Genomic DNA, 69,370 nt, shown 5'->3' on the forward strand with positions numbered 1-69,370 from the left:
TTATTAATAGAAGATTCATAACTCCCCAGGAACTTCAAGACAAACACGGAATATATAACTTCTTGGAATATCAGCAACTTAAATCAATTATTACTAAAAAGTTTAAATACAGAGACAACGATTTAAAGCTACCAGATGTAGTTACCACTCTGATCAATTTCTCAATGAATAAAACTCTCTCCAAAATATACAAACTTTTATGTAATTTAGATAACAATATTTCACTTCCGACAACAAAATGGGATGCGGATTTGAGCATCAGCACAGATGAAAGTTTTTGGTCAGAACTTTGTCTAAACACCTTTAAAATGACAAAAAATCCAAATCTGCAGCTAATCCATTTCAAAACTCTTCACAGAATTTACTACACTGGACGGAGGATGTTCAAGATGGGTCTCAGTAACTCAGACATTTGTCAGCACTGTGACAGTAATCTACCCGACAATTACATGCATGCACTATGGTTCTGCACGCCTGTCCAGGCTCTCTGGCAGCAGGTATGTGCCGATCTATCAGTCTGGCTTAAGGTTTCAATCACAGCTTCACCGTCACTTTGTGTGCTTGGTGACATGAGTGCCATCGATGTAGAAGGAGGATTAGCATCTATCATTTTCATAACTCTTTGCATTGCTAAAAAAACTATTTTAATAAACTGGAAAAGCAAAAAAAATATAAATATAAGTCAACACAGAAATCTGCTGCTTGATCATATCAGCTTGGAAAAAATGTCAGCCCAAAGTTCAAGTAACTTTGAAAGAATTCGGTCTCTCTGGTCTCCCATAGCTAACTCCGTGACTTAGGGGGTGGGGGGGGCATGGTCGTCGCTGCTCCTTGCCCTTCTGCCGTGGGCCGGGGTGGGGGTCGGGGCCTCCGGTGCCTGGCCGGGGGTGGTGGGGGCTCCGTTGGTCGGGGGGTCGGGTCCGGCGCCTGGGTGGGGCGGCCTGGGGCGCTGCGTGGTCCTCTGGGCTTGGGTGTGGGGGTGCGTGGTGGGGGGTGGGGTGGTGGTCTGGCTTGGCTTGGGGGGGTGGTCCCTTTGCCTGTGCTGGGGGGGGTTGGCGGGGGGCGCTGCTCGGGGGGGGGGGGGGGGGGGGGCCAGCGGCGCTGGATGGGCTTCCCGTCTACGCCTGGGGCTGGGATCGGCCCTTCCCTGGCTCTGGGGCGGGACGGGACAACCCTCTTGGGGCCCCCGGTCGCTCTGGGTGTCATCCGCTTCGGCTGCGGGGTCTGGGGGTGGGGTGGGGTGGGGGTCTTGTCGGCCCTGTCCTGTGGGGGGGCATTCTGGGGGAGGGGGGGGGGGGGCACTATTGGTACGGGGCAGGGGGGGTTGACGGGTCGGGGTCTCCGCTGAGGCCATCGGCGGTTTCCCTGGCCGGTTGGCTGCCTCGGTCCCGTCGAGGCCTGACCAGAGCTCTTCTAGGGCCGGCGTTTGGGGGTGGGGGCCTGGGCTTGCTCCGGGGGGGGCCGGCGCTTTCTGGCTCCCCTCTCTCTGTGTGGGGGTGGTGGTGCTGGGCCTGGGGTGTCTGCGCCTCCGGGGGTGGGGCCCCGGGGCTGGGTGGGCCGGGCCCCCTTGCTGGGGGGGGGGGCGGGGGACAGCTGTTTGACCACCGGGGGACAGTCTATCATCTGTCCCCAACTTACCCCCTTCCTCATATAACCTCATAATAGGGTGAGGGGGTGGGGGGCTTAGCCTGCGATGAGCCTTGGGGGGGGGGTTTACTAGGCAGTGACCCCCCTCCTGTGGTTGCCGTATGGAGTGGGCCCCCCCTCTTTCGGTTTTATTTGCACCTTAGACATGTAGGGCCCTTGGTAGGGGGGGTGCTTGGACATCACTGCCAGCAAGCAGCGGATGTCCTCCTAGCACCCTACCCGCCAATTTTAACCGCACCTTAGACATTTAGGGCCCCTTGGTGGGGAGGGTGAGGGGACGTCACTGTGAGTAATCAGGAGACGTCCCCTTAGTGCCCTACCCGCCAATTTTAACCGCACCCCCCTTAGTACACACACCCCTCCCCCCTCAATATATACATCCCAACATAAACACACACACATGCACACACACACTCTCTCAAACACACATACACGCACACACATTTTGCAAGGAAGGTGGGACCTAGGACCTTCTGTCCCCTGCCTCTTCCCTGGTGGGGGGTACGGGCCCCTTTGCAACGGCGGCTGTGTCCCCGGGGTGCTGGCCTCCTGGGCCCGGCGGTGCTCTCTCCGCGCGGTGGGGGGGTTCACATTACATCTGAGCCGGGGGTGTTCGTGTCCCTGGGGGGTGGGTTCTGGTCCTTGCTCCTGAGTGCTGGGCCCCGCCAAATTTCCAACTGTGGCCGAGCCTGGTCGGGCCATATTTACAACACCCCTTGTGGGCCCTCTTTTTTCCCCGGGGTTCCCCCCTTCTGGGCGGGGGCGGCGGGCCCCTGCCTCGCTCCTCCCTGGACCAACCGTGGGCCGGGCGGGTGGCTGCCTGGAGTGCAGAGTGGGTCTCCCTTGGGGGGTCCTGGCTCGTACCTGGGGTTGGGGCGGGGGGATGCCCGGAACTCCTGGGTGGTGGTGGGGTGCTCGTCTGGGGCTGTGGGCGTCCTTCTCCGGTGGGGCCCTGCGTTGGGTTCTCCCGGCGCGGCGGGGGGGCTGCTCTCCTGGTTGGGCTGGGGCGGCGCCCTCTTTCCCTCCGTGCCTCCCTGCTCTCTGGCTCTGGGGGCCTTGCGGCGGCCCTGCTGGCCCTGGCCTGGGTGGCGGGCTTGGTCGCCCGGGCGGCGGTTGTTCCCTGCCGGTTCCCGTGTGGCGTTGGGGGGATTCCGGCTGCCGCTGCTGGTGCGGTGGGGGTCTTGGGGTGGGGATGGCTGGGCACTCTCCCTCCTTCTTTTCACGTTCCACCATCCATTTTAGAAGAACATAAACACTCACCTGAGCACAGGTGTTAGCTCAACAGACTGAATGACTGAAATATTTCACACTAGTTGGTTTTAAGGCATAAGTATGCGTGTGAACACTATCTGTTTTGTGTACATGTCGACAGGTGGACATTTTTGCAACTAACAGGTGTGTTTATAACATTTGAGTGTGTGTGTGGACAGGCTCCGCCCTTTTTTTTTTGTTTGTTTGTTTTTTCATTTGAACCTTACCATAATGATTAACAACCAGTAAACTTGCTGCTTTATGCTGCTTCATGGTCTTATCCCCCTTCCCCTCCTATTATCACCCCCTACCCCCCCTCTCTCTAACGTCCCTCTCTCTTCTTCCCCTCTTTCCTTTTCCGTCCGGTCCAACACCAAAGATTTTCAGACATGTTTGAAATTAATAAAGTTTGGCCTCAATTACAAAAGGGGTTTATTCAGACATACCTTTGGTTTGTCTGAAGATTAATAACCCCTCTTGTTAAAGTAAAATATGTCCAACCCAAGAGGCCCTCAGCTCTCATCTGTCTGCCTAGCTGTTGGACAGGACAAGTTAAAAAAAAAAAAAAAAAAAAAAAAAAAAACCAACAATATGTGCAGGTTGCTGTTATTAATACTGTTCATATCTTGGTTTAAAGCAAAATGTATAAACAGTGAGGGTCTTTGGCAATAATTAGACAGATTTTACTTTGCAACTATGGCGACATTTAATATGAATTTAGTTGGTGTAATGCCACAAAGAAAAATGCTGTCACTAAACCTAAATACCTTCCTAGACTTCCCTTGTGTTCTTTGGTGGTTCATGAAGTAAATTCTGTTTTATATTGGCAAAGCTTTTTGGATGACGGGATATAGGAACCTGAACATTTATTTTTAATTGGACCATTCTATGTTTTTATTTAAAAAAAAAGAGTTTGACTTTATTTATCAAAAATTGAGAAAAAGAAGTAATTTACTTGGGCTTTTACAGAGCCCCTAAAGGGACATTGAAGAAGGGAAAAAATTAAAGTAAAAGACAAAAAAAATTAAAGTAAAAAACAAAAAAACAAAACTGGCAGGAGCGCACCAGTTAGTGTTTTTTTTTTAACTTTTCATTTTTTTCTTCAATGTCCCTCTAGGGGCTGCATGGATTTTCTATTACTCTGATAAAAGTAAAAAATAGTCACCCGAATAATTACTGCATAGGAACAGTTTAAAAAAGTTTGATATTAACTCTTTTTTATTTTAATTCATTTAATATTCAGATTTTGGTATTTTCAAACTGTTAAATAAAATTAGAATAATTGTACTAAAAAAAAGTAACATCCTCTCGTTTCCAGTCCATTTGGCAACAACAGGGCATTAACTGATGTCTACAATAAATCTGTGATGTACATTATTCCAATCCAAGCTGCCAAAACCTATCAAATGAGTGGGGTGAAGACTAATAATATTCAATATTTAAACCTTTACTTTCTTTCATCTCAGACTTTGTGCGTAATTGTTTTTCTACTTTTTCCGGCTGTGATTAATTTCAAGCGTCAAGTGTTGTGTTAACCCTCCATGCATCACTGTTGCTTTAGCAAACAGCATGTTTGGTGGAGGTGCTGATGGGTTTGGTCTTGAAGTTATAATTATGAGGGTGAGATTTACTGTTAGAAATCTTCACCCTGTTTCATGCTCACACTCATGGCAAAGAAAACAATTTAACAAAGAAAGAATTTAACATGTTCGTGTTGAATGACATATATGAAGAAAATTAAGCTTTAAAATTACATTTCTGAGTGCTTATTTTTTATCATTTTGAATCAGGACCAGGGCCACCCCATTCTTACGCATCCACTTGTAGACAACTATCCACGTGCGTCTAACCCTTGTCTGGGCTGACATCTGGTTCAAAACTGTACGACTGGATAGCTTCGATATTTTACCGCTGGTAATTTTAGGTTGGGGGTGTGAGGGTATGTACACAGAGAGCTCTCAGTAACGGGGACGGGAAGTTGGGGTGGACCTAACCCACACCAACAGTCCCGCTCTGGAGAAACAATGTCCTAGAAAACGACACAGGTTTTTTGATTTTCAAAATAGATCAAGAGATGATTGAAGTGGTTCTTGAATTTGTTGATTCATTGTTTATGTTAATAATTGAATCGGTTAGTTCAAAAGGGGCCCAAGTCTACAATTTTTCAAAATAGAGATATTATATGTTCTATGGTCTTCAAGGGAAAAGCTATCTGATTATGTGCAAAAAAGTCCCAAGTCCGTTGTAATGTATTGAATATGCTTGACATTTAAAATGCATTAAGTGCAAAATTCCTGGACTTGGGTCTCTCTTGCATGGGTTTAGCTTTATCCTATAGATGCACCAGTACAAAAGTTTGGTGAACCTACCTTCTAAATGGTAAATGGTAAAATGGTAAATGGCGTATACTTGTATAGCGCCTTTCTTCCTACAAGGACAAAGCGCTTTACAGTCACAGACCCATTCACCCTGTCACACACACATTCACACACTGGTGGCGGCTCCGCTGCCAAACTCAGGCGCCCGCCCTACCACCAGAGGCAAGGTGGTAGGTGCTAGACCACATTGCCTTTAATTCAACACTTTTACAATGTCACTTTCCTTTTTATTCACCGCCAATATTGGCATTGAGACTTAAAAATGATTAACTTACAAACTAATGAACAAAAAGTCCTTTATTTGACACACAATTCTACACTAATGACTAACTACATGAAAAAGTTGGTGTTTAAAGACCCACTCTAATAAAATTCATACTTTTGATAATTTGAACATGTTCTTGTGGCATTTTTCTCATGATATATAAAATAATTTAAGAATTAAACTTCATTTCTGAGTATCTCTTTATCTAAATAAGAGCTAATAAAAACATGGCGTTTAAAAAAACCTCACATTTCTGAAACAGCAAGAGAAACGGGTGAACCAAAGTCTCCCTGCTCTGCTCCATTCTGATGCATTCACCTGCAGACAAATAGATCCATGAATGTCTTTGTTTTCCTCGCCTGAGTTGGAATCTGGATCTAAACTGTACGGCTGAAAAGCTCTGATATTGTTTGCCATTTTTGTCGCACCAGTCATGTTAGGTTGTAATCAGGGCCGGCCCTGGTCTTCTGGGGGCCCTAAGCGAAATTTAATTTGTGGGCCCTCCAACTGATCAGCAGCACCAAAAAAAGCAACTGTTGTTGTAATATAAATGAGATCTCTCTATTAATACATTTGTGAATTATTGTTGCTGCCGAAGAATTGAATACAGTAAATTGTCTGCATGTTGGATGCACATTTAGTGGTGCCAAACAAATTTTAAATGCAAAGAAATAAATATGAATGACAAATGTATATAGATATACATTTTTTTAATGTAACATTAGGCACTCAACAAATGACATTCACAAAACTCCAACTTATTAAAAACAGCAACTTAATACCAAATCAGATAACGATAAAACAATCATACATAAAGAAAACAACAGCTCACTGAGGGGGATTTTAGAAAGTCAGAGTCTTTTTCAGTCTGAAAAGGACCTCTTTGCACCAAATCCATTCTTACTGGATCTAAGAGTGTGGTTGGTCATTCAGCTTGACCAACTGGGTTTGAGGTACCGGTAGGTGGAATTTTGGATCCAGTAGGCTCCTCTTCCATACACGCCTCTCTTGGAGCCTCTGGAACATAAGATACATAACTTCAATAAAAGCAAACAGTGAAAAGTAAAGCAGTCAAATGTTTTCCCTTTCAACAGTAGATGTGGTGACAGGAGTTTCTTCTGCAGCTAAAAAACAAGAATTATAATTATACAATAATCAATGATAAAGCTAATAAAATACCTAAAGCAGAAAACTACTAATAGTTTAGTGGCTCGATTAAAATCTGTGTGCAGGTTTTTCACAAATTCATGATCTTTTTATATATTTATGAGATTTATTGTTTGATTGGGATATTTATTCATTTTTATTATGAACAACTTGGGACTCCATTCTCTTCAGCTGCTGTTTATGAACATAAGGGGTTATGCAGACACTGTTTTTTAAATTACTTTACATGTTATTAAAATTACCTGAGATGACATCTTCAGTGAAGTCAGGAACATCTTGGGATGTGGACGCTGCACCACCTCCAATACTTTTTGAGAGCAGAAGAAACTGTCGGCTGAGACGGAACTGTGCAAAACATCATCATTATGTAGAATCAAAACTGCAAAATACAAATAAGAAAAAAATTTACCCATTTATAAATAATAAATGTGAACAATAATTTGAGTATAAATGGAAATTTAAGCATTTATACACGTCTTTATCAATTATTTTGTATGTTCATGATTTTAAAATTAGTACATTTATTTTGTTTATCATTTTATGAGAACATTCATTTCCTATGTATTTGGCAGTTTTGATTCTCCATATTTCATGCCAATGCAAGATTTTAAGACACGTTCAATGTTGAAAAAGTCGGAATACCTGACCTGCTATAATAAACAGCAGTTTTTTTAATGACATAAAGCTGAAAATGCAGAACGCACTAAATATTTGTAGCAAAACAATAACCAATACGATAACGTGAGTTAAACATTTTTCAGCCACCATAATCATCATTATTTACTTTTCTCTGCTCTCAGCTGTTTTAGAAGGTCATGTCCGACCTCATCTTGGAAACTTGGGTATCAGAATTATTTTCGAGTTTTCCATTGGAAATTACGACAAAAACGGGGTCGTTAATCTTAATGTGCAATCTTCACCTCGGATCGATTAGTATTTTACGTAAATCGCGCAGCTGCACAAAAATACTGGATAATGTAAAAAATACGGCCCCAACATCCTCCAAACTTACCTTGTGACTGATGTTGAATTCTTCATCTTTTTTCAGCTCCTAATGATGGATAAAGTCACTAATGGCATGAAGTTGTCTTGTTGTCGCTTTGATCAGTGTGACAAAATGTGCTCGTTTTTTTCTTTTCCCCAACTTTATTGAAATAAAATGAGCTCGTAAATACACAGTGTGCCAGGCTCAGATGCAATGATGTTGACCAATCGCTGCTAAGAGGGGCGTAACGTCCTTATTTGGGTTGCCAGATTGGTTCAGGTGTGTTGAAGGGGGGATCACAAAAGTGCAGGCAACTTTCTCTTGCACAACATTCAGAGCGCACGCTGGTACGTAAATTCTATGAAATTGGTTGCCAGGTTTGGGTCTTTTTTGTTTATTTTTTCGCCACTTCGGGGCCCTGATAGTGACGGGGGCCCTACGCGGCTGCGTAATTCGCGTATAGGGAGGGCCGGCCATGGTTGTAATTGTGAGGGGCTGTAAGCTCGTGGGACAGAGTGTAACCAGAGATTCCATGAAATGTCAGTAGAGGGTTACTCCAGTCCAAACATTCCCACCCACAACTCAGAGGTAATGAACTGCCGCTCTACAGAAACTATGTCCAAGAAAACGACAGTTTAGAAAAAATATTTGGCTAAAAACTGAAAAATCATGGTTAAAAGACAACTGGTAACGCTTTGAAAATGAATAAAAAATAATTGCATCACTGAGCTGAAATTTCAGTTAAAAAAACGTAAAGTTTTGTGATTAGTGCAGAGCAGATCCAGAATCTTTTCATATGTTTGTCCTGAATTAAAATATTCTTTGACAGCAGCAGCTTTTTTTGGGTCAGCAGTAACATTCATATTTTTGTTTTGAGGTGCTACATGTCTAATAACTGTTAATATGATGGACATACGTCATCATCCAATCAGCTATGTCCCATAATCATCATTCATCAAATCATCATTTCTAACATTTTGTTTTCTGAAGATTACTTTTGTTTTCTAAAACATTTCATTTTGTCATTTTCAAATTTTGTTTTGATTTCTAAAACTTAATGTCTTATTATTTATTTTGCTTTTTAAATTGTCATGTTTTTGCGTTGAGTGATTTATTGATGTGATTTGAACTTTAGGGCCAGCGTAGTTAATCCTTTAACATCAAAACTGTTGCAGCGAAAATAACATTTTTTTTAACTTATTTATTTTTTGACATACAAGGTAAATATTTTACCGTTCTCGCGATCCTCTTGAATCCGCTGATTCTGACGCAGAGAAAAGCGGCATTTCTTTCTGGTTTTGCGCCGATATACGCAGCACATTACTAACGTATGGAGCCACGGCTCCACTTTTCTGCAATGCTTTTTTCTCCGCTGCGGTATCCGCTGATGTACGTTGATGACGTAAACACTTCACTACAGCACGGTGCTGCGCACATCAGCGGAAAGCTGCTTTTCTCCGCTCAAGAGTCCACTGGAATTACTTTCAATGCGTTAAAGGTGGGAAAGTTACGGTACTGGAAATACTGTAAATGCAGGAGCTAAAGCTCCGATGTTTAAGAATTTTTACAGACTTTTTTCACGATCCGCTCCAGGTGACGCCAGCACGAACCCAAACTGAACGGCTCAGATGTACATTCTCATCAACAAAAACAACCATTCTTATTCGAAGTGTGTTACACCTGCACAGACACACACATACAGGAACGAGACTTTCAGACTCGCGGAGATGATGCTTTTTCCCCACGGCCACTACAATACAGAATGTGTGGGCGCACCGGTGCGTGCGAATATGGATTTTTTTTAGGCGCACCGTTGAAAAATTTAGTCGCGACTAAATTAGCGGCAGTCTAGAGCCCTGCTGCATAGATGTAAGCACATGCGCTTTAACAGACTTCATGTCATGTGTTTGCTCCTATGTGATGATAAGAGCAGAAGGAGCCGCGCGGCTGAAGTGACCGCTCTACAGAGCGCTGCCATAATTGGCCGAGTCTGGTCCAATCAGCGGCTCCCGCTGAACCTTCCGTACATCCACAGGCTCGGAACGTTTAGCGCACACGTAGCGGAACACGGTGAGTCTCATCAGGCTTCTACTCACTGTTGAAATCAGTTATTTCGAAGTAATTAATTCAATTATGACGCAGTAGTTCAGTAAGGATACAGTAAGCAGCTATTGTATTTTAACCCGGACAACTTGTAAAGCTGCTGGTAAAGACTGGTGCTTGTTGGTAAATAGCTTAGCTGAGAGGCTAATTTAAAAGACTAAAAAGCTAACGGTTGCTAACCGCGGATTCTGACGAGTTGTTCGTGCAAACATTTATAGTGATTTAGATAAGCGAACGTTTATTTATACCTCTCATTTCTGTGTATGTATTCTGGTAACTCTAAAGGGGTTTTAAGTAAAACTTTCGGTAAAGTAGTGACACCCTGAGAGTTCAGCCCTAAGCTAACTTAGCACTCGGTGTCTGAGCGAAGTAGTTAGTGAGCCGCTATGGAACATTAACAAAGTTGTAAAATAAATTCAAGCGGTGAATTAGTGTTAATCTGTTTGTTAACTTGTTTGTCTATTGGCCACAATATCTTTAGTTTTATCGTTTCTGTAGTTCGGAGTTTAACCCTGATCTCCAGCTACGTTAGTTAGCTTATATGCTAACTTAATGCTAATACGTAAGTTGTAAGACTTTTTGTAGGTAATGTTTAAAATTTGTCTGGTAAAATGTGTGACCAGTTCGTGTTTGCGTTTACGTAAAGTCGTCAGTCGATTGGGGTAACTTTTACACGATGTTAGAGCGTTTGTTACAATGGGGAACTAATAGCCACACCCTTCCTTTCGAAACCAACTCCGCTAAAAAGTTGTCTCGAAAACAAAACAAATTTTATTAGCGGCTTTCGGTTATAAAAGATAACAGTGCGCCACGGCCTTGTCATAAACCACGATTCGTTAAGAAAAAGTCGTGTTGAAGAAAGTTTTTGTCAAGTTTCGAACCAGGCGCCTTCCTGTTCATTTGAGTCGAGGTAAAACGCAGTTACAGCGTCCGGGGATGACACATGATACCTGCTGTATATTGAACTGAAGGGGTTGAGTCACCTACTTAGCTTCACTGCCATTCAACCCTAGCCAAATGTATGCATTTATGTGTTTTGTGTTTCTACAGGTTAGAAGTTGGGTTAAAACTAGATTATTTGCATTTTAATGCTGTTATCTAACTTTTGTTTTTCATGACGCCGTAGTTGTCATCAAGAGATGTTGACCTTCTGTTGGACTGTCTTGCTTTTTGTATTGATCTGTAAAACACCTTTACAGTCCTTTTAGTTTTAAGTTCCTTTGTGGAAGGAGATTTAAGGTCTTTTTGCACTAAAGTGACAGTCACAGATGTGATTGACTTTTTACACTATAATAGGATGGATGCAATCTGTAATCATTTATATGTACTCCTGACATAAATCTTCTCTTGATTTTCTTTAGGACTAGTTTGAGCACTTTTTTTTTGGTGTTTTCTGGTTCCCCATTGATCCTCATTCCCTCTGGAGCGGTTGACATAATTGTACCCGAGGACCTGCTGACCCCTTATCCCCAGATGTAGAGGGACTTATCGACATATCTGTGAACAGTAGGTCATTTTATTTATTTATTACTATATTTAAAAAAAAAATTAAGTGATGTCTTTCATCTATTCCTTCATTTTTGAAGTATTCATTAGCTGCTAACAAAAACGAGGAAGCGTTTTAATTTTCATAGCCCTAAGTGGGACGAATAAATGAAGTGCTTGTTACTTCAGCTGTTTGAGTCCAGCCTCAAATCTTGTCAGAGGAAGGCTTATGCTGCTTATCTGATGTGAAAGGCTTTGAGGCAAAGGCTGTGACACCCACACAAATTTACATCTTAAACGGAGTGATTTTTTTTCCTCCCCTCTTCATGCATTCACTTCTAAGCTAACAAGCACATCAGGCGCATGCTGGCGTCACCTCGAGGTACGCCCCCTCACCCCAGTAATGACATTGGCGCAGTGGGCATGCATGCTTTCTCTGATCTCCTTTCTGTGTTTGTATGTACTTGAGTAAAGGATGGTCATCACAATGGCTCTTTGTGTGTGTCTGTTTCTCACTGCGGGTTTCTGTTTGTCCTTCATACATCAGAGTTAGAATTGCTAATGTCGGCCGACTGTGACAGAGAGCTGTATGTAGCGCCTGTCTCAATGTTCGACAAAGATCACAGCAGACCTGCATCAGGTTCAGATTCAAAAATGTACTTTGATGCTTTACTGTAGATGTTCTCTGACATGGTAAATAAAGAAATACTTTTTATATGTATCATGATGTTTTAATTAAATTTGATGAACAAAAACCTTTTTTTCCATATTTGTGATTGATTTATTGTTTTTTCTTCTTCATGGAATTAGGGTTGTTTTTTGTTTTTTTTAAATCAATTCATTTTTTAAGTCAAAATAGATGTGAAAGATAAATAAATCATTTAATTTTATAACTTAATGTCATTATCATGATATAATTACTATTTTTGAGTTTTCTTTTTTTGATTTTCGGAAAAAAACAGAGTATTTGAGATTCACAATCCTTCCATGTCTCTTGATTTTCTTTAGGACTACCGTAGTTTGAGCACTTTTTTTGGCTCCCCATCGACCCTCAGTCTCTCTGGAGCGGTTGTCATATTGTACCTGAGAATCTGTTGACCCCTAATCCCCAGATGTAGAGGGACTTATCAACATAAATCGGTTTTGTCATCTGGATTCTCAAATTACTAGATTACTGCTGTAATTCATAAGTCATAATTCAAAATGTATCTTTGGTTCTTCCTGCTGTGTGGACTAAAGGTTTTCCTAAATTGGGATCCAGCTGATTGATTTGAGAAAATGCCTATTTTTGTGTGAAGCGTGTCACACTTGAACATTCTCCTGCTAATTAATTCCAGGCCGTGTGTGCGATCTGAAAGTGTGTTGAGCTGATGAAGCTGATGATAGGTCACTCTTGGTGGCCTTTTTCCCCTGTATTGTAATGAGGTGAAGTTATTTGGAGCTCTGGAACACTGACGCACTAGCTTCAGCTTTTATTCCACAGTTTAGAGGCCAAGTGTTAAAACCGGCTTGTTTTCTTACTTTATTCACTTAATGGTCTTGAGATTTTGAAAGACTTTTTTTAAAATTGCTATTCACTCTTTTTTTTCCCCAATGATTGATTGATCATTATTTGTTTATATCTCCATTAAGTAACTCAGTCTATTATTTTGGATAAATATCTTTAGGATTAGGTGGGAAACCTAATTTGACAGAGTGAAGTTCTGAAAATATTTTTCCATTTTCTTTCTGTGCCCTCATTCTGAACAAAGATGGCACATTTGAATGATGAAAGACGTTGTTTTCTGTAGTAGAAAACTCTGTTCTCAGTTCCTCATCCTTCCTCCATTCTTTCTCAGACTCTTGTGCGGTCCGGTGAAGTTGCCCACCATGCGTGAATACAAGCTGGTTGTGCTGGGATCAGGAGGCGTGGGAAAATCTGCACTGGTGAGTTCATACCATCAAGCATTTTAGGCTTTCGTGGAACGCAGACGTATTTTCAAAATATTTATAGCATTTTGTGTTTGTGTAGCATCAAACAGGACAAATTGCAAATTGAGTAAAAAGAAGCATTACTTTTTCTGAACCCAAGGATCGGCTGATAATTTATATTTCTGGAGCCTTTAATCCAAAATTCATAATAAAATGTATCACTTCCTGACTGAAACTCCATCATTTTCCTTGTCATGGCTTCAATGTTATTGCTGATTCATGGAAAAGGTGAAGGATTTTTCTCTGTCTTATCAGTTTTCTCTTGTGGTAGCTTTAAAGGCACTGGGTAATATTAAAGTGACAAGTCTTTTAACTATTCAAACTGTAGAAATGTAACCTTTTTGTGCAACTCGTGCAAACCTTAAAGGGAAAATATGTACGTGACATAATTTGAAAGACAGTGACTTGGTATTTTCTATGATTATTTAGGACTACAAGACAAAAATGTGTGTGTTACATGTGAAGTATCTGTGGGTGTAAGAAAAGCGACCTGTCAGAGAAAATCTGAGTCACTGATACTTTTGTAGTTTAGGGTTACTGAACTCATCATTGTGACTGCAGACTTGTATTGAGTTATTCTGATGAGCATAAAATCTTAATCTAGTGCATTTCTCGTTATAATCTTTAAGAGGAAGTAATAACTTGTAATATTTTACTGGGAATTACTTTAAAAATGTAAAATTCTCCTTCAGAAAAAAGGTATTTAAACTACATTTCTGGTCCAACACTTTTTTTCTTCACCTGACTGTATTTACCATAGATCTTATTTTACCGTGCTAGTTAAGAATTGATTTAAAAAGAACATGAAAACTTAAACTGATGCTTGAGAATGGTTTCAAGATTAAGTTAAAAAAGGATATGTGAAAAGGTTTTTCTGAATACTTAAACGGTATTAGTAACAATATCAGTTCCTTAGATTGTTTATGACCAATCAGAAGTTTTCAGGTTCTGGTCACCACCTGATGTATCCTGGGCCACAAGTTAAATATTATTTCTTTTTGTCTCTTTCAGACAGTCCAATTTGTGCAAGGCATCTTTGTGGAGAAGTATGACCCCACAATAGAAGATTCTTACAGAAAGGTACAACCACAAGCAGCATTAGTGACATGAGGAACGTTTTCAAAGACACTCCAACCTGTTAATAGTCGTGCTGTGCTTTATCTTTTCTTCTCTTGAACAGCAAGTGGAGATCGATGGGCAGCAGTGCATGCTTGAAATCCTGGACACAGCTGGAACAGTAAGCTGCAGCAAACGGTTTTTGTTTGGGCTGGTCCTTGCAGCAAATTGCAGGTCACTGATGATCTGGACTCTCTGTGCTTCTGCAGGAACAGTTCACGGCCATGAGGGACCTGTACATGAAAAACGGACAAGGCTTTGCTTTGGTCTACTCCATTACAGCACAGTCGACATTTAACGACCTACAGGACCTCCGGGAGCAGATCCTGCGAGTAAAGGACACAGAGGATGTGAGTGCAGACCTCTAGACTTTATGAATGAACGCTGAAACTTTTTTCTTCAATGGTTTGTGATCTTCACTGGTGTCCATGGATTACATGAAATCCTCTATCCACCTTTCTCCACCTTTGAACACGTCAAAGTAAGGGCGGGGTCATCTGGACCCTATAGGATAGCACAAGGGTTAAGGGTCTGAAAATCATTATCACACACTTTTGTCAGACATGAACATTTTCACACTTTTCTCCTTTGTTTAAACTTTTAAAGTCAAAATCTTCATAGAAAATAGTTCTGTTATTGTAGAACAAAAACAAAGATCTGATCAGGATTGAAAATTTATGTAAATGCCACAGACTGAACGCTTTCTGTACAGGAGACACGGCATGGAGGAGATTGATTGACAAGGTCAACAGCCAATCACGACACGGAAAAAAACTTGGTGTTTAAAAAAAACATGCTGTGTAGCTCAAAAAAAATCCACAAAACGGTGAGGCCACAAAAGATGAACCACGATAAAGCGAGGGGGAACACTGTTTCTAATAGTTACCGCATCTCATCTGGTGTTTATAAATCGTGGTAGCTCCAAAATTCCTGGTTAGTTTTAGCTGAATGGTTAAAGAGTGAGTTTTCAAAACTGATAAAGGACCCATATCATTCACATTCAACTTTAAGTGTATTAGAATATTCATTCCTTACCATAAACAACCCTAAAGCCATATTTTGATCCGTTCACGCATTTCTAAGTATTCTAATAAAAACCTGCAATCTGAGCACCAGACCCTCCCAACCTGCTATTTTCATGCTCTGGCTTGAACTTGCATGTGATTAAAAGACAAAAACAAAGAATCTAATTTTTTCTAAAAACAAGGTTTGGTGATGCGTTGACTATTAAATTCTAGGAGCTTTTTCAGATCTAAAATGGGACCGCCTCATTGTTTGTCTCCCCTCATGAACTGCAGCTGCTTGATGAAACTGCTGTCATGTAGCTTCTTGCATGAGAATGTGTCTTTGCGCATCTGTAATACAGCTACAAGTTTAAAAGGAGAGTGCCCATTTGTTTAGAGATCGGTTAAACCTCAAGCCTGGCTCCTAAACAACAATGCAGCACCTATTTTTGACTGGTAACTATCATCAGCTGACCAGCAGTTAAGCAGTTGGTGAGGTCAGCCTTCACATTTTAAGTCAAAAAAGGCTCATGGTGCAAGTTTGAATGAGAGTAAATCAGTTGTGAAATGTTTTGTCTATAAAACTGTTTTAATGGAGAAGTGACAGCACAAAGTTTTTCTTTTTTCTCCTCTCTGCTCAGTGGCTTTTTCAGGCACAACAGCCTCCAAAGCAGCAGCTGTAGTAACGGTGATATTTTATATGGCTTTGATCTGTTCTCCAGAGCAGTGTTTTTCAACCTTTTTTGAGCCACGGCACACTTTAACCTTGACAAAAAACCCATAGTCCGTATTGATCTACAGCCCCCCCCCCAACCGCCGCGCGCGCGCAATCTTGCGTGCGTTTCTGTGATAATTGTGGCAGAAAAAGCAGGAAGTTGCAGCTGTTTTTTCTAAAAGATGAAATGAGAGTAAAGTTAGAAAATTTAAAAACTGTTTGATGCGTGTTCGTTGTGGTTTCAAGACGTTTAACAAGGACGACTCATTGTGCGCTGAGGCGCTGTCCCTATAATCCAATGCATCATAGGAGATGTAGTGTGAAAACTGCCGCAAAAGGACAGAAAGACTCGCGTCTCTGAGCTTCATTGTTTTGTTCACCTTTTCCACGGTCTGATACCGGATTCTGTGGAAAGCTACACCGCTAAAGACGAGCTTTAGCTGGTATTTTTGTCAGAACTGAGCGACTTTTTGAGCTAAATTGGAACAAGGAAGTTAAGACTTTAACCACTTCTGATTGGTCAGACTGATGGCATGTGATTAAGCCTTCAAGAATGATTGGTGGAAACAGTTAAAGGGGCGGGACTTTTCCAAAAACAGCTTTAAGGCCTGTTCACACCGGGACGAATTTCGCCGGCGATTTTCGCCGACGTTTAACGCCTCGTGACTAAACAAAGGGCACCAACGAGAGTGTGCACACCGACGCGAAAAAACGCCACGCGTTAAAGCGTCAAAAAAAAAAAAACGCCTCGGGTTCGTTTTTTTTTTTCGACGCGTCGCGTCGAAATCTACTCGACCAATGAGAATGGCGCTTTTGCTCACGTGTCTGGAGCTTCTGAAGTTACAGTAAAACACAACTTGGGGGCGCTCAAACACAAAACTGCCTTGCTGAGCACACATACCAGCGAAGAAGATAGACGCCAAGTAGCGTCTACACAGCCGCGAAGCAATAATGACGGACATTCTAAAATATCCCCGAACCAAGCACCAGTTGGAGCTACTGATGCTTGAAATATTCATGTTTTCTTTGTTTGATTCTGACAAGCGTGTAAATACTTGCTCTCTTCTTCTGAGTGAAAAGCGACTTTAAGAAGCGTAAAGTTGCGCAGCGCCACCTTGTGTACAGGAGTATTTCTGTTTTACATTAAGCGCCATCTAATGTCAGGGAATGAAATTGCATGTTCACTCCACTCATCGTCAGCGAAAATCGCCTGGGTGTGAACACAAAAAACGTGGCGAAAAACGCTGGCGAATAACGCCTGGCGAATATTCGTCCCGGTGTGTACGGGCCTTTAGTTGCAGCTTAATCGCGGTACCGTCATTTTTATCAAAATGCCTTTAATAGAATCATATAAACACAAAGAAAAGATAATTTTATGATCTTTCATATTCCTAACTTCTCAGTGTTTTATCAGGGCCTGTTTGGATGAACAAAGCTGACATCCTGGAGATGGGAAATGTTTTTAGATCAGTTAATGAGGGCAATTTCCCACGGCACACTTGACCATCTCCCACGGCACACTAGTGTGCCGCGGCACACTGGTTGAAAAACACTGCTCCAGAGTACATTGTGTCAAAGCAAAGCAAAATAATTAAGCTATGATAGTTTTTCTTGTCTTTCAACACCCAAACAACCCAACAGAGTCAAACTTTTCCGATGAAAGCGTCCTAAAGTAAATGTTGTCTAAGGCTTCTTTATGATACACTTGAAAAATCCCACCAATCTTTGCTTTTTTGCCAATTTATTCAGAAATGAACACAGGTGACAACTTCAGGATTTGCCAACAAAGCCACAGTATGTGATTTAGTCAGTAACACTTCAGTCGTGTTCACACCCGCATAACTCTTTATGACCTGTTTAATATGTCTCAGATATTTATCTGACATGATGCATCATAGGCAAAGTCCGCCACAATGGTGTTAGAGAAGATTCGAGCTTCGTCTCTCTACGTGACTAACGAGAGGTATGTGGACTGGATTGGAGGAACCAACCTACCATTCAGGAACGTGATTCTAGCTGGAGTTCTCTCTGTGCTGCTTTTATTTATTCCAATTTAACGTCTTAAAATGCAGATAAATCTGCTTATTTCTACCTTGTGTAACACGACTTCCTCTTTTGCAAATGTCTTATTCAAACATCTGAGTCATTCACTCCGGAGTTGAAGCTAGCCTTTATGTAACTTAGCGCAGTGCAGCAGAGACACACAGAAATAGACTGTGTTGATAAGGTCAAATGGGTTAGTGGAACTAATGTTAACTGAGATATTCTTGAAATATTTCTAGCTATGTACATAGATTCTGCCTTTTTTTTCTTTTTTTTTTGAGTTTTGCCCACTTTCAAGGAAAAACTGCTTTGAGTTTGAGCAGCTAAGGGAGAAAGAAGGTACAGACGGACATTTGCAGATGTGGTCTTGAACTTAAAGGAACTGAAAGAATTAGTCCACCATTTTCTGAAATAACTACATGTAAGCATCAATATATCTCAGCTTTTAGCTGTTTTTAGATCCCATTTATTGCATGATTGCAATTTTCTTCTAACTTTATAGTAAATATGTGCGATAGTTTTCTACATGAACTTGGAGCTTGTAAATATTTTGAATTAAGTCTGCTGAATTCTGGATGTTGATAGTGGAATCTATTTGACACACAAATGAAGATAAGTGGGCCTATATCATGCTTTTCTTAAGCCTTTTGGAGTAAACTACATCCATATGTATGATCGGTTTTTACTCCTGGCACACGAAAGAACAAATTATTTATGAAATGAGTTGGGTTTTTTTAAGTGTACAATTTTCCTACCCGGCAGAAAGGCGACTTGATCTCAGAGGCACAGACTTTCGCTCCTTGTGGATGTCGCCCATTTCATGACGTCATCCCAGAACCGGCCTCGGCTGCGTGTCTGACTTTTGCCCCACAAAAACAAGTAACATCCACACTTTTGCAAAGATGGATGTGCATATTGTGCACATGAAATAACAGCGTTTTAGCTTCCTGGAAGGGGCTGTTCTCACTTATCTACGTCTCAATTTTCATGGGTTGGGAGTTGCCGGTGCTCAGATTGCAGGTTTTTAGAGGAACGGGTCAAAATACCACTTTGGGGTTGTTTATATTGAAAAATGAGCATTACAATACACTTAAAAGCTCAAAAAGTTTATTTTAAAAACATAAAAATGTGATCATTTGTTTAATGCGACTCGCCTTCTGCAGCAACATGTTTTTATTATTGAGTAATTCTGCTAGAACATCACACAGCAATGGTGTGTACGAGAAGCGTGTGTGGGGGTAGAAGATCTGAGCTGCTGTTTGATGTAATCTTCCACACTCAGTCTGCGTTCATACAGCTCCATTTAGAGGAAGGGTGTGCTTGGTGTTAAGTTTGCTGGCTTTGTCATTTATTTGCAGCAGATCACTTGACTTGTCAGATTTTATAAGCTGTGTTTTTAATTGGACAAACTGTGTGAAGCTCAATTCATTTAAATAAACAGGAGGAAAACATGTACACAGTCGGTGCTTCCTGAGGTATAAAATGTGTTATTTTTTGAGCTTCGGTTTCATAACGGCCAACAGAAAAGCCAACTTAAAAAGATGTGCTTTTACACAACATTTCCCCCCATCGGTGAAAATGCTGAGTCATCTGCAGGAATGCTGTTCAACTGTTCTACAAACATGACCTCACAGCTTAGATCTTGTGCAAATTAGCACATATGACAGAAGAGTTTTTCCTGGAGATTTGCTGCAAGTAGGGCTGTCCGATTGAACAATAATATGTATCGCAATGAAACCTTTTTTCAATAGAAGAATGAGTCTATTGCCATGGACTTTTATTTTGAAGCGTCTGAAATTAACACTCGCCAGTTGCGAGCATTTTCTCTCCATTGGCAAGTAAAAGTTAGAGGGTTAGCCGCCAGACGGCGAGTAAAAACGTTTGCGTAAACTTAGTCATGTTAGTTTTCTCTTCTGTTGGTGAATTTCTTTTGTCCTTTTCAGGCTGTTTTTATGTGATGATTTTATATAAAGTCTGATCACCTGGAAGTAGAATGAGGAACTCTCTAAATCTGTTCTTGTTTTCCCAGTATATTTGAATTTGAGTTTACAGTTAGATGGCAGTAAAGACGTGTTCATACCATTTATAAATTACTTTATGCATTTTCATTCGTCAAAAAAAAAAATCTGAAAAAAGTACAAAAAGTTATTTAAAAAAAAAACGAAGGTATTTCTGTGTAAAACGGTGTTATAATTTCGTTGTTACAGAATATGTTTAGCCAGTAGATGGTTTGTTTATTTACTTATTTGTTAATCTACTACCTAAAACGACAAAGGTAAGACCTGCGCTGCAGCTACAGTCTAAACTATGAGAAGAAATTCTGAGAATTTGCTTGTAGTTCCTAGCTTATTCACAGGATGTTGTGTGAAGAAACTGGATTTTCTAGAAAGGACTGTAAAATAGGAATATTTTTAGGTTCGTTACCCCATCAGTTTCTTGCACACAGAAATAATGAATAATGACTCAGAGACAAAACTTAGCTTTTGTGGAGGTTTTACTTCGCCCAAACACGAAGGGGACAGACATATGAACATGGTACATTCAAAGTCCGAACCAACGAGCTCAGGGATGGGCTTTGGTATAAAAACCCTGCATTTGCATATTCAGAAGATCGTCCGATGGGCCTCGTGTGAAAATAACGCCCACAGGTTACTGCTGGAGGGAAGCTCCAAGGCTAAAGTGAAGATAAGTCTGAGGCCTGCTCAGCAGAAAACATGCACAGAAAAGAGGGAGTATGGGAAGAAACTGTTAGAACAATAGTTTGGCTGTGCTTTCTTCAAATGTAATATAATTTTGAGATGACAATACATGCTCAGTGAATTAAGTTTAAACCATTAGTGTAATAAAAGTTAAAGGCAGTTTCTAACTATTCTTCACATACCCCCCTGTTTGTCATATTAAAATTATACATGGATAGTCAGCAGAACTCCTGTCATCATCAACCATACACCATTTCACGAAGATTTTCAGTATAGGCAGCATATCGGCTCTGCATCGAAAACAAAAATGTAGAGGTACATGTAAATACAAAAGAAAACATAAAATCAACGTGAATAAATGAGCATATCAGAGGTGGTAGGTGATACATGAGTGTTGATGCGAAAACCTCCAGGGCTAAACTTATACCGTCTGTGTGAAACATTCAGTGAGCAGTCAGGGAGGGCAAAACTCATCAACGGCTCTGTGCCCCTCAGCAGCCATCACTAGGGATACACATGCATCACCAGTCCAGACCTCGGCACAAAATTATTAATTAAAGTTACATAGAACAAGAAACATAATAAGAAATAAAGAAAATAAACAAATTGAAATCGAACAAAAGAAAAACAATAAAATAAATCTGTAAAGACCAGTTTCAACCACGAGCGGATGCGAATTAGGTTAAGTGTTGGCATAATGCTGATAGAGTTGGCCTGACAGCGATAATTCATTTGACACATGGAATCCAACAGGTGACGAAAAGAAAAAAAGAAAAACAACACACAGAGGACCGGAGTGACTAGTTTTATCAGTACACTCCACCAGAAGTAAACCAATAAAGTGGGGACCCAGACCAGTAGGCGTCAGTCATCTGAGAAGAAATTTGTGATTTAAGGGCCTTGACCTCGCTGATGATGTGAATGAGATCTCCAGAAGAAGAGGGAATAAAAGTACAAGATGAAACCACGAGGAACAGCTGGACCCATGTTAGCTGGTTCGAAGCTCACTGTAGCTGGAAGAGAGCAGCGCTAGAGGAAACACACCAGGGAGCTCCCCTCGCCATGAGTGGTGTCACACTGGGGCGGCTTCGTAGTTGGACTTCAACCAGGGATGTGTCTCAAAATGTCAGTCTCATAGGCTCTCAGCAATTTACAGTGGCTTACGGGAATCCAGGAGGGTCGTTCAGCAAAGTGTACTGTAGGTGGCATGGTGAGGAGAACCTTGTAGGGGCCCGTCCACCTCGGGTGTGACCAATCAGTCCGTTGAATGGCCTTCGAGTAAAGCAGGTCACCGACAGGGGTCTTCTGGTCAGGATGCAGAGTCTGTGGGGAGGAGAGAGCTGGAGGCAGACTCAATGCGTTCCTTTGTTCTCACAGCTTTCTTCAAATACTCATGTAAATCATCAATGGTGTCAGTAGAGCCAGGCATGAGAGTAGAAAAAAAAAAAAAAAATCAGGAAAAAAATAAAATAAATAAAATAAAATAAATAAAAATCAAAAAAATAAAAATTGTGAAAAAAACACATTGAAAGTGAAACAGACAAGAACTGCGTCTCATTTCAACAGTAGCATGAACAGGCCGATAACAGTTTGACTAATGGTAATGCTTGGACGGAAGGGAGTGGAGCATACTGCATGTGATTCTGGAGAATTCGCACAAGAGAATCACAGGTGACATTGTTTCAACTATCAGCCGCGCAAGCAGCTGCAGCTTACAGCGAGTGAGTAAAGGTGGGGGCTGATCAGATAAGGTGGTGAGGTCCGGGGAGAGAAATAATTTTGCTAGAAACAGAAACTAAATGTCCCGAAAATTTTAACTTGTGCTTGGGCCAGCTGGAGTTTAGTCTTACCGCACTTATTCCCCTGAGAGTTGAAACTTAGAACGATTAGCAGACATGTCCATTAAAAAAAACGTAAGGCGAGTTAGTGAACCAGAGACCCTCAGGAATGCTTTTAAGGGGTCAATCCTGATTTACAAGCAGAAATGCAGGGACCTGATTAGTGGGGTCAGAAGGCTGCAATCAAACTTTTTATGAGCAGGGGAGAGTGAACTAAAAAAAAAAAAAAAAGGAAGGCTGCACCAGCCGTCCGAGTCTGATCATGTTTATACAAGAGGGAGGTCTGTCCTCCACAAAATGATCCACATCTGCTTTGTAAGAAATGATACTTTCTATTGCTTTTTCTGAACATCTACCCTAGTCCATGTCCTAAACACTAAAATACCCCCAAAAAACATACTAAAACACGTCCTATCATTATTCGGAGAGCAGAGAAAGCTTTTATATCTGCTTACAATGGAGAAATCACCCCTCCTTTCTGCGAGTCCTCATCAGCCTGTCTGCAGGCTCGGGCACGCGCACTCTGATCTGTGAAGCTGTCCCCCCCTCCTTCTGCTCTGTCCTGCACTCTGAGGCTGCTTAACTTTCTATCAAATCCATAATCTTTAAACCATTTATCCAAATACTTGATTTATGTCTGATCCTGACTTCCCACATACTTCCAAACTTTATGAAAAGTTTTCTGGACCTGATCAATGTGCTTTTTTTCTTTTTAGTGAGATTTTGTGAATGAGTCCCACCCATGTTTTCTAGGGTTATGAATGACGATCAGCCACAACGTTCTCAGGAATTCATAGACCACACCAGGCTTCTACAAGAGCTAAATCCCTTGCGGATGTGGCTGTCCTGAGAACCAGCTTCTCAATTTCAATCACAAACCAGAGCTCCCACCCAAGTAACCCTTTTTATGGATCCTCCAGCGCTGAATCTAATCAGCAGAAAAAGCTTGGAGAATCAGAAAAGAAGCCTAATTATTTGTCAACTGAGTCACCATATTCATTATGCATTTATTTAGAATAAGATATGAATCAAAGCCATCATGAGGCATTAATCAAAGCGAGCATACACCACAGAAGCCGTCGCAGAAAGCAGACACAGACAAGACATAAAAAACGTTACACACACATGAATTCCCCGGAGCTCCGTTTGTTCCCAAATGCCGTGCACGACGCGCCTTAACCGAATCTGTCCCTAAGCCGTCCACACAGCCGACAGCACGTTTCAACCGATTCTGTCCCTACGTCGGGACACACAGCTTCCGACGGGTTTCAACCTAATCTATCCCTACGTCGGGGACACACAGCTTCCGACGGGTTTCAACCGAATCTATCCCTACGTCGGGGACACACAGCTTCCGACGGGTTTCAACCGAATCTATCTCTACGTCGGGGACACACAGCTTCCGACGGGTTTCAACCGAATCTATCCCTACGTCGGGGACACACAGCTTCCGACGGGTTTCAACCGAATCTATCTCTACGTCGGGGACACACAGCTTCCGACGGGTTTCAACCTAATCTATCCCTACGTCGGGGACACACAGCTTCCGACGGGTTTCAACCGAATCTATCCCTACGTCGGGGACACACAGCTTCCGACGGGTTTCAACCGAATCTATCTCTACGTCGGGGACACACAGCTTCCGACGGGTTTCAACCTAATCTATCCCTACGTCGGGGACACACAGCTTCCGACGGGTTTCAACCTAATCTATCCCTACGTCGGGGACACACAGCTTCCGACGGGTTTCAACCGAATCTATCCCTACGTCGGGGACACACAGCTTCCGACGGGTTTTTCTCTTACGCTACACACTTCTCCCTGTCATCTCCCGTGAAGGAGGACACATGCACCCGCAGCAGGCTGACTGCAGGCGCTCCTGTGGTCAGCGTGCACGCGCAGCACTGTGACTGCACACGGCTCTCTCTGTTCTTCCCCAAGAGATGAGGCACCCACACACAAGACACAGACACAGTCAACATAAAACCCTAACAAGTAAAGAGAGGACAGACTTTCTGTGTGGCGTACTCACTTCAAGCAATGAACGTCGCTATTTGATGAGGGTCCGACGTCACCGGGGGCACCACCGGACCCAAGGGCGAGGGCCGCCGATCCTGAAGGCGGATTGGTCAATGCTGAGGCTGTGATCTCAGACCGCTAGCGGTTTTCAGGCAACCCCCCCCAGGGGTTCCAGCGATGTCCAGGGCGCGCGCCGGCCGGCTCAGAAGGACCAAATGTGAAGAAACTGGATTTTCTAGAAAGGACTGTAAAATAGGAATATTTTTAGGTTCGTTACCCCATCAGTTTCTTGCACACAGAAATAATGAATAATGACTCAGAGACAAAACTTAGCTTTTGTGGAGGTTTTACTTCGCCCAAACACGAAGGGGACAGACATATGAACATGGTACATTCAAAGTCCGAACCAACGAGCTCAGGGATGGGCTTTGGTATAAAAACCCTGCATTTGCATATTCAGAAGATCGTCCGATGGGCCTCGTGTGAAAATAACGCCCACAGGTTACTGCTGGAGGGAAGCTCCAAGGCTAAAGTGAAGATAAGTCTGAGGCCTGCTCAGCAGAAAACATGCACAGAAAAGAGGGAGTATGGGAAGAAACTGTTAGAACAATAGTTTGGCTGTGCTTTCTTCAAATGTAATATAATTTTGAGATGACAATACATGCTCAGTGAATTAAGTTTAAACCATTAGTGTAATAAAAGTTAAAGGCAGTTTCTAACTATTCTTCACATGTTGACAAAAAGGTTTGACAATTTTATGTTTGTTCTGTACAACTAGAAAACATTTTAATTAATCTGTAGAATTAATGCTTCGTTTTTCAGTGAATTTGTTATGTTTAAAGGATGATGAGTAATAAATATTTAAATCCAAACAACCTGCTGATGATGACACATTTATCTTGTGAGCAGAGTGTACAAATTTGACATATATACTATATAGTTATTTGGATTATATCGTAATATATATTGTTATCCCCTTCTATAATAAATTATATTGTGACATAAAAACATTGCATATCACCCAGCCTTAGATGCAAGTTATGGATGTTGTTGTAAAACTTTAATTGGAGATTAGTGTGTTATTAGCTGGTGAAGCTTTTTCATAATCATTGTCATTGATAAAACACTCTGTAGGATGCATGGACTGAAGGGGTCTGTTGTTTTTTGAATGATATTTACAGCAGCAGAATGCAGCTTCGGATCAAAGCAGATGGTCAGATATCCAGAGAATACAGTGGGGCGAAAAAGTCTTTAGTCAGCCAGCAATTGGTTTGGGAGTGGTTTTCAGCAAAGGGACCAGGACGACTGATCCATGTGAAGGAAAGAATGAATGGGACCATACATCGTCAGATTTTGAGTGAAAACCTCCTTCCATCAGCAAGGGGATTGGAGAGGAAATGTGGCTGGGTCTTTCGGCATTACAACAATCACAAACACACTGCCCAGGTACCGAAGGAGTGGCTTTGTAAGAAGCATTTCAAGGACCAGGAGTGGCCTAGCCAGTCTCCAGATCTTAACCCCATAGAAAATCTTTGGAGGGAGTTTAAAATCCATGTTGCCCAGCAACAGCCCCAAAACATCACTGCTCTAGAGGAGATCTGCATGGAGGAATGGGCCAAAATACTGGCAACAGTTTGTGAAAAACTCGTGAAGACTTAGAGAAAATGTTTGACTGCTGTCATTTCCAAAAAAGGGTATACAACAAAGTATAGAGTTGAACTTTTGTTATTGATGAAATACTTAGTAATTTTCCACCATGTCATTTTCTGTTTGATTTTCTTCTTTTGTCTCATAGTTGAGGTATATACCAATGATAGGCCTGAGCGAAAAATCAATTGAATGAATTAATTCGAATTTTTTGTTACAGGCAATTTAAAAAATAACTAAATCGAGTTTTTGTGTTATGGCGCATTTTTGGCTCCCCAGAGCTTCGGTAGCGTTAGTTTCACACAGCGGTATGGCAAGCGACAAACAACAACATCATAGCACACACGAAAAAGCTAGCGACAACATGGCTACCGGTGAGAGTGGGAAGTTTGTTCCCAAGAAAGGAATAAAATCATTTGTTGATTGGAACTGGTATGGGTTTGCTGCCACAGACGTGGAGGAAGAGACCCCACGCTGCAACATTTGCCTAAAGCTCATTGCAGTCAAAGGCAGCAGCACCACAAACCTATTCCAACACCTGGGGGGGAACCTTTTACTGTTTTCCTTCACTCCGCGGCTCCTGCTGCTTCATCAGCGCTGTGATCAAAAATCCCACACCATCACAGCTCTAGTTTATATTTTTTGGGACACAAAAAAAAGCAACTTCTCCAGTACTGATAGCAGAACCGTTAAGGTCAGATCTTTTGGATACTGCGGTCTTGAAGAATGTTGAACCGGGACTCTTTCAATACCGGGGCTCGGTACTGAAGAACAATCACCGAAGCGGTCGCTTTGCATATAGCCAAAGACATGGTACCCATATATACGGTGGAGAAGACGGGGTTTATTCATTTGATTAAAACCTTAGACCCCAGATATGAGCTGTATTGTTAATCCTTTAGAAAGCGGTGCTACTCTCAAGGTGAATGTTTGTCTCCTTTTAGTCAAAACTACAAAGTGTGGCTTAAAACACAGCTGGGACTTTGATTCCAAGAGTGCATTCATTTATTTATTATTCATCCCAGAAATAGGGGTTACATTTGTCTTGCGTTTGATTAAATAAAAGCAAAATTTGCTTTAAGTTGTCTGCCGTTTGTACTTATTGCTTTCTTTAAGTGGGGGGGGGGTTTGAAATCAAATTAAAACAAATAAAATCGGAGATTTTTGGGCCATATCGCCCAGCCCTAACCTATGATGAAATTTAAATGCCTTTCTCATCTTTTAAAATAGAACTTCCACAATTGGTGGCTGACTAAATACTTTTTTTTGCCCCACTGTACATACCAAGAATCAATATGTTCATTTCATAGCAATGAGCATTTCCTCTTTTGTGTGACATCAGACCTCAACTGTTCAGTCATTTTGTAAATCCTGGCTGCAAATGTCAAACCAATTGACTTAAGCTTATTTTTTGAAGCACCATATTTACTTTGAATTCTGCCAAACCAATTTTTGAAAGCTATTATGTGGCTAAAAAAAATCCTGCTTTTAATTGAACATTTCCTCCTCTTGATCAGGTTCCCATGATCCTGGTGGGGAACAAGTGTGATCTGGAAGATGAGCGCGTAGTTGGAAAGGAGCAGGGGCAGAATCTGGCCCGTCAGTGGAACAACTGTGCCTTTTTAGAGACTTCAGCTAAATCAAAGATCAACGTTAATGAGGTGAGTGTCATGTGTTCATGGAGCAGCTCTGTTGGAAAACCAATTCTCACATCTGATTTCATTCAGATTTCAGTACTTTTGCCATGTGACAGCGATTTGCTGTTATTTATGCTGTTTCCTGTAAACAATAAATGTTACAATAAATGAGCCCAGTCCTCATCTGATGTCAAAATTCTGATTTGGTTTACTGAAAATTATAATAAAAAATCAAGCACTGGATTTCCTCCAAACCACCTAATCTGACTCCTGAGCCTCCCCCGGATGGTGCAGCTCAGCATCCTGGTTCCTCTATAGACCCACTCGCCTAATGCCTTTTAGCTGCAGCTGGAGCTTTTTAAAGCATTAGCACAAAGCTTTCCATATGTGGAGCTCTTCTCTTGGGGAACGTGCAGCTGATGTGAAATGTTCACATCCCTCTGTTGCAGATTTTTTATGATCTGGTGCGACAGATCAACAGAAAATCGCCGCCTGAAAAGAAGACAAAAAAGAAGTCTGGCTGCACGCTGCTCTAAGACTGCCACCCACAGTTGCTCCAGGCCAGGTGAGTGACGGAGTGGGTGTTAAATGTATTGTAGACATTTGCTGAGCTGCAGCTGCTCTCTGAGCTGCAGGTGGTCAGTGAAGGTTGAAGTCTGTGCTGGAAATAATCATTTTCTGGATTTCATGTTAAAAATCTAATCCTGAAGCTGTTTGACTGTTTTGATTGTAAAGTTTAAAAAAACACCAAAAAAAAGTCTACGCCAGTTTTGATGTGGTTTAATGAGGACGAGGAAATGTAGAGGTTAACGAAAATGAACATCATTGCCTGAAGATTTGTCTTTTTTGTTGGTATGAAAAATCTGACGCCACCTGCAGTTGATGTGTGCAACTACAGTTTCTCATGTTAGTGGTCACTGAAACCACTTTAAAAAGCCTTTAGTATAAATGAAAATGAAAAAAACCAAGGTTGCTGTCCTTGCTTTGGTTATACAAATACAGCCCTTATCGTCCTGCCTACCAGAGAAAAAGTTTGGCCCTTTTTTTTTCACCAAAAACTACAATTCCCAGAGCTCCACTCCTTCACGTTTGTTTTACTGAAAAGCCCAAAATGTCCTCTGTAGATCCTATAAGGAGTTAATTCCATAGTGTGCAGTGGTGGGGAGAAATTTAGGTTTAGAAATGACCACTACAGAGAACAAATTTGCAATTCCTGTAGTCAGGAGGATATGATTTATAAACAGAACAATAAGGCTACGTTCACACTGCAGGGTTTAATGCTCAATTCCGATTTTTTGTAAAAGTCCAATTTTTTTGCAAGGCCGTTAACATTTCCAATTAAATGCAAATTTTTTATGATCTCCTGTGTGAAATGACCCAGAAGTGACCCGCATGCGCAGAAAAGTACTCAATGGTGAACGACATCACTCATTGTTTGTGGAAGTAGCTAACGTTAACAATGGAATTTCAACAACAGTGTTATCAACAGCGGAGCTCTTTTTGCATTGTTACATTTATTTTCACAAAGGAGCCAGCACAATTACAATCTTCTCATTTTAAGAAGGCATTGGAGCCGGGATCGTCTGTATCCACTGTTGTGGAAAGGGGATGTGTATGTGCTTGGGGCTGCACGCATGTGTGTGTGTGTGTGTGTGTGTGTAAGAGACAGGACAGAGCGCGTGCAGCGAGGTAGAGAATGAGGGGGGCAGTGGCGGCGCGCATTCATGTTGTATGTTAAAGGAGGAAGGAGAACGAGAATTAAAGGTTTCCCCCAGAATAAATGCTATTGACTCTTTCTTAACCCGCTCTGGAGAATCTGAGGGTCCGAACGGGGAAGTGAACCCTGAAGGAGGATCCGCCTTCTGTCCCCCACGCTTCTGACCACGGTCAGAAAGGGAGAAGAAGGAAAAAAAGTCATCGCGGGGAAGGTTCAACACCACGCTCGGCCATTTCGCTGGAAATTTTTTCAAAAACCGCCCGGTTGCGATATGAGCCCTTGAGTTTGGCCTGAATAGAGCTGTCACCCCAAATATTAATCCAATCGGTGACCTTGCTTCCTTCCATCCTGACTGGTCTCAGCAGCATCGTCCGCCATGGTTGATGTTTATGTTCTTGTTCCCGCCTACTTCAACGCAGAATTATGACGTTTGTAGCATATCGATGACGTGCGGTCGGATTCATGTTGCCTGGCCGTTCAGACGGAGGTCGCATTTCAAAAGATCTGATGCGTATCGGATTCAGGACCACATACCCAAGTAGCCTGGGTCACATTTGAAAAGATCGGATCTGTGTCGTTCAGACTGTCATGAAAAGATCAGATGCAGGTCGCATAGCGGCAAAAAAATCAGAATTGGGTCGTTTCAGCCTGCACTGTGAACGCAGCCTTAAACTGTTATAAGAAAGAAAACACACAATTTGTCAATAAATATCCTGTTGGCTTTTATTTCTTAAAAGATTCTAAATGTTGGGGGAACACGATCTCTCATACAATCCACAGGTCATTAATACCAAAAATGCTTTTATTTTCTTAATGTAGTAACATAAATTCTCATCTATCTAAAATGATGCAAAGCTTGAATTTTGTTTTTTTATTTTAAAACCTTAATGAGTCCATTTGGGTACATTTTAAGCACAACTGTCATTAAAAACCAAATTCTAATCAACAAATTCCTGAAGAAAAGTTTATTCCAATTTTATACATGTAAAATAAACATCCTCTTGATGATTTAGAGTATATTTATTATTGAAAACAATCATTTGAGGGATAAATTAGAAATTTACTTTTAGATAATCTGTAATTCGGCTCACAAAATACAAAAATACTGTCATCTTCCTATTACTTGATGACAATTGAGCTGAAATGACATGTAAATGTATCAGTGGTTTTCATTTTAAAATGTTTTAAACTCCACCCAAACTGTGCTGTAGTCATTGTTGTGTTCATTCCTAACAAACTGCTGCATTCTTGTGAAACCTGCAGAAACAAGTGATGATTTACTGTTTCCCAGTGGATGGTGCCAGCATTCCAAGTCCTCGCCAGAGCAATTTGAAACAGGCCGACGGAAACTTTACCACTCGCAAGACACGGCACATACTCTTTAAGAACCTCTCTGCTTTTTAATGACAAAGAAATTTGTACAGTCGGCTTGGTGACAACAGTTTTTCATTTCTGTTCTTATCTTTTGTTTGTTCTTATCCAAGGTGTCTTTCTTCTGGAAAACGTCTCATGTGAAAACATAGACTGTGGATTTCAATCCACGTATGGGAACTAAAATGTTTTATTCAAAGTAATATCAGTCTTTGACAATATGTTTCTGAAAAGGATCCTGTGTAAAAGCTTGGTCTTCTTGTACATTTCTGCACTAACTGTGTCACCGAAGACGAGTCATTAACTATACTTTACTGGTTCCTCCTTACAAGGATGTGCATAGATAACATCTTTCCTAAGTGACTTTGTTTTATAATGACAGCTGCAAGCCTTCCATATTTCCCCATAATATATTGTTCTTCCACTTTTGCATAATAAAGTTAAGGAAATTTGTATTTTATAGACCGATGGGGGCAACGGGTGTTCTGATTTGTCTTGAGGATGGAATTGTACTTAACAACCTCTAATATTGCTTGTTGTTGCTGTGTCACAAATTTTTCCAGCTTTTATGAATGATTAAATTTTAGTACGTTTTCATTATCTCCTTTGTCTGTTGTGACATTATTGATGGGGTCTTTTAAGTGCTTGTCAGTTGACGTCTCAGAAAGTAATGCCAAATAAAATAAAAAATCTCACTCCACAGCTTTAATTGAAACCAGCATAAACTGAAACAAGATCCTGGAGTTTGAGCAGAAGATGGGAACAAAAGAAGAAAGCAAAGTTGATGAGTTGGAATGTGAAACAATGATCATTTCTAATGAAGAACAAAAGAACTTGTTCTTTAAATATAAACAACCCTAAAATAGCAAACTCGTTTACCCATAAAGCATCAGTGTGCACATTTAGAGTCCCACTCTGGTCATATTTGAAACTATTTTTAAGCGTTTCCAGTGGTCTTTTAATTATGACTGACATTTTTATTACGATGGAAGACAAAACAATTTAAGATTAAAACTGAGTATTTTATTTAAGCTCTGATTGCTCAGGAGCAGACAATAGCCTGCTGTTTAAAAAAGCTCTGTTGTGATGCAGCAAGTGAAATGGGTGAGTCCCTGCTTCGCTCCATTCTGATGCATCCTCTTTCTCTTTCTCTCTCAAAAGTTTGGACACCTCATTCAAAGAGTTTTCTTTATTTTCATGAAAATAACGGCATAAAAACTATGAACACGTGGAATTATATACATAAAGTGTGAAACAACTGAAAATGTCATATTCTAGGTTCTTCAAAGTAGCCACCTTTTGCTTTGATTACTGCTTTGTACACTCTTGACATTCTCTTGATGAACTTAAAGAGGTAGTCACCTGAAATGGTCTTCACTTTACAGGTGTGCCCTGTCAGGTTTAAGAAGTGAAGAAAGAAGAAAAAAAGCAGCTAAGTACAGAAAAACCAGTGGCCATCATTACTTTAAGAAATGAAGGTCAGTCAGTCCGAAAAATTGGGAAAACTTTGAAAGTGTCCTCAAGTGCAGTCACAAAAACCATCAAGCGCTACAAAGAAACCGGCTCACATGCGGACCGCCCCAGGAAAGGAAGACCTATTTGCCAATGAGCCTTCTGCACCTGTCCACAGGTATTTTGGCCCACTCCTCATCAGCAAACTGCTCCAGTTGTCTCAGGTTTGATGGGTGTCTTCTCCAAAGGGCATGTTTCAGCTCCTTCCACAGATGTTCAATGGGATTCAGATCAGGGCTCATAGAAGGCCACTTCAGAATAGTCCAACGCTTTTCTCTCAGCCATTCTTGGGGGTTTTTGGCTGTGTGTTTTGGATCGTTGTCCTGTTGGAAGACCCATGACCTGCAACTGAGACCAAGCTTTCTGACACTAGGCAGCACATTTTTATCCAGAATGCCTTGATAACCTTGAGATTTCATTTTACCTTGCACAACTTCAAGACACCCTGTGCCAGATGCAGCAGAGCAGCCCCAAAACAGAACTGAGCTTCCGCCATGTTTCACAGTAGGGACGAAGTTCTTTTCATTGTATGCTTCATTTTTGAGTCTACGAACATAGAGCTGATGTGCCTTACCAAAAGCTCCAGTTTTGTCTCATCTGTCCAAAGGATATTTTCCCAGAAGCTTCGTGGCTTGTCAACATGCATTTTTGCAAATTCCAGTCTGGCTTTTCTATGATTTCCTTTCAACAGTGGTGTCCTCCTTGGTCGTCTCCCATGAAATCCTTTCTGGCTCAAACAATGACGCATGGTGCGATCTGACACTGATGTACCTTGATCTAGGAGTTCACCTTTAATGTCTTTGGAGGTTGTTCTGGGCTCTTTGGATACAGTTCCAACTATCCGTCTCCTCAAATTGTCATCAATTTTCCTCTTCCGGCCACGTCCAGGGAGGTTGGCTACTGTCGGTTGGCTATTATTTCTCAGTCTTTTATGGAGGTACCGTCATTTTTGTCCAGCCCTATTTCATTAGTTTGTTTTTATAACCCTTGTGGTATCCTAGGCACTTTAACATTGGGAGTTGGGTCATCTAGACCCACTAGACACCGTGCTGAACCTATTTTCTTCAATGATTTGTGATCTTCACTGGTGACCATGGATTACATGAAATCTTTCCACCTTTGTCCACCTTTGTCATGGTAGGAATAACACGTCAATGTAAGGATGGGGTCATCTAAGATAGCACTAAGGGTTAAATAATTCTGTTAATCAAGAACTCAAAAGTAATGGCTGATTTTGATTATTTAATGTTCAATAAATTTTAATTTAGTATTAATTTTGAACATTTCAAGTAATTTAAGTGAGCATTGTGGACTTTCTTTCTTTAACTGAGGGGCACCAACAATTTTGTCCACCACTGTATATACAGTACAGACCAAAGTTTTGGACGCCTTCACATTCTGAAGAGGGCCAGAGCTCCTCCGCCCATCATGCAGACCTTCTACAGGGGCGCCATCGAGAGCATCCTGACCAGCTGCATCACCGTGTGGTACGGAGCCTGCACTGTGTCCTGCCGGAAGACTCTGCAGCACATTGTGAAAACAGCTGAGAAGATCGTTGGTGTCCCTCTTACTGGCCTCTCGGACGTTTACCGCTCCCGCCTCACCCGCAAAGCCATCAGGATTGCAAGGGACCCCTCACACCCATCCCAGAGACACTTCAACCTGCTGCCATCAGGGAGGAGACTGCAAAGTCTGCAAGCCAGAACCAGCAGACTAAAAGACAGTTTCCTCCATCAGGCAATAAGGACACTCAACTCTGTCCCTGCCCTCCCCCCTCTGGCCCCTCCACTCCATCCTACAAGCTCACATTGAAAACTTCACACCATTTCAGAACACATCATAACCAAAGACTGCCACCACTGACTCATCCACTTACCGTTCTCAGCACTGATGTCACTTTAAACTGCCACTTTAACCATGCCACTGTTCTTAGCACTGTTTAGACTACTGTTATTCCTCTTACTATTACTGTCTTTTTATCTATTTTTTAAGTCGTTTATTTATTATTTTATATGCTGCTTGCACTGTGGGGTGAGAGAAAAGCAATTTCATCTGTGCTGTATGTCTTATGGATGCAGCATATTTGACAATAAAGCTGACTTTGACTTTGACATTCAAAGGGTTTTCTTTAATTTTATGACTATGAAAATTGTAGATCCACACTGAAGGTATCAAAACTATGAATTAACACATGTGGAATTATATACATAACAAAAAAGTGTGAAAAAACTGAAAATATGTCGTATTCTAAGTTCTTTAAAGTAGCCACCTTATATATATATATATATATATATATATATATATATATATATATATATATATATATATATATATATATATATATATATATATATATAGGCTCAGATCTACCACACCAGACAAGACCCAAGGTGTAGGCTGTGCAAAGAGGCGCCTGAAACAATCCAGCACATAACTGCAGGGTGTAAGATGCTGGCAGGGAAAGCATACATGGAGCGCCACAATCAAGTGGCTGGAATAATATACAGGAACATGTGTGCAGAATATGAACTGGAAACCCCAAGATCAAAATGGGAAACACCTCCGAAGGTGGTAGAGAATGAGAGGGCAAAGATCCTGTGGGACTTCCAGATCCAGACTGATAGGATGGTAATGGCGAACCAACCAGACATTGTTGTGGTGGATAAAGAACAGAGGAAAGCCGTTGTGGTGGATGTGGCAGTGCCAAGCGATGGGAACATCAAGAAGAAGGAACATGAGAAACTGGAGAAATACCAGGGACTCAGAGAAGAACTGGAGAAAGCCTGGAAAGTGAAGGTGACAGTGGTGCCTGTGGTAATTGGAGCACTCGGGGCAGTAACACCCAAGCTGGAGGAGTGGCTACAACAGATACCTGGAAAGACCTCAGACCTCTCAGTCCAGAAGAGCGCAGTGCTAGGAACAGCTAAGAGACTGCGCAGGACCCTCAAGCTCCCAGGCCTCTGGTATAGGACCCGAGCTTGGAGGAGAAACCACCCACAGAGGGTGAGAGGGGCGTTTTTATATATATATATATATATATATATATATATATATATATATATATATATATATATATATATATATATATATATATATATATATATATATATATATATATATATATATATATATATATATATATATATACATATAAACATATAGACATATACACATAAAATCCGTAATGCAATTTTAAGTTTATGTACATCAACTTTAAACAATTAACTTTAAACAATATCTCAAACCCTCCCAGACTGCAATGTCCCATTCAACCCTCTTGCTATTTTAGATATTTCAGCAGTTCCAGATCGACTCATGACGATGATGGTTATAGACGTATTAATAAATCCATCTAATGCGGAGATGCTGCAGACTAAATACTCCAAAATGTTCTACGTTCATTGGTTTGAAACTTCTAAGTTAGGATGATGTTCCCTTCAGCGAGCAGAGGGCTCTCCTAAAGTGCGTTTAAGTCGCTCAGGAAGAGAATTAACCATCACCGTGGAAACCCAACTATAGGTTTAGATTCCACGAGAACAGAGCTGCGTTTGGTGGGGTGGGGGGTTATAAATGTAATTTAAAACGTTCATCGGTGAGAGCTGGTGACCCCCCCCCCCCCCCCCCTCCGATTTCCCTCCCTCCTGTACCCTCCCTGCCACGCGCAGCGCCTCCCTCCCCCGACCCTCCTCCCTACAACAAACATGGCCGCGAAATCTGATGGTGCTCCCGTCTCTCTACGAAACGAAAACCCGCCTCAAAGCTCTCCCAGGTCGGATCCGCGGCCTCCGCAGGACCGCGTGGTCGAGCAGCGCTACACCCTGCGAGACTGCTGCTGGACGCTGGGCGCCCTGCTGGTGTTCTTCTGGGACGGGGCCTCAGACCTGTGGCTGGCCGCCGACTACTACCTTCGGAGGGAGTACTGGTGCTTTGCGCTGACTCTGGTCTTTGTGATCGTCCCGTCCGTGGTGGTGCAAGTCCTGAGCTTCCGATGGTTCGCCTTCGATTTCTCGGAGAGCGTCAGCGGCACGGCGGCGGCTGCGGTCGTGGCTGCGTCGGGAGCGGAGGAGAGCAACTTCAGCACCAAGGACAGCGGTGAGCGGGGCGCTGGCCGAGCGGTGGCGGCAGCCGTGCTGCCAGGGCCGGCCACCGGGGGAGGAGCCCGCAGCTGCTGCAGAGCCTTCATGTGGGTCTTTCAGGCCATCATTCACATCTTTCAGCTGGCTCAGGTCTGGAGGTGAGTCTGAAACTCCTTCTGTTGGGGACCACAGTTCAGCCTTTTGCTGCTTTTCTGAGTGACGACAACCACTCCCTAAACCAATGAAACCCAAGATTTCTGGAAGATCTCAATTGTCTTTTTATATGATTTCACAGCCTGGAGTGCATGGGAGACTCTGACTCCACCCATTTCCTGTAGCCCCACACAAGCTTATAGGTCATTCATCTGGAGACAAACAATCAGCCATCATTCAGAAAATGAATGGTCTGGCTGAAAGAGATTAGATATGAATCGTTTAAGATTTGTACACGTTAAAAGGGGTTTCAGTGTCTCTTCAAATGTTTATTGCTCTTCCATGTAAACATGTTTTAGATTGGACACAGAAAAGACACAATAAACACCCTGATGAGGTTATCCATAGACAGTATGTAGGGCAGTCATGCCTCAGACTGGAAGAGCATTGATGGATACTGAGCTTCTGCTTTCAAAAACACAACATCTGTCGTGTGTGGTCTCTGAGGATAACATTGATCCATCATTTCCTCTTGAACACAGAAAGCCTGCTAAACACAAACTGATTAGCAGTGCAGTTAAAGCTGTTGTACATGCCACTCTTTGAACTGGCCGTGTCTGCACGTTAAGAGGATTAGCAGTGTTCCATACCTTCAGCTGTTAACTCGGGAGCGATCTGTCACTGATATGCGCTTCATCAGGTGAGCAGGGATCAGCTGAAGGTGGCTACCTGAGCTGATAGTGAGCTCCCATGATGTGGGGTTGGGTTACAGTGTACTCTATAACCTCCTGAGAGATTCTGCCCCCTCAATACAGAGCTTCTTTTTTTCTTTTTTTACCCTCTGCATGTGTGCACCCCGAGGCACTTTTTCTGCAGTGGAAACCAGAACAAAAAGGGTTACACAGTTTCTGTTGTGGTTCTGTAGGCCCCTTGACTTGAGCTTTATTTGACTCTCCTTCTGCAGAGGCATTTACAGGCATTTGTTGCTCCAGTACTCTCTGTTTTTCCAATTACAACCTGTAGAGAAAAAAAACTATCCTTTTACACACTGTAAACATGAAAGATGTACTTAAAACTGATGGTAAGATATTAAAATCTTTGTTTTTGTTGTAAAAACCCACATAATTAGATATACTAGGATACACTTTCACATCAGAATGTTTAAAGTGTGATAATCTTTCAAATCAATTTTTAAAGCGTTGGCCGTGGTCTTTCAATTATAATTATGCTGTTTTTAGGCAATATTCAAAAAAACTTGTCGTTTTCGAGGACATAGTTTCTGCAGACCGGCAGTAGTTCATCACAAATTCACCTCTAAGATACAGGTGGGGCTGTTGGTGCAAACCAAGTCTGCCCCCACTACCTATTATTTGTTTGTTTATAGCATGTATTTTCTCGCTAGCTTCCAGCACCCTCTAACCCCGATCATACCACTACACAAAAATGGCAAACAGTATTAGAGCTTTCCAGCTTTTGAGCCGGATGCCAGCTCTGACGAGGAAAATGAAGACGCACGTGGGTCTAGACATCTACAAGTAGATGGATGGGAATAGAGTTGAGCGGAGAGCTTGTGGCCTACAGACTGTAGCTTTCTATGTCACACTTACAAGCTTTTTCAAAAAGTTTTTTTTTGTCTGCTTCTGCTTCACAACAATTGAAATAAAGAAGTACCTAGAAAAGCAGTTTAAGTTTAATTTACAACAAGAACATGTTAAAAACACCAATTTCATCAGAGTGGAACGTCCTAATATTGTATACTTTTGGGGGGTTAAAACTTAAATGAGTCTGCCTTTTATGAACAGGTATGTCCACGCCCTGTATTTGGGGGTGCAGAGCCGTTGGCATGGAGACCCGGAGCGCAGGCACTACTACTGGCGCATGATGTTCGAGACTGCAGATATCAGCATGCTGCGCCTGCTCGAGTCCTTCCTGAAAAGCGCTCCTCAGCTGGTGTTGCAGCTCAGCATAATGATCCACACCAGTCAGGTGCTACCCCTCCAGGGTAAGTCCCCCTCACACACACACCAAAATCCCCACAGCCTTCATAAATTGGATCAGCCTCTGTGTCTTTTTGTCACCAAGTTCACCTCCGTTTGGCCCTCATAAAACTTTTTGCTGAATGGTAGAATAATTACTCAACTGTCATCTCCTTCCATCTAATCTTCCTCCTCTTTGCTGTCTCTTTAGGGCTTTCTGCTTCTGCTTCACTCATGTCCCTCGCGTGGATGATCTCATCTTATCAAAAGGTTCTGAGGGACTCTCGAGACGATAAGGTTCCCATGACCTACAAAGCCGTGATAGTTCAGATTCTGTGGCACCTGTTCACCATCGCGGCTCGCACGCTGGCCTTCGCCCTGTTCGCATCCGTGTTTCAGCTTTACTTCGGCATCTTCATCGTGGCCCACTGGTGCATCATGACGTTTTGGATAATACAAGGCGAGACAGACTTCTGCATGTCAAAATGGGAGGAGATCATCTACAACATGATGGTGGGCATCATCTACGTTTTCTGCTGGTTCAGTGTCAGGGAGGGGCGCACTCACTGCAGATTGCTGATCTACAGTGTGACGGTGTTCGTCGAAAACGTGGCCCTCACCACCATCTGGTACATGTACCGTGGCGGCACAGATCGCCACGGCAACTCGGATTTCTATGCCGTGATGATGGTGTGCATGGTGGCCAGCAGCTACGCTCTGGGCACCTTCTTTATGTTTGTGTATTACTGTCTGCTGCACCCTGAAGGCGCCGTCTCAGGGTGGAGCTATACGGTGGAGAAGGAAGTGCCTGTGGAGCTGCTGGCCTCCCCGGCGTCCAGCCTTCCCCCAGATTTGGTGAGCAGCCCCCCTAGAACCCTGCAGAGGACTAAAGGGTCAGACAGGGAGCAGGATGGAGATGTGTTTAAGGTAAGACCTCTTAGGGGGGCTAAGCCCCCAGTACCTAACCTCAAACCCAGGACAGAGGGGCCTGTCATCCGAATAGACTTACCCAGGAAGAGATACCCTGCCTGGGATGCTCATTTCATCGACCGGCGTCTGCGTAAAACCATTCTGGTGCTTGAGAAAGCTGCTCCAGTCACACCAAGGATTCAGTACCGATGTCTAGTCACACCTAAAGAAGTGATGGAGTATGAAACCACAGTGTAACCGACTGAAAGCTGCGTGACTTGGTGACACACGGACCACCTGCCAAAAAGAAAAATGGCTGGAGGAGTGGTTGCACAGAGCAGCACCACATCTGGTCTATCCTGTCCGATACTGCACGCAAAGGAGCGGGAAAAAAAGGGATGTGGTCTCTTTACTCAACTGATGGTGAAAGAAAATATGTGAAGTTGTGGTGCATATTTTGGTTTCTGTATCAATTCTCAGGTCATGATGTGGCACAAATGGCAGTTGGATGTACACTAGTCGTCTTGTAATCTCAGAAGATCACAAACAGGAAGATAGAGGTGGTGAAGTTATCAATCATAAGCAGGTGTTTGTGTGTGTGTGTTGGGGGGTCCTGTCCAGATAACCCTTCATTGTTTATTATTTATGGCAGCTAGAACATCACGGAATAGGTGTGGCAGTCAAAGATGTCACCACGCCGTAATTTCAAACCGTCCACGAGATTACAAACAAGTTCTGCTCAGAAATCTTTACCCAGCTTTATTTTGAAGGGGGGGCTTTGAAGGCGCTTCGACCTGAAGGGGCAGTTTAAGGCAACTTTTGAGTTGAATGTACAAACCTTTATGTTTGACTGAGGTTATTAGAGAAATTTCATGCTGTTTCTGGTATATACAATACTCTTGCCATATCTTTTTTTAAAATAGAAAATCACTAGAATTTGGTGTGTTTACATTCAGTCTGTTTTTTTTAGGGGTATGGTTTTGTACTATTTTAAGAAAAACAAAAAAACACCCTCTTCTGTTTATGCAGTTCTTTGTTTTTTCCATCACATTTATGGAGTACATTGGACTTCATACCATTAGAATTTGACCACCTTATGCAACAAAAGCAGTGGGATTACATGTTAGGGAGTAGAAACTAAGGAGAGAGTCACAGATCACTGTCTGATGCATTCCTTCTCTGTCATCTGTCAAATGAGGAAAATTCTGCACATTCCGAGACTTTTGCCTAGATTATTATTAATAGTACAGGGTTGAGGTACTTTTTTAAAATTTTTAATTTTACATGTCATTTTTTAATAAAGATTTTCAAATTTGCTATTTAATTTTTAAAATGGAGCGAACGTTTTAAAAAGGGGCAGAATTTATTTTAAATGATTTTTTGCTTTAATCAGTTTTTAAAGAAGGATTTCGAACCTCATCTGAGCTGTTATGGAAAATCTTACCTTTCAGAGTTAAAGTTGTTTTTTCCATTGAGTAGTCACAAGAGGAACATTCTGGATTAGGTGTTATTTTTGTGGATGTCCGCTCACTTACTGGCACAAATGACAGTCCTGCTATTTGCATTCGACTCGGTTAGTTTCACCGATTTGGTATTTTTGTGGAAAACACTTGTTTTTGTCCAGATATGTGGCCAACAAAGCACATTTGCCATTTCCTGTTACAGTTGAACTTGTAAAAAAAAACGCCAGAAGGGGTTTTGTTTATGGTGCTAACAGTTTGCGTCCGTCTGGTACCATAAATGAGCGTATCGTCAAACATGGCTGCATCTCAGACACAAAGCTGGAATCAAAAAGCCTTAAGCTGGTCAAGCCAGACTGTTCAAGGAAGGACAAAAGATCAACATGAAGGTGAACACCAAGTCATTATGTTGTTGCTGAAATAAAAGAGAAATGTGTTTCCCTGAAATCTGTTGTCTGGAACATAATTAAATCCACACATGTACTTTAGTCCTTTCCCCCCTCATTTGTCCTTTAAGCTATTTTCCCTCAATGAAGTGTCCTAATTTTTTTTTCTCAGGAGGTCAACATCATGAAGAATTTACTTCTACTAGTCTAATAACATTTTGTTTTAGGTCTGTTTTACACTTGGATACCTTTGGCAAAAAGTAGTCTAATTAAGCGTACTACAACTATACTTACGTGGTCTATACTAAAAGTGAAGCAGTCTTGGAGTCTATTTTTATTTACAATCTACAGTATACATTGTTACTATTGTAAACTTAAAGGGTTTCAATGTAGTCTGAAGCAGTTTTCAGTTTGTATACTTCCGATCCTACACATACATGGTCCATAGTACACTTGGCATACTCAATTATACTTAATATCATAAACTTAAAGTTTGCTAAGATTAATACCTTGATGTAACCTCTGTTTTTTTCTTATAAAGCATGTGGCCATAAACTGTTAGTCATAAAATGGTGGCAGAAGTGTGTGAGTTTAAAAAAACGAAAGCATATACGCCATTTGTAGGAACTGAAACTAGAGGCGTCCCTAAGAAAAAAGTAGTACACTTGAAGTTTGTTTTATTTAGTTTACTTGAGTATAAGTACAGCAAATCATAGACCATGTATATGTAGTGTAGGAAGTAGACTAACTGTCTGATGCATTATGAATACTTCTTCAGACTACATTTTACCATTTTAAGTTTACAATATATACAGTACATAAAAAGTAAACTTCAAGTTGACTGCCTCACTTTAGGTATTGACTAAGTATGTTTGTAGTATATTGTAGTACAGTATACACTCACATAGACTACCATTTACTAAAGTGTCTTGAATTTAGATGCTTTATTTTGAAAGGAAACTATTTTTAATAAGGTGAAAGGAAAATATCCTTTAAACTTTATATGGTGTAAATTAGTAACTTTCGCAAATAAGTGAAAAATAGAATTGAATAAAATATGTATTTATTGTAACTTATTCCTGTGTAACCTAACAACTTATCATGAGAGAGCAGGAAGAACTTTTCACAGTAGCCAATCACTCACGCCCTTTTCAAGGTTTGGCTTGGATAGTTAGGCTCTTAGCCAATCGCGGTGGAGGGGGCGTGTCCATCCCCCACCGGCAGCCTGTTCCGTTGTGTTCACGAGCTCCATTTCAGTCTAGAATGGCGACCGCCGTATGCGGTCTGCAGTCCAACGGGAACAGCAGCAAACCGACGAAGACCCACCGGGAGCAACGGAGGAAAGTGAAAGACTCCAAGCGGCGACAGGCAGCTTTATTGTTCCTGAGTAACATTTCGTTAGATGGCCGGCCGCAGTCCCAGCCCACCACAGAAAATCATGCCGAACAGACAGACAAAGTCGCCGAAGAGTCGAGACTCGAGGACCGTGAAGGCGGCGCGGCGGCCATCCCTCTACCGACAGACTGTCAAGGACCTGTCACCCAGGTGACGGACCCCCCTGCGGTCAGCTGTGGCTCGTCGTCCAGCTTCCCGGGGGTGCTCAGCCCCATTCGACCCTCTTTAGTCACGTCACCTGGACCGTCAAGCGCCAGCTCCGTGGGACCAAACGAGGTGTTCTTGGAAGGAGGCGGCGCGCTCGAGACGCTGACCCCGGACACCCCGCTGTCCCCCGTCGTCGTCCACCAGCCCTGCACCAGAGCCAAGTCCGGGCCTGCCGCCGTGAGCCCCGTCCCCGCCAACAACAGTGTGGAATCACGGCAGAGGTGAGCGTTTGCTGAACGGTGTCTCCGGGGCCTTAAAACAAACACTTCCGCGTGAAAGGACTCCGGAACAGAGGGATCCTGAAACAACAAACAACCTCCCCAAACACTTTTATTTACACACATTCGAACATTTTCTGAATTTAAACTCGCAGTGCAGGAATTTCCGGCGTTGTTTACAGTAATTGGTGGTCGGACACGAAAGGTCTCTTAGGTTGTGACTCATTTCAGGTGACCAGGGTGTTGGTTTGTTGGACCAAACCAATATTTAAAAAAAGGGGGAGGGGGGTTAATCACTGTCGAACCTAAAACCTCAAACCTAAGATGTAGATGGACGTACCTAGTTTAAAGACCCACTCCGAAGAAAATTAGGACATATATTAAGAAAATTACGTTAATATGAAGAAAATTAAGTTTAAACGGATTTTCTGAGTTTTTCCTTATCTAAATCGTTGTGAATCAGACAAATAAGGCTGTTTGAAAAACATGGTATTTGTGATGTAGAAAATACACTGGGCGGGCCACAAGCCCTTCCTTTCCCATGCTCCATTCTGATGCATTCACTTCTAGACAAATAGATCCATGTACGTCTTGGTTTTCCTTGTATGAGCTGGAATTACGGCTGGATAGCTCCAACATTGCTAGCCATTTTTGTTGCACCAGCAATGTTAGGTTGGGGGTGTGAGGGGCTGTAAGCTAGCAGGACAATGTAAACAGACGGATAATGGGAAGTAGGGGCAGGATACTCTGCACCAACGGTCTCGCCCACAACTCGGAGGTGAATTTCTAATGAACTACTGCCGCTTTGTGGAAACTATGTCCTAGAAAATGACATGTTTTTTTTCTTTTCTTTTACTAGAAGCCGCATAATCATATCTAAAAGCCCACAGGGAATGCTTTGAAGATAGATAAAAAGATTAATTGAGTGGCACTTTAACACAAATAAAAGTGTAAGTTTGTGTTTGGGTGTAAAATGACTAATGGAGCTTTTCCACACAGGCTGAGGAACATCTCAGGCTCTCCCGGACCCAAAGTGCCAAAGAAAGTCCACTTCATCAAGAGCATGAGGCAGTACGACACCAGGGGATGCAGGTGAGTCCCCAAATGTCCACAAACATCCACCCTCTGTGCATTTCGGTAGTGTGGTCAGAGCCGAGGCCCTTTTTCATTTTGGGCTCTGAGGTAGAACCTTCACACCATCCTCCTACCAGTGTTGAAATAAGCTGCTTAACTGTGGTAGAAGCACTAGAGCAATAGAAGGAAAACACAGCTGCAGGCTGGTAGCTGCTACAGTGAATTTAATCACCCTCTCTGGAAAGCTTAGCGAAGGCCAAAAGAGATGGAGTGTTGAAATGGAACACCCTTTTGCAGCGGCGGCGACGAGGTTACGCCTCAGCCAGACGAGACGCTGAAATAGCTCACTGCTGTCATCTTTAGTCAGCTTTTGACACACGTCACACGGCTGGTGGGATTTTACTGTGGTCTAAAGTCTGTCTCATCACTTTGATGTTTTCATTTTTTTTGTGTAAATATTTGTCCTCCACCTCCACAAAGCATCATTCATTTCCCCTCATAAGATGGTGTGTGTGCACTGATGCAGCATTTCTAAACTGTCCTGCAGGTTTGCACCCCCCCCCCCCCCTCTGCCTGTTTATTCCTGAACTGAGCGAACACTTTCTAGATTATGTAACGTAAAGGTAATTAATCCCGGCAGATGTAAGCTGCTGCGTTGCTGTGCCTGTGACAGATCTGATAACCGCCGCATGGCCTTTTCCTGAAGGTCTGGCTGTGGTGTTCAGCACTAAGAGTCTGTGGCAGACACTGTTGCGCTAGCTGTGTGTGTGTTACTGTGAACAGCTGAAGCCTCAGTGTTTGTGTAGATGTTCTGGTTGTGGTGCTCTCTAGAAGACTGTTAGAAGCTGGATCGTCCACATTTATGTTGGCTTGGTGGAGTGTTTGGATTAAATTGTACCCCCAAAAAAACTCAAGATGCTTTTAAAAAAGTAAAAAGAAAAAAAAAGTAGGTCTGTTCTATTTAAGATTGTAATTACCTGACAAATGGGTATTTTAAGGAAAATATTCAAGGTTTGAATGTGTTTATTGGTTTTGTTTTTTCTCAAACTTTCTAATAACGTCATTGACGTTTGAGTGAAGATGAGGAATTATCTAAAAAATAAAAGCATGTTGTTTCATAAAGACATTTGATTTAAAGACCCACTTAAAACTTGAAAAAGGTGTTTTTAACATGTTCTTGTGGCGTTTTTCTCATGATGGAAGACAGAGATAAAGAAAAGTAATCTTAAAAGGATCTCTTTATTCAAATTGTTGTTACTTATGGAGCAAAGAAAACAAAATATGGATTGATTGATTGATTGATATTAAGCATTGTAGTCAATAGAATTTACACACATTTATCAAACTCATGATGAAAAGCATAGATTTAAAAAACAGGCACACTTAAATCACATTTGCTTAATTAAAGATAGTGATCGTTAACTAAAGTCAAGTAGATCTTGATTTATTGCTTGACATGGAGTGGGAAGAAATAAACCTATATAATCCCGCACCTACAGAGTTCATTCATTTAATAGTTTTACATAGTTTTTGTAATCCGGTTCTGATCCGGTAGATTCTCCACGCTAACACTCCCGCCCACAACTCAGAGGTGAAATCCTAAAGAACTACTGCTGCTCTGCAGAGACTATGTGCTAGAAACTTACGCAGGTTGTTTTATTTTGACTAGTCATGATTAAAAGAACACTGGGAATGATTTTAAATAAAAGGTGATGGGAGTGGGACTTAAAAACGTGCATTGTTCATGATCTCCTCATGAGTCAAATAGAGCAAAAGGGGAAACGGGAACCATTTCTGTTATTATTCGCAGTGACAGCATGGAGAACCATGCTTCATTGCCTAAAATCATTGCCTAATTTGAACTTTAGTTTTAGGCTTAAATAAAAGAAAAATCCTTGACATCCTGAGATGCCTGTGTTTGGCTGTGGTGGTGGTCTCTGACATCCTGCTTCAAGCTTTAGATGGTTGTTACCAGTCTGCTTTTGGTGGTGGGCAGTTTGGTTGTAGCTTTGTGTGAGTGAGAGACCTTTGTTTGTGTGGAGTCGCAGTGACTGACGCTCCATCTGTTCTGTCTGCCTGTACTTGCTGTGTCCTGCAGGATCATGCTGATTTGTGCCAAGCGGTCGCTTTATGCCGCTTTCTCAGTGCTTCCATACGGAGACAATGCTCATCTCAGGTACCGAGGAGGCAGGACCCAGTCACACCACCTCCATCACCACCACCCTTCCTCACATTTTTCACGTCGCCCGTCTGTGTGATCCATGTCAATCATGAAGCAGCTCCTGCATCAGGAGCTGGAAGTTACAGAAACATGCTCCCTGTGTTGACAGTGAACCAAAGGTGGACACTCAGAGACAGAGGCTGTCCTCTGTGGGAGCAGCTGATCTGCTTCCTTCGCTGGAAGGGGTGGAGTTGGGCGCCATAGGAAAGGTAACTGCAAATCCCATCTTCTGGGTTATTTTTTTTTTTTTGTACCTGCAGTCAGTCTGACCACCCCCTTGATTCCTTCTCAGACCGTGTCCTACGCCCAGTTTCTTTATCCCACCAATGCTTTGGTGAGGCAGAAGAGCGTCAATGCAGCCGACAACACGACTCCGCAGCCCCGTCTCCGCGGCAACGGTCAAAAGAATTTCAACCCCATTCGTGCCAACAGCAGTGTGGCCCAGGACCTGTGTAAGGCTTCCGCGCAAAGCTGTATAAAGTTAAAGCACAGCTGCTGTGGCGTTATTTTAAAACTGCGCCCCCTTCTGTCACGTTCCAGACATTGAGGATGCCGCAGAGTATGACCCCAACCTGCTCAGCGACCCCCATTGGCCCTGCGGGAGGCACAAGAGGGTCCTTATCTTCGCATCATACGTGGTGAGGCTTTTAACTTTTTTACTCGGGTATCTTAATGATGTGTGGATGCTGCAGATTTTCTGCAGTAAAGAGAACTTCTTCTAATTTCATTTAAATCCAGGTATTAACTGACACCTTCATTAAAGATCCACTCTAATGAGTTTTTGGTTTTTAACGTGTTCTTGCATTTTTCTGATGATGGAGGACATATGTGAAGAAAATGAGCTTCAAGTGCATCAGAATGGAGCGGAGCAGGAAGCTTGTGGCTTGCCCAGTATATTTTCTGAGTCACAAACAGCATTTTTGCATCTGCTTCTGATTCACCACCATTTGAATAAAGGAAATACTCAGAAAAACAATTTTGAGCTTAATTTTCCTAATAAATGTCGGCTGAATCACAAGAACATGTTAAAAACACAATTTTCTACAGACTAAGTGGGTCTGTACAAACAAATGATCACTTTCTGTTTATTTTTATAAAGGATTTGAGAAAAAAACCTGCAGGAATCTTGATCGACCTTGAGGTGTGATGAAATCTTCAGGCGTCATATGTAGGCTTTATAATTTCTAGATTTCTGTGTGGTCAGACACTTTTTCTGTTGAGAGGCACATCAACATTGCAGATGCCCCCCCCCCTATCCCCCCAGCATAAAGCAGAAAAGCATGTCGCCTGCCCCACATGCCTCCTTTGTGTAGGAAAGCAGGACGGGCTATGTTTCATAGAACGTGAAAATTCCTCCGTCACGTTGGAGGATGAAAAGCTCCCCTTGTGCCTCCATCACATGATTTAGGTCCTTCTGGGTGGATTGCGTCACAGGGCTCTGAACTCTGACCCAGCAGTGTGTGAGATTGGACACTCGTCATGCAGAACCATAAATCCTGACGCCAGCGGCTTTCTGTATTGATTGTTGTTTATCCCTCTTTCCAGACAACGGTTATCGAGTATGTGAAACCGTCTGACCTGAAGAAAGACATGAACGAAACTTTCAGGGAGAAGTTTCCTCACATAAAGCTGACGCTGAGCAAGATAAGAAGGTAAAAAACATCTTCTTTTTTTTAAAAAAACAAAAAGCCTTTGAGACTGCTTCAGGGCAGCAGCACAATGATAAACCTCTTCTGTCTTCTGTAGCCTGAAAAGGGAGATGAGGGCCGTGAGCGAGGAGTGCGGTCTGCAGCCGGTTACCATAGCGATGGCTTTTGTTTACTTCGAGAAGCTGGTGCTGCAGGGTCGCCTCAACAAGCAGAACAGGAAACTGGTGGCAGCAGCATGCGTGCTGCTGGCTGCAAAGATCAGCAGCGATCTGCGGAAACCTGAAGTGCAGCAGCTGATTGATGTGAGTAAAGTCTCAGTCGCTGCCAGACTCATCGGTCCAGGAACAGCTTTTCTCATTCAGGCTCCAGATGTTAAAGGAAGTTGCCGCTTGTTGTTAGCAGTCATCAGACCCCATGACTGCAGGAAGGAAGCACGAGTCAACGATTGTAGAACATCTGAGATGAACCATCATCTGTCCTTTTTAACTTTAAGATTTTATTTGAGCCACTTTAACATAATTTACAATAAAGTAAATAGTCAAACATCTACTTTCAAGTACATGTTTGGTTACCATGGTAGCAGTAACTGCAAATAAAGATTCATTCCGCCCTCTTCACCTTACGCTTCTGTGTTCAAAACTCTCTCGATAACGTGTCACCACGCAGGTTTCCATGTCCGTTTTCAGGCTCAAACGTACAAAAACACACAGCCAGTCAAGGACTCTGATTTGGTAGTGAAGTATGAAAGGCATCTCTTTTAATTCACAACCGTTTGGATTATGACACCAGGTCTTTCAATATTGGAATAGAGCTGTGAAAGAAAAAGGCTGGAGAAGATTTGTATCACTGACATTTCACACAAGCCTCTTCCAGCTGTAGATGGAGAACATACGCTAGAAAACAGTAGAAAATAAAAAGAGGAGGAAGCCCCTCTCTGCTTGTCCATTGTGAACACCGTGAGCTAGATGCGTGTTCAAAAACCTGCGATTAACGCCTTCTTGAATGTGCGTCTAAGGCCTGGTGTGTAGTTGAACACCAAAGCAGTTCTGTTGTATTTTGTTTGCCACTTGAATGGAGTTTTAATGAAGACTCACTCAAATCGATCTCCGTTTCTTTATCTGTACATCTCGTCCTCTCTTCGTCTGCGAGCAGAAGCTGGAGGAGCGTTTCCGCATCAACAGACGGGAACTCATTCCTCTGGAGTTCTCCGTTCTGGTCGCCTTGGAGATGGGGCTGTACCTCCCGGAGAGCAAGGTCATGCCGCACTACCGCAGGCTGGTGCAGCAGGGGTAGAGGCTGCCATTCTTCACAGAGACTCTCTTGGCATTCAGTTTATTTTCACTGTAAATGAGGAAAAAAAAATCTAGTTTACTCTGTTTGTCAAATGCTGTCGACTCCACGGAGTGTGTGTGTGCGTTTTTGTACGTGATGTCGATGCAGTCATGAACTCTATGTTAGAGATGTTCATTCAGCACCTTGATTGTGCTTTTATTCTGAAAAGTCGACATGCATATCTGTGGTTTTCTTTTTTAGTCCGCTGTTGTTTAAAATAAATGTACTGTTCTTTGTGCATTTGTGGAAAAACCTGCACTTTCTGCTGTTCCTACACAGCCTGTGATCGTATTTATTTGAACTGATGAGGAACCATGCCGTCGATTTTTGTAAAGGCTTTTTCAGCACACTGTGACATTCTTAGCATTCATCAGTCTGAAACATGACACTGTGGATTGTGGGTAGAAACTGTGGAGATCTCAAATTATTCATTTTATTAATGAACAGAAATAAAATTAAAATAAAAACAGACCAATTTACAATGTTCAAATTAAACATTATTTGGGAATTTTATTGTAATAGTATTTTAGGTGCTATTATATGGAATCTTTATTTTAAAAATCCTTGTTTTTATTGCTTTTATGTTAAAATATTTATTTTCCAATTTCATGGTCTTATTTATTTATTGACATATTTATTTTATTTTATCATTTCTTGTTTAAAAGCATCCATGAGCTCCAGAAAAACCTGTTCAGTGAAGGAAGTGGCCTTTAAAGTCTGCTCCTTTGGTATTTTTGAAGAGTTTTTCAGCCAAAGTAGTGAGTGATGTGACGGCTCTTTGTCCTGCCACAATCCAATCAATGTGTTTCTCATGTTTGGGGGAAATCTTTTCTGTATTACACTAATGTTAATTCCTCAGTATGAATCAGTTCTCAGGAATTTTACTTTTGTGTTAATTATTTACAGTAGTTTCTTAAATTTAACCCAAAGAAATGAAAGTTTTTTGTTTTAGTTGGAAGACGATAACTGATTGTATTTGTTTTGATCTTGAATGAATTCATGTAACGTTGTATTTGTTTTGATCTTGAATGAATTCATGTAAAGTGACTCCAGTCAGTACCGGACAGCAGAATCTCCTTGGTGGAAAAAGTGCCTGAACCCACGTTGGCAGTGAAATAGTGAACAGTTTAAGTCACTGTTGACTTTTCTGTTTTTTTAAGCGGTTTTCTGAAATCATTTGGTTTTGTCTGGCAGAACATGATCACAACCTTCTTTGGATTGTCAACTGTTGGTTCAGTAAAATGAAATTTGTTAATAAAAATCAGTAACTGATGTGTAACACGTTGATGAAAACTGTTCATTTATTTTAATTTTAGTAACATAATATAGTTTGTAAATCCAGCAGGACAACCATCTGAGTTTAGAACATTTTCTTGTTTATTGGATGAACATGCAGGCAGCACACAGTCTAAACCACTAATAAATCATTGATTTTTATCTCAAGTTAACCCTTGTGCTATCTTAGATGACCCCACCCTTACATTGACGTGTTATTCCTACCATGACAAAGGTGAATAAAGGTGGAAAGATTTCATGTAATCCATGGACACCAGTGAGGATCACAAAACATTGAAGAAAAAAGGTTCAAAGCACTGTCTAGTGGGTCTAGATGACCCAACTCCCAATGGTAAAGTGCCTAGGATAGCACAAGGGTTACTCCTGTATTTGGGATTCAACACAAACAGCAGCAGGAAAATAAATACGTATTAAATAACTAAAAGAAGGACTCTCAGTCCAAACTCATGTCTTCATCATCCTCCCTCTTGTCTTTCGAGTCGCTGCCTTGCTCTGACTTGGAGTCTGTCTCCATGGCTTTAGCAAAGGCTTCCACGTCTGCAGGCAGAAACAGAAGCAGTTTCCTGATGAGCAAATCAAAACTGTAAAATATTTGTAGCATTTAACAAAGACATTTTGATAGGAAACACTTCATGCACTCTGCAAACACTGAACATTTAACCCTTGTGATATCCTAGATGACCCCACCCTTGCATTGATGTGTTCTCCCTACCATGACAAAGGTGGATAAAGGTGGAAAGATTTCATGTAATCCATGGACACCAGTGAAGATCACAAATCATTGAAGAAAAAAGGTTCAGAGCACTGTCTAGTGGGTCTAGATGACCCAACTCCCAACGTTATAGTGCCTAGGATAGCACAAGGGCTACACAAAAGTCATATTTTCTGTCTTGCAAGAAAATTGTCGTTTCAATAAAGCTTTTTTAAATCCTTTTTTTATTTCTAACTTATTCTGTCTAACAACTGAGCAAACAGAAGAGCGTTGAAGGCCTTTTGTGATGGACAGGTTTTACTATTACAAAAACAGGGGTTATGAATTTTCGGAAAACCAGGGCGTAAATTTGTATAAACGCCTTTGTGGTTTTTTTCTCACTGTTTTTTATTTATTTGTTACATTTTGTGTTTTAAGTAGATACACATATTCCTTTTATTAAAGGGGGGGAGGGAGAGGGGGAAAGAGTGTGTGTGTGGGGGGGGGGGGGTAAAGGAAAAAGAAATAAAGAGGAAGGGGGAAAAAGTGAGTGGTTACAAGTGCCGAGGTGATAAATTTGAATACGTTATATTTTAAGTTGTGAAACATTTATGCTAGATCTGCAGAAAGGCAAATATTACATCCAGACGTGAAATTCTGACACTAAGATAAGCGGAAGATATCTGTCCATCAATACACTGTGGGTTAGGAGTAGGGATAAAGCAGACAGGGAGCAGTGTGCCAGTGTGGACGTGCACGTGGGGGTGGAGCTACATGCACGCTGCCAAAGTGAACCATGTGATCATAGGGGGAACCAGATCCTCATCAGCCCGACCAGGAGAGAGGGGGAGACCCCCGGACCAGGAGCATCCCCAGCGACGGGACCCACGCAGCCCGAGTTTTTTTAAATACCGGTACTCTTAGTTTAAGAAAACGTTTCTTCGAGACTCTAGAATTTATTTTCTTAAAATAAGAATTCTCTTCGCAGATTTCTTTCCGCCAACATTTTACAAGATTAAAAAGTTACAACTATAAACTTTGTTTTTACCCAACATTGCCCCTTAGAAATCAGTCCGAATCCTGAAAAATCAATAGATTCTCTTAAATAGGCAATAAGAAAACAACTGTCTTTTGACAGTTGTTTAAAAAAAAAGATCTAACCCAGACCCATTTTTTCTTAAAAATAAAATTGTGTTTTAACCACAGACCAAGTGGACCACAGAATTAATTTCTGATTTTTTTCTGTTACACTTATGTCACCATAGGTTCTTATGGGTTAAGAAAGGAATTCTAGTCACCTGACATGTTTTGCTATTTCTTGATATGATTATTTTTCTTGTAAGATAGAAAATAAGACAATTTTTCTTGAACTAAAAGTCTATTTACATTTGTAAGATTCTGTTTTTGCAGTGTGGATTTTCTATTAAAATGGAGAAAATCTGAGCATTTTTGGTGATAAATGTCAGACTGGAGGGAAAAAAACATCACCCACCTCCTTTGTTGGCTGCATCCACAGCCTCTGCTGGAAGTCCAAACTGGTTCATCAGTGGACCCAACTGTCCTGATGCCAGAGCGCTGCTGAACATGCTCAGAGCCTGCCGCAGTAAACAACAACGTTTCAATACCCAGAAAGCACCCAGACGGAAAAATAATGGCGCATGACTGGACCACAGAGCTGGGATAAAGCATGGATCTAAAAAAGGAGCCACCTGCTGGAACTGAGGGGAGCTGAGCGTGTTGTGGAGCTCCTCTGAGCTCTGAAGCAAAGACTCTCCAGACGGGAGGTAAGGAATGAGGCGCTCCTGCACCTCTGAGTTGGTCAGGATGGGAGCCATGATCTCAGGCGTAAGGACGCTGGCGAGGTCCACTGCAGGGGACAACAAACACTCACTGCTTAGATTGAAAATCAATGTTTTTCCTTTGCTTTTTCTATGGTTGTAAATGTAAATTGTTACTTATGATTTCATTGCAGATCTTTTTACACAAAACAAAAGAAAAAAAGTTTAAAAACGTTTTAATGACGTCTTGCAGAGAAGCACCAGAAAATACCTGCTTACAGCCTCTAGATGACTCTGCTCTTTAAGCATGAATTCAACACATTTTACCTTCAGATGTCTATAGATAACAGGCTTTCTCTGATCATTAGGGCCTCTAATACTTTTAGAAGAAACCACATCAGCAGCCGGGTTGCTCTGGGAAGTCGGCTCAAAGCTTTAGATGCTGAAAACTGCAGAACTGAACAAAGTGTCAAAAGCTTTTTTCATTTTCTGTGTATTTCACTACAGGGATGGGATTGTGTTTGTCTGTGAATGTGTCAAAAAGGATCTTATTTTGCACAATCTGCTTTTTTCTGTTTAATTCATTTTTATTTATTCATTAAATTAATCTAACATATAAACAAAACTTAAGTTTCTTTCTTGTTTTTTCTCTCTGGGCATGCTCATTTTTTATTTTTAAAGACCCACTGTGATGAAAATGATGAAGGACATCTACAAAGAAAATTACGCTTAAAATGTATCTGAAAAGATTGTATTTGTGATGTAGCAAAAATACCCTGGGTGGGCCACAAGCCCCCTGCTATGAGCTCTCAGCATCGGGGAGGGGAAGTGGGGCTGGGCTTGCTCCACACCAACAGTTCCACCCACAACCCAGAGGTGAATTCCTAATGAACTGTTCTAGAAAATGATGATGGGAACGCCTTTAAATTAGATCAGAAGATGATGGGAGTGAGACTTCACTTTTTTGTAATTATTCAGATTACTGAAGTAAAGCTACTCTCACTTGAGGACCGTTTTGGGATGCTTTAGCCACTTTTGCTCAGCTGTGAGGCTAAGCGGTACCTCACCTCCCTGACTGCTGGCAGGTACGTTCATGGTGGCCAGAATGCTCTGCAGGTCCCGCAGCTGGATGGGCTGCGTGGGGTTCGCCGCCGCCGCCGCCGCTGTCAGAGAGGTCACGGCAGGCGTGGACGGGGTGGTGGGTGAGGCTGCAGAGGTGGCAGAGGGAGTGATGGGAGTGGTGGGGACCTGGGTGGAGCTGAGCCGGCTGGCAGCAGAGGTGGTAGTGGTGGGCGTAACGACAGTGGAGGGACTGAGAGGAGAAGAAATTGGGATTAAGGGTTTATTTCTCACAGAATTTGTTCTTCTTTTTGATCTCAGAAAATGAAGTCCTGACTCACAGATTTAAAATAAAGCTGAAACATCTTAAACAATAGTAAGTTAAACAAATAAACCCTGCTTCCTTGATGATGGATTGGTGCATTCAGTGTCTTTCATTACAGAAATGTGCTAAAGGTACCTTGTAGCAGAGCTGCTGGCAGCAGGAACGGTGCTGCCGCTGCCCAAAAGATTGGTCAAGCCCGGACCAGCCAGAGCTCCGAGACCACCTGACATAGAAGGAAACACCCATTATGTGACCTTCAAAGATGCCGTTTGTAAGAATGTAGAATTACTAGTGACTCTACAAACCGATCCCTCCTAGTCCAGTCGGTCCAATAAGCTGCATGAGCTGGTTGTGGCTCATGTTCCCCAGTAGGCTTTGCAGACCGCCTTCACCTTTACAAGTAAGCACAGGGAGTGTGAGATACCGGAAGAAGATTTAGATCAAATAAGTCTAATGACAAGGTTAGAAATGAAAGCCCGTTACCTCCGAGGGCAGAAAGGTCATGACCTCCACCGCCACCGCTGCCGAGAGTGCCTGGCATGGGGGGGTTGTTCAGATACTCGTTGACTTTGCGGCAGAATTCATCATCCTTGTCACTTCTTGGTTCCTAAAAAAAACACAACACAAATCATGTCATATATTTTACTCATGAATTTATTGGTTTCATCATTACAAGAGGGAGGACAGATCTTTTTTGATTGATTCAGTCGATTCATTGTTACCATTGACTCTATATGGGACCTGGACTGAGTGAGTGTGATATCACCCCTAGAAAACGGCTTACTTCCAGCTCCGATGAAAGTAAGCCTATTCAGTTGGCATTTTTTCGTCATATGGACACCCCTATTTGGAGCCAGACGAGTTCAGTAAGCAGTGATTGGTCCAAGTCGGTCTGAATCAACATTTCTTATTTGGCAAATCAAGAGTGAGTTGAAGAAAAAACACACCCCTACCACGGAAAGGGGCTCAGGAGAATCTGTGAATCAAACATTTCAAACGTTACAATGACGGTTACACACCTGGATGATAGCCTTCAAGAACACTACAGCAACATCGCAAACAAACAAATACCTATTATTAGGAGTCTAATAGTACCATATGTTTATCCAACTTATTAAAAGATTAAAAATATTAAATATTTACAAAATTCTCCAAAGGTTTTCCTGTTGATGGCATGAAGAAATCGGTTGCTTTGCAATTAAAGTTGCCCTTTTTTAGAAAGTTGGGGTTTCCTGCACAGCAGACACAGGCGTACAGGCAGCTCTATGAGAAAAATGGTTGTTGCAACCTGTGTGGAGTTTGTGACACTTATAGACTGATTTCATGATAAAAGCATAACATAGTAGACTTTAACTCAGTGCCTGTGAAGCAAAATAGAAATATATGATATCATTTGTGCAGAATTGGTGCACACCTGCATCCAGAAAAAGAGTCTTTTGGATCCAGCTTTAAACTTCAGCACATACACTCGGCCCGTTGTGCACTGATTCACCCGTTTGAACTCGCAGTCATCGGGGAAGATAATCAGGTCCTGGAAAGAGTAACAGGGTTTGATAAAAAAGCTAGATTCAGGTCACTAAACCAGACCTTGACCGGGCTGCTCACTCACGTCGTCCACGTTCCCAGTCGTCCGATCCTTCCAACAGAAGTGGATGAGAGAGTCATCGGTCTGCTGGATGTAGACCTGTCCTTTCCGCTTGTCGGGAGTTACCGTGCTGCCCTTCATCGTCATCTTACCTGCCCGAAACTCCACCAGGTACTTGCTGGAGGAGCCACGCGAGCCGGACACCATGCTGGGGAACAGAGCTCCAGATGCCATGATGATGTGCAGAGACTAGGGAGGAGGAAGTGTCATGGTATGTGAGGGTTCCAACAGTCAGCGTTTGATACTGTCAGAAATAACTCATAAATATAAACCAACTTTAGTATTAATCTTTCAACACCAACAACTTTCTGTTGTTCAAGGAAGTCAACATTGTATACAATAAATTCTGCTTTTTCTTTCATTTGTACTCTACTACTTTACTTAGATCATACACAAAACCTCATTGTTACAATTCCCAGGATTCAGCCAAGAAGATTCAATGATGACTAATTCTGTCAAATACTTTATAAATATATACTACTTAAATAAGACTTATTTTTGGACTAATAAATATTCATCGAACTGGTACATTTGCTGCACGCGAAATTAGAAGAAATCTTGAATCTGTTTGAGTTGTTTATTCATCCAGATGATGCATTTGAATGCACTGTGGTTTAAATAGACCTTATTTATCTGACTGTGTCCAATTACTACTTTAAAAAATGTCTCTGCTTCCGACATGACCATTATTAGTCTAAGGAGGCATTCAGAATGTACATAAATAAACGGAGACATGACTTGTCCCGGTTCGGACATGTCAACAAAAAAAAACCCCGAATCGGGACTCCGGCCGCAAACGCACCGCAGATGACTCTGCATCCTTCACAGCAGCGGGCTGTTTCCTGCTCCGCGTGACTGCGACGCAGCGCAGACTTCACATTTCTAAACTACAAAACAACCTGCAGCTGTTGTTTGTGTTTACGGATGTAACAGGTCACAAACATCATGTTTACACTTACCTTTACCCGTGAATTAAGGCTCGGCTTGCAGAACCGTAGAAATCGACAACGACTGATGTGATTGGTTGGTCTGTGACGAAGATTTGTTCTGATTGGTCAGTTTCTATGTCAAACGACGAAGGCAAACTGCGCATGTTCAGTAGAGATGTCTAGTCGATGGTTTCAAAAATGTACGAAAAATGGTGTGAATGGTGGTGAATCGCAAAGTAGAATGACACCTTAAAAAATACATTCATATTTGTATAATTAAAGAACGTTCTTCGTAATAGTTTGTTGCTGCTAAAGTCTTTATATTTTTGTAATTGTTAATTGATTTAGAAAGCTGTCGTTCTGTTTTTTTTGCTGTCCTTTTTCAAACGGATTGGGTGTAGAATTTCTTTTTTTTTAGTTTTAATAATACATTTTTCTTACTATTTCATCTTTGTATTAAAATTTAATTCTTAACATTGATGTAATAAATAAAAATCCAAAATAAACAGTCAAAGCAAACTGTTGATGAAAACTTTCACAAACTTTTGTTATTGGCCTTAAACTTTGGTTAAGCTGTTAAGAAATTATAGAATAGTATAGTCAGTAATATTATATCTCAATGAACATGACACAGCTGAGTTCATTTCAATTTTATATATATTGCCCAATATTACAACACAGTCCTCTCAATGGGCTTCATATTGCCAATTGTAGAAGGACATGTAATAAGCCATAAAATACAAAAGTTAATGGCTAAGCCAACTAGAATCTGGAATCACTGTTTGGGAGTTTTTACTTACCGAGAAGGAGGGTTAAAGGACAGCGATGCCCAGTTTAGCCAGGGGTAGTTGGGCTAAACTGGGCATCGCTGTCCTTTAACCCTCCTTCTCGGTAAGTAAAAACTCCCAAACAGTGATTCCAGATTCTAGTTGGCTTGCATTGCACAGACAAGCCAACTGGATCTTGCTGCTGCATTTTGAACATTTTTAAACAAAATTAAAATAGCTTTTTAAGGTTGTCAATTCATACTATCATTAATGATTTTATCTGGAAATACAACTTTATTAAGCTGATCTGAAATTTAGGGATTTGGGGAAAACAGGGGGCCAAGCCACTGATTGCCTTGTATGAAAAAGAAAATAGAAAATCATACTTTTTTAACTTTCAAAGACAACTATTTTAAAGAATTTGGATCTGTCTTGGCTGTATCCACCGGTTGCAGAATCTTTATTTAAGTTAACAATTTTCTTAGAAACAATTAGGCTAAAGTTAAAATGAAACTAGTCCAGGTTCATTGTGATAAATGCAGCAGTATTTTTGTTAGATCACGTGTGATAGAAAAGTCTTGATGTATGAAACTAACAATAAATTCAGAAGAAATAGCCAGGACTCAAAGGTTTCCTCCATTAATGGCAAAAACAAATACAATCCTATTAAAAAGTTAGGTTACATTTATTATTTTATTAAGATTTTTTCAATTTCTTCTGCAAGTTCAAGTTTCATTACAGTTCACAAATTGTTTTATGCAAAACAAAACTTAAATGTCTCAATTTCTGATGAATCACTAAAGAGAAGTGTGTGTAGAGTCTAAAAGAGTCTAATTCAGACAGATGTATGTGCAATTTGAACTTTGCTTCTATTAATTTTCTGGTTTTTATTTTTTTTTTTGCACTTGACCTTTCAAACCAATACTAGATGTCCTTTTTTTCTGAGACAAGTTTTTTTTTTGTCAGAACAGAATCACTTTGTTTCCTAAATTATCTAAATGTGTCCAGAACCTAAGGCAACATTCAGTTGCCAACCATAATACTACCACCATATCAATTGACTGGAGGTAGGATGTCCCTTTTCTTCAAATAAGTACACATTCTAAAGAAATTCAACTTAGTCTCACTGGTTTATAAAATTTCTCCTAAAATGTCAAGTTTTATTCAGATATTTTGTCCAATGTGAGACAAACCTTCGCTTATTTTCGTCAGCAGGCCCTGTGTGCTGCTTTTGAACACTTATATGAAAAAAAATTCATATGAAAAAATTATATGAACTAGTGGTTTTAAGCCATTACCAAGTTTGTTAATTTTTTCCCCAAAATTTGTCAGATAATGTTACAATTAAATACAGTTTTAAAACAAATTACTAATAGATTAAGGGCAATCCCAACATGTTATAAAGGTGAATCCATTTCTTGTTCTGTAAAGCTTCACAATAACCAAAACCACACTCTTGTGTCTTAGGACTCCACAGATCAGTGACAGCAACATGTTTTTTAGTCCATAATTTATTCATTCCACATGGTTTAAATGCATAGGAGTGAGCATGAGTTCATGGTGAGTTATGTCATCAATAATGTAAACATTTTTTAAGAATGTTTAACAAAAAGCAGTAAAAGGGAAAATAAGATTAATGAGACTGAACCTCAGGCTTCACAAAGTGCTTTAAGTTCAGAGGTAAAGGAGAAGCAACGGGGCAGATTTCACATACTTGTACATGGGACCTCTCGCGTTCAAATGTGCAGTTGTTTGCAACCTTAGTGCTTAAAAACAATGGGGGGGGGGGGGGGGGGCAGCCAACAGCTACTGCATTCATGTCACTGCTGCCTCTGGAGTGCCTGAACTGGTTTGAAGCTGAACACCAATGAAACAGTTTATTTTTCACATTTTAGGAGGCTGCAGATGGAGAGGTTTGCATAGTTTTTCCACCTGCTGCATCTAAACACAGCTTTTTCTTCCCAAGAGGAAACTTACAAATCCAGAGTTTGAGGAGACAGGCTGTGAAGGCCTTCAGGAGACGCAGTTGCATGACAAACGTCCCTCTTTTTACGTGAACACTCAAACGTGTCTTATGCTCTTGGAGGCCTGAGAATCCCTCACTGCAGCTTCTTCACTTAAAGATTCCAGTCACAGCCTTCAAAAGTACACGAAAAAACATGCCAGCAGGTCATTTGGCATAAATTCATTGGCACAAATTCTCTGAATTAACATTGTTTAACCTTGTAGATTAAAGCTTTTTGACCGCATCCATGGCAACACAAGATTTTTAGGCTCAGATGTCCCTGAAAGTGGGAGGAATTTGTTATCAGCAGACTTAAATCTTTGATAATCAAATTTCTTTTAAATGTGGGATATACCTTCATGTAGTGCAGAATTATTTTATGGCTTTAAATTGTGTAAATAAGCATCTCAGTGGGCAAGCATGCACTGACTACTATATATATTTATATTACAGCAGACAACAACTTTATGTACCTACATTAGGGGTTTACAGTTGCAGTAAACTTAATTACAAGCAGCTTTAGCTTCTACCGTTAGGTCTCTATTCACAGAAAAAAAAACTACACATTTTAGTGCCGGTTAAATAAAATAAACATCTCATTTCTGGGTTGGTTAGACAAAGGTGGCTTATGGATTTTTAAGTAACCCTTGATATCTGAATGCAGTATGAAGTGTGTGGAACGCCTACGCAACAGCTGAGAACTTGATCTCCAGTGAAACAATTTCTTTGTGTCCTGCAGCAGCTCAACTCCAGACAGCACACTGCCGTCTGCTCTCAGAAGCTGATTGATATTTGTCTTCAGACTAACAATGAAATACGTTTACATTTTGTGCTTTGTTTTTTTTAAATTCTCTCATACGAACGTTTTTCCGAGCGAGTTTGGTCGATAATCCGACGAGCAGAAATCCATGGGGATTATCGCAAAGACGCAGCAACCGTCATACCATGGCAAATCTAAGATGCTATTAAAAAAAAAAAACCGAAGTGAATGCTATCCGACGCAAGCGACGCGTCAATAAATGTTGGGACAGTCGGAGTAATTCCTGTCAAAGTATCCCCCTGTGTAGAACCAGTCCTCTGCTCCTGTGTGGGGGTTTACTCCCAGCTGGAACCACCTGAGGAGAAAGACAAACAGGAGATTTTCAACTTTCTTTTATAAGCTATGTAGACAAAAAAGGATATTTTTCTTACACACTACTGGAAATTTAACCAACAACCACTGCTCTAAAGTACATTTATAGTGCATGAAAAGGGCAGCTAACCCAAAACTTCTGATGATTCAGCTGGACCAACATGTGTGCATCATTTAAAGGCTAAAATACAAACATCTAAATGTTTTTGTATGGAAGACATCCTTTCAACTTAAAAGGTGAGTTAATTTACTGTCGCCCCCATGTGGCCGTTATAGAAACTGCTAAAAACATTTTTAAGTCCCAATCCAATCATCTTTTAATCTACTTGTAAAAGTGTTCCCAGTAGTCTTTTAACCATCTCAGGTTAATCTCATCTCATCTAAGGTTCTGGATTGTGTCGTTTAGGATGTGGTTTCTGCAGAGCGGCAGGAGTTCATTGGGAATTCATCTCTGAGTTGTGGTCAGGACTGTTGGTATGGAGTAGGCCTCTGCTTATTTTCAATCAACCCTTTGTTTACACTCCCTTTCGCTAGCTAACAGCCCTTCACACCCCCAAACTAACATTACTAGTGCAACAAAAATGGCGAGCAATATCTGAGCAATCCAAGCTGTGCAATTTGTCTGCAAGTGGATGTACTGGAATGGAGCAGGGTAGGGAGCTTCTTCCCCACCTAGCATATTTTCTACCTTCTTTTTCAAATTAATCTTTGTGTCTGCTCCTAAATCCCAACAATTCAAATAAAGAAATACTCAGAAATGCAGTTTTAAGCCTAATTCTTAAATATATGTCCACCATCAGAAAAATGCCACTAAAAAATGTTAGAAACACAATTTTCATCAGAGTGGGACTTTAAAAGTGTAAAAGAAATGAGCAAAAATAAACCCTGTGGACAAATTGTGATTTTTTTCTTATATTGTGTTGAACAGTACAAGCAGCATGGCTCTGTTTTCTGTAGCTGTGAACTCATTGAGAGCCAAACACCTCACAGAAGTTCAGAAAGCCTTGCTGTCAAACCTTGTCGACCACGTCTCTTCTTCTTCGGACCGTTCCCTCCGTGCTGCCCTCTGTTTCTCCTCTAAACGTTCTTTTTCTGCACTGGCCAGTTCTGAAAGAGACCCGAAGACGTATTTAGATAAGGGCATGTGAAGCAGAGACCTTCCCTTGTGTCTGTGGCTTGTAGCTGCTACCCATGTCTCCGTTCTCCATGGCTCTGATGTCTGGCCTCAGCCGACAGTCTGTTGGGGCCAGAAGCTTCTCCATCCCCGGCTCCAGCTCATTCAGCGTCACAGCAAAGCTGGTGAAGTTGTAGATCTGGGAAATGGATACACAGAGAAACTCTGAACTCGTCTTTGTGTTTGTTTACAGGCTCTGAGGCTTGTATCGAGCAAGTCATCGATTCAGATAAATAAAGTGACTGATTTGTCCTCTGGATGGAAAAATAAACTTTAAATTACTCTGAAAACAAGTATTTCTTTAGACAAAGAATAAAAGTTGTACCAATCTGCATAATTTTTATTTCAAACTTATCTAACTTAAGACAATAAGGGACTAAACCTGATGTCTGTTTTTAATCAACCTTCAAAAATTTGAAACAGAACTTTGTAAAAGAGGAGCATGCGGGTGAATTAAAGCATTTGTCAGAAGATCTAGAAAAAAACAAAACAGGAATTAAAGGTTAAAAACAAAGAACAGAAATCAACAGAGAATGAGTCGAAATTTTTATTTTTGAAAAAAACAACAAAAAACAAAAACGATCAAATCAAGATTTATGTACAGAAGAGTCACATGTCACCCGTCAAACATCTATCTGAGGACCACAACATCAGTGGATGCAGTTTGTTATTCTTTAGGTTTGTCAGAAACACATCAAGAGCAGAACAGAGTGCAAAAAACGTAATTTTTTAAAAATCCTTTTAAACAAAAGGTGTCTGCACAGTGGCGCAGTGGTTAGCGTTCTTGCCTCACAGCAAAAAGGCCCCCGGTTCCAGTCCCGGCTGGGGGACCTGAAACAAAACATCAATGGGGGACCTTTCTGTGTGGAATTTGCATCTTCTTCCAGTGCATGCGTGGGTTTTTTCCGGGGACTCCGGCTTCCTCCCACAGTCCAAAAACAGGCTTCATAGGTTAATTGCTTACTCAAAATTGTCCCTAGATGTGAATGTCAGTGTGTGATTTGTGGCCCTGCGACAGAGTAGCAACCTGTCCAGATTGTCCCCTGCCTTTGCCCACAATTTGCCGGGATAGGCTCCAGCACCCCAGTGACCCCAAAAGTGATAAAAACAGGTTTAGAAAATGAATGACTGATGAAAACATTTCCACACAATGTTAATGGTTGTCAATGACAAAGGTGAAAGGTTTCCTGTTGGTCATGACCATTTGAAAACACTGTAGCTGGCATTTTGGTCCATTCTTCCATTCAGATCTTCTCTAAAGCTGTGATGCTTTAGAGAATTCTGCTATTCTCTATTGGATTGAGGTCTAGAGACGGGCTAGAACCCTTTAGAAACTTGAAATACTTTTTACATTGCTGCTCCTTCGTTGTCCAGGCAACGTGTTTGAGATCCTTCTCAGGCTGGAAGATCCTCGATACTCTCACGGATGGAAGGAGCTTTTTACCCAAAAATCTCTCCATTCATTTTCTTGAGACAAACAGTTGTCCTGTCCCCTTTGCAGAAACAGCCCCAAACCATGATGTTTCCACTCCCATGCTTCACAGTTGGTTTGGTGTTCCTGAGATGCAACACTATGTATTCTTCTCCCTCCAAACACAGTGAGGGGCATTTATACCAAAGAGTTCCATTTCGGTCTCATCTGACCACATGAACATTTCCCAGTCCTCCTCAGGATCATCCAGATGGTTTCTGAAGAACTTTAGACTGTCTGGACATGTGCTGGTTTAAGCAGGGGGACCTTTGGAGAACAAACAACAGTTGATCTCTTCTCTCCTAGTTACTTGCTTATAGTAGAATGGTTCATCCCAGTCTTGTTAAGGTCTACAATGCTGTCCCTCTTGGGTCTTGGTCATGGTGGAGAGGTTACAGTCTGACTGTTTAAGGGCGTGGACAGGTGTCTTTTATACAGATAACCAGTTCAAACAGGTGACAATAATACAGACACTAAATGAAGGACAAAAGAGCTTCTTAAAGAAAAAGTAACAGGTTTATGAGGGACTGAATTCTTGTTTGTAGGAGCTAAACGCTTATTTTTTTGCTTCATTATACAAATAAATTCTTTAAAGATCAATTGATGTGGTTTCCTGGATTCTCCTTCAGGATTTTGAGGCTGGTAAAAACTGCTTAATGGCTGAATACGTCTGATTCCCATGACCTACCTGAGTAGAAACTAGAGTACACAGGACATTAACTTAGGTTCTGAAGGGTCCAACAAGCATGGACACTAACCTGCGCCGAGTGAGCCGGCCGTGGCGTGATCCTCCACAATAAGGCACTTCCTGGTATCACAGTTACAGTCTCTTGAACATCTGGCATCTCGTCTGCTTCTTCACCTTCACAGCTGTTCTCCTACACACAAGCACAGTCACAAACTCACAAACACACACAGACAGCTCAATGCAGACAGTGGGTTTCACAGAACTACAGATTCAACACGCTTCTCAAACAACAACGCATGTCATTGCAAGGCATTTTGGGTTGGTGCTGGCAATGATCTCATCATACACTACACTATGAACGGAACTCGACAACAGCAGCAGCACACTACAAAGACCAAATACACTGCAACACCTTACCTGCTACAAAAGCCACTGCATGTTATTGTGAAAGAAAAGATACTGTTTGAGAAAAGATTTCAGTCACAGGAAAACAGACAAACGTGTGACGAAACCAAGTTGCATTTCATGTCAGCAGAGGGCTAAGGCGCGGCTGCAGCAGCGTTTCTCACCTGTTTCAACCTCTTTGGGTCACCTGCTGCCCTCTTGTAGGCGTCATAACTCTTAGGGTCAACACTGTAAATGCACTCTGTCCACTTCCCATATATCACCCTCCGCTTCTTCTTACTGGTTCAAACACAGAGGAGACGAGCGCTCATTAGCATACATCACTGAGAATTTCGTTTGTTCAGATCCACTCAAGTATCTGAGTTACATTTGAGTTTTTCCATGGAGCTTTTTTCCTGCCATGGCAAAGAAAACAAACGTCCCACAAGCAGGAAAAGGAACTCCAGGAAAAACACATTTTTTTCTCTAAAACACAGATTTCTCTGGCATGCACAGGTGAGGTTGTTGTCCTTCAAAGTATTTGCTTCAACTATTGGTGCGGAACAGGATGCTACGCTTGATGCCAGTCTGAATACAGACTAAATGTAAGGTTCAGGACTGGATCCGGAACAAATTACGTGAACCGGGTCGAGTCTGAATGCACCCTTAATCTCTCATAGGTCAAACCTTCATGGAAAAATAAGTCCAGTATTATAAAATGACAACAAAGATCTGTTAGTGACCGAAGACTTAAGTAAATGTGGCAAACTGGACTCATTCTGCACAGGAAACACAGCACGGAGGAGATTGATTGACAAGATCAACAGCCAATCAGGATGCAGAGCAATGTGCACTGTAGAAAAAAAGGATGCAAGATCGCACTGAAAAAAAATCAGGAGAAACAGAGAGACTGCGAAAGCTGATCCGCAGTATAGCAAGGGACCACTGTATTTGAAAATCTGACTGCAGGAGTGATGAAAGCTGTTTTGGGAACCAGACTGAGTGTGTTTATGTGTGTTGTGGACTTGTACTGAATGGGATTTGATCTATGAAAAAAAGGTCACCTGTTGTGTGAGATAGAAAGACCGAACTTCTTTCCATATGAAGCCGGACTTTGCAGAGTTCTTCACACTTTGAAAAAGCTACTCTGATAGCAGCATCGTTCTAAAAACCTTTGTGATTTAACTGTGCAGACTAGAAACATTCTGGATCCTTTAATAAAAGAAAATACCCAAAAACCGGTGTATTGGAATTCTGCTTCCGTGAAACAGTGAAAACAGTGGTGTGAAGTTTGGGTTACTTGTCTGAATAAACTTTCGCTAACTTTAGGTTAACGTGTTCGGTTCCTCAAAATAACCTGTGCTCTCTCACCTTTTGTCTTGAATGTATCCCTCCACTTTGTGCAGGTCCTTTCCAAACATCCCACATGGTTTGAAGTTCAGCACACATTTATCGCCTGTGCTAGAAGAACGGACACCAGGCAGCTTTCAGTGATCAACGCTGGCCGGTCCAGAAAGCTCAAGCGCTTTGGTGCAGTGCCAGCAAGCCTACCTGTGGTTGATTATCTCCACTGATCCATACTGTTCGATCCACAGTTTACCCAAGATGATGTTATGAACGCAGCACATTGGGTTTGTCCACGTGTACACTTCTTTATGCCTGGAACAAAAACCACAAACTGAGATTATTTGAAGCATAAAAAAGAAGGATTATTTTATGGGTTTGTGGTGAAATCCACCTTTTAGGGATCAATGCATATTTTTATTTGTTAGGGATATGGCTGCACGATATGAGGAAAACTGTAAAAAGTCTACGAAAAGCAAAGCACTTCAGTAGAAACTCCAATGTCCAGTGTGTCTTTATCTGTAAAGCTAAAGACACACTGGACATTTGTTGTGCGTTCAAGAGCGCGCCAAGTAGAGGTTCTTGAACACAAGCTCAGCCTATGGTGTTCACACTGGACAAGCAGGGAGAGACTTCTTGATCTTTTTCTAGCGCATGTCCACCACCTGCATTTGGAAGAGGTTTAGTACAAAATGTCCAAGCGGGACATCCAAGCTTTTTCTTTCACAGCTCTATTCCGATATATGAAAGACTTGGTTTCGTACGATTCCAACCGAGCACAAATGATTAATTTCTCCTCCATGATCAATTTTCATACAATTGATACTTTTGTAAATTTAAAGGGATGTCGTCCAAACGTCATTTCCAAATCCCTGAGTCCCTGATAAGTTCAATTTTGACCTTGTTTAACTTTCAACGTGCATTCAATGGCCGGCACCTTTGGTACGTAAAGCCTGAAAACAGTCGGGAAGATTGTGTGGCGACGACTGAAAGTTGGAGTTTTGAACGCACAAGCCGAAACACGCATTTGCACTGACCTTTGAACAAAAATGTCACATGGAAGCAACTGAAGACAGCAAAAGACATAAGGCGATTTGCTGCAGTTCTAACCGACCATCAGAATGAGGAATCTACGTTACGAAGGATTAAGGCAGTTCTGAAGGCAAAAGGAGGCCCAACCTAACACTAGGAAGGTGGCCAGTGAGTGTACAGGAAGGTAGGGGGATCTTTTGGAGCTTGTCAATTAAACAAAATAGTTTACATAACAAAAAACTCTAGATTAAGACTAGCAAACCAATTTAAAACAACAAAATTACATCAAAACTCAGCTTCTTGTGTTCACTTCTGCCTGTTTGTTGACTTCTATGCCTGTGTGTGTTTATTGGGTCTCGCTACTGATTTTATATTGTGAAGGACTTTGTGAGTCACTCTCTGAGAAAAGTGCTATATAAATTAAGATTTACTTACTTACTTACTTCTGACTCTGCATTTAAAGACCCACTCCAGTAGAATTCATATTTGTGAAGCATTTTTGCCATGATAGATAGTCACAATAAAATAATTTTAGATTAAAGCTGCAATTCTGAGTATGTCTTTATTCAAATAAAATGAATCAGGAACAAACAAACAAACAAAAAACAAAAAAATCGCAGTTTGAAAGAGCTCAAAGTTGTGAGGCAGCGTGTGAAATGAGAAGGTCAAAGTCTCCCTGCTCTGCTCCATTCTGATGCATCCACTTACAGACAAATAGATCCATGAACGTCTTTGTTTTCCTCGTCTGAGCTGGAATCTGGATCAAAACTGTACGGCTGGATAGCTCTGATATCGCTCACCATTTTTGTTGCACCGCTAATCATAGTTTGGGGTTGTGAAGGGCTGTATGGTAGTGGGAGGGAGTGTAAACAAAGGCATGATGGGATAGCAGCAGAGGCTTACTTCCACACCAACAGTCCCGCCCACAATTCTGAGGCAAATGTTTGATGAACTACTGCCACGTTACACAAACTATGTCCTGGAAAACGACAAGTTTTTTAAAATTTTGGCTAAAAATGACAATCATAATTAAAAAACCACTGAGAAAACTTTCACAACAGGTCAAAAGATGATTGGGATGGGACTTTAAAGAAAACATTTAGTAAATTGTATCAACATTTTAAATGTAATATGAAACCATCTGAGAGGATGTGATGCAAGGGATCAGTTTCTGCTCTATTTCTCTCAGTTAGCCTCATTTTCTGCCACAGATAACAAAGGAGCTTTACTCTAGAGATGATGCAAACGTTGCAACATGTGAGTCAGCGGCTGCCTTAACCACCACAAATGGATGAAGCAAATACTTTAAGCCTCACGTTTTTAGTCAGTAGGAAATTCAGATATTTTGTTTGACATCAAACAAATCTGCTAAAAGATTTTAAAAAGACAAATAAGTCCCCGGCAATAGTACTAACTTTAGTAAGTCCAGCACCATGGTGCCTTTGGGCTCAGCCTCCACGCTTTTGCCCCAGAACTTCAGCTTTGGGTAGATGGAGCCGTGAAACTCAAACTCCTGCTTCAGAGATTGGGCATGGAAGGCACTGACTGGGGGGTGGTGGCTGACCTGCTCTGAGATCCACCTGTACCCCTCATCCTCTCTGGGGGAAAAAGAACAGCATTTTTATAAACATGTTCCCTCTTGCTGAGGGGAATCTAAGCTCCACCTGTACCTTATGAGCTCGTACGTCTCCCCCAGCAAGGGATTAAACGGCTTTCCTGTCCTTTCCCATTGAGATGCTACGGCTGAAACAGCAAAAGCAGCAACAACCTGTGAAGGACAGAAGAGTTGATGGAAAACTCTTCAGGAAAATAAAGTGTTCCTACAAAAAACGTGAGAACAGGACCGTGATTCTCGTGAGGCCAATTTTCTAACTTTTAATTAACTCTCATTCACTGGGAGTCATATAAAAAGAGGGGGTAAAAATCCACCATGTGAGCTTTTAGCAAAGAAAACAAAAGACACGACTTCCAGCCTCCATCTGTGTTCTACCTGCATCCGGTCCACAGAATCCGATAAGCTGCAG

The 69,370-nt window shown here is 41.6% G+C and overlaps 5 protein-coding genes and 2 long non-coding RNA genes across 15 annotated transcripts in view; 3 read left to right on the forward strand and 4 right to left on the reverse strand.

Annotated features, from left to right (window-relative positions):
* Positions 1-6,363: 6,363 nt before the first annotated feature.
* LOC105354432 (uncharacterized) lies at positions 6,364-7,848 on the reverse strand. 2 transcript variants are annotated; one of them, XR_013657448.1, is made up of 3 exons: positions 7,721-7,848; positions 6,951-7,053; positions 6,364-6,558 (listed from the first exon to the last, which is right to left on the reverse strand). It is a non-coding gene; the product is annotated as an uncharacterized LOC105354432 (long non-coding RNA). The 2 variants fall into 2 exon arrangements; XR_013657447.1 differs by having other exon boundaries at positions 6,951-7,087; positions 7,721-7,847.
* A 1,684-nt stretch (positions 7,849-9,532) lies between these two features.
* On the forward strand, positions 9,533-31,658 carry rap1aa (RAP1A, member of RAS oncogene family a). 4 transcript variants are annotated; one of them, XM_004070864.3, is made up of 9 exons: positions 9,533-9,763; positions 11,158-11,302; positions 13,120-13,207; positions 14,264-14,332; positions 14,433-14,489; positions 14,578-14,718; positions 27,851-27,994; positions 28,420-28,535; positions 30,951-31,658. In XM_004070864.3, exons 3-8 carry the CDS (start codon positions 13,151-13,153, stop codon positions 28,504-28,506), a joined length of 555 nt encoding a protein of 184 aa, XP_004070912.1. In that variant the 5' UTR covers positions 9,533-9,763; positions 11,158-11,302; positions 13,120-13,150; the 3' UTR covers positions 28,507-28,535; positions 30,951-31,658. The 4 variants fall into 4 exon arrangements, with proteins under 4 accessions (XP_004070912.1, XP_078806398.1, XP_078806399.1 ...); XM_078950272.1 differs by lacking the exon at positions 9,533-9,763 and adding an exon at positions 9,789-9,919; XM_078950273.1 differs by lacking the exon at positions 9,533-9,763 and adding an exon at positions 9,980-10,706.
* LOC144994066 (uncharacterized) lies at positions 20,607-25,094 on the reverse strand. Its single transcript, XR_013657446.1, has 2 exons — positions 24,700-25,094; positions 20,607-22,152 (listed from the first exon to the last, which is right to left on the reverse strand). It is a non-coding gene; the product is annotated as an uncharacterized LOC144994066 (long non-coding RNA).
* Positions 31,659-36,221: 4,563 nt separating the features above from the next.
* xkr7a (XK related 7a) lies at positions 36,222-41,591 on the forward strand. The gene is made up of 3 exons (XM_023956817.2): positions 36,222-36,804; positions 38,602-38,801; positions 38,987-41,591. The coding sequence occupies exons 1-3, from the start codon at positions 36,272-36,274 to the stop codon at positions 39,940-39,942; spliced, it is 1,689 nt and encodes a 562-aa protein (XP_023812585.1). The 5' UTR covers positions 36,222-36,271; the 3' UTR covers positions 39,943-41,591.
* A 1,133-nt stretch (positions 41,592-42,724) lies between these two features.
* On the forward strand, positions 42,725-50,905 carry cables2a (Cdk5 and Abl enzyme substrate 2a). Of its 2 annotated transcripts, XM_004070964.5 has the most exons (9): positions 42,725-43,353; positions 44,350-44,442; positions 46,523-46,600; positions 46,755-46,854; positions 46,938-47,097; positions 47,186-47,283; positions 48,191-48,297; positions 48,392-48,596; positions 49,447-50,905. In XM_004070964.5, exons 1-9 carry the CDS (start codon positions 42,794-42,796, stop codon positions 49,585-49,587), a joined length of 1,542 nt encoding a protein of 513 aa, XP_004071012.4. In that variant the 5' UTR covers positions 42,725-42,793; the 3' UTR covers positions 49,588-50,905. The 2 variants fall into 2 exon arrangements, with proteins under 2 accessions (XP_004071012.4, XP_020560509.2); XM_020704850.3 differs by lacking the exon at positions 46,523-46,600 and having other exon boundaries at positions 42,726-43,353.
* A 76-nt stretch (positions 50,906-50,981) lies between these two features.
* On the reverse strand, positions 50,982-57,485 carry LOC101171004 (proteasomal ubiquitin receptor ADRM1). 2 transcript variants are annotated; one of them, XM_011477509.3, is made up of 10 exons: positions 57,380-57,485; positions 56,385-56,609; positions 56,190-56,306; positions 55,259-55,382; positions 55,081-55,167; positions 54,911-54,998; positions 54,459-54,703; positions 53,323-53,480; positions 53,106-53,208; positions 50,982-51,459 (listed from the first exon to the last, which is right to left on the reverse strand). In XM_011477509.3, exons 2-10 carry the CDS (start codon positions 56,592-56,594, stop codon positions 51,356-51,358), a joined length of 1,236 nt encoding a protein of 411 aa, XP_011475811.2. In that variant the 5' UTR covers positions 56,595-56,609; positions 57,380-57,485; the 3' UTR covers positions 50,982-51,355. The 2 variants fall into 2 exon arrangements, with proteins under 2 accessions (XP_011475811.2, XP_020560510.2); XM_020704851.3 differs by having other exon boundaries at positions 57,223-57,387.
* Positions 57,486-59,609: 2,124 nt separating this feature from the next.
* LOC101170760 (oxysterol-binding protein-related protein 2) overlaps positions 59,610-69,370 on the reverse strand; it is a 20,913-nt gene continuing 11,152 nt past the window's right edge. For all 3 annotated transcript variants that reach the window (XM_023956813.2, XM_023956814.2, XM_023956815.2), the window contains exons 5-14: positions 69,337-69,370; positions 69,017-69,114; positions 68,762-68,944; positions 66,522-66,629; positions 66,342-66,431; positions 65,156-65,270; positions 64,657-64,776; positions 62,443-62,566; positions 62,270-62,360; positions 59,610-61,236 (exon numbers count right to left, since the gene is read on the reverse strand). The exon at positions 69,337-69,370 is cut by the window's right edge and continues 101 nt beyond it. In XM_023956813.2, the coding sequence (XP_023812581.1) occupies positions 61,134-61,236; positions 62,270-62,360; positions 62,443-62,566; positions 64,657-64,776; positions 65,156-65,270; positions 66,342-66,431; positions 66,522-66,629; positions 68,762-68,944; positions 69,017-69,114; positions 69,337-69,370 (1,066 nt within the window). In that variant the 3' untranslated portion in view covers positions 59,610-61,133. The remainder of the gene's footprint in view (positions 61,237-62,269; positions 62,361-62,442; positions 62,567-64,656; positions 64,777-65,155; positions 65,271-66,341; positions 66,432-66,521; positions 66,630-68,761; positions 68,945-69,016; positions 69,115-69,336) is intronic.

Source organism: Oryzias latipes, chromosome 7 (assembly GCF_053564925.1).
Source record: "Oryzias latipes strain Hd-rR chromosome 7, Olatipes_Hd-rR_3.1".
Taxonomy (NCBI): Eukaryota; Metazoa; Chordata; class Actinopteri; order Beloniformes; family Adrianichthyidae; genus Oryzias; species Oryzias latipes.

Coding starts and splice junctions, on each gene's coding strand:
- LOC101171004 (XM_011477509.3), bottom strand. CDS start 56,594: ATGGCATCTGGAGCTCTGTTCCCCAGCATGGTGTCCGGCTCGCGTGGC. Junction 56,307..56,384: donor CGACTGGGAACGTGGACGAC/GTGAGTGAGCAG, acceptor TACTCTTTCCAG/GACCTGATTATCTTCCCCGA. Junction 54,704..54,910: donor GCCAGCAGCTCTGCTACAAG/GTACCTTTAGCA, acceptor TTCTCCTCTCAG/TCCCTCCACTGTCGTTACGC.
- cables2a (XM_004070964.5), top strand. CDS start 42,794: ATGGCGACCGCCGTATGCGGTCTGCAGTCCAACGGGAACAGCAGCAAA. Junction 47,098..47,185: donor CAGTGTGGCCCAGGACCTGT/GTAAGGCTTCCG, acceptor GTCACGTTCCAG/ACATTGAGGATGCCGCAGAG. Junction 48,597..49,446: donor AAGTGCAGCAGCTGATTGAT/GTGAGTAAAGTC, acceptor GTCTGCGAGCAG/AAGCTGGAGGAGCGTTTCCG.
- xkr7a (XM_023956817.2), top strand. CDS start 36,272: ATGGCCGCGAAATCTGATGGTGCTCCCGTCTCTCTACGAAACGAAAAC. Junction 36,805..38,601: donor CAGCTGGCTCAGGTCTGGAG/GTGAGTCTGAAA, acceptor TTTTATGAACAG/GTATGTCCACGCCCTGTATT. Junction 38,802..38,986: donor TCAGGTGCTACCCCTCCAGG/GTAAGTCCCCCT, acceptor CTGTCTCTTTAG/GGCTTTCTGCTTCTGCTTCA.
- rap1aa (XM_004070864.3), top strand. CDS start 13,151: ATGCGTGAATACAAGCTGGTTGTGCTGGGATCAGGAGGCGTGGGAAAA. Junction 13,208..14,263: donor GCGTGGGAAAATCTGCACTG/GTGAGTTCATAC, acceptor TGTCTCTTTCAG/ACAGTCCAATTTGTGCAAGG. Junction 14,719..27,850: donor GAGTAAAGGACACAGAGGAT/GTGAGTGCAGAC, acceptor CCTCTTGATCAG/GTTCCCATGATCCTGGTGGG.